Raw genomic sequence first — 72089 nt, 5'->3', positions numbered from 1 at the left:
AGAGCGTTTTCATGCTCATAATTCTATAATATAAGCATTAGTGTTCCCTCCATAGCTAGGGTGTGATGAGTGATATATACATTTAGTTAATTTAGCATAAAACTGACCTTAGCCCTTGCTGCTAGGGAGAGACAGAACCAAAACTAAAGCAGCCTTAAAATTCTCCAAACCAACCTCTCTCTGACTCCTAGAACATGGTGCCCTTTCTTGCTTCTCTTCCCCATAGCCAAAAAGGGACCAGAGCTCCCCACAGTGGGGCTTGTAGGAGCCTGAACAGAGCAGAGGCATGCAGACTTGCAACTGAAGACTTAGAGCAGAGTCTGCAGAGCACGAACAGGACAGAGGACCAGAAATCCATTACCACTGGAAGTGGTGGGGTTGGGTTCCACCAAGTAGGGGTCTGGAGAGGGGTCTCTGAAGCTTGAGGGTGTTAAATAGGCATTTAAAGAAGATTGGCCAGGCGCTGTGGTTCACACCTGTAATCCCAGCACTTTGGGAGGCCGAGGCAGGTGGATTGCTTTGAGTTCAGGAGTTCAAGACCAGCCTGGGCAACATGGCAAAACCCTGTCTCTACTAAAAATACAAAACTTAGCCAGGTGTGGTGGCATGTGCCTATAGTCCCAGCTACTCGGGAGGCTGAGGCTGGAGAATCTCTTAAACCCAGGAGGCAGAGGCTGCAGTGAGCCGAGATCATGCCACTGCACTCCAGCCTGGATGACAGAACGAGTCTCCATCTGGTTAAAAAAATAAATAAATAAACTATCAGAGGAACTCTATCCACAGAAGACCTGAGTGGGAAGGCTGTGTGAGAGGAAGAGCAGGTGAGGTTAAGTCACCTTCCCAGAACTCTGATGCTTCCTGCTTTGGGATAAATAATAAGACCCCACATATATTATATCACAGACTCAAGGAGACTTTGCACATTGCTTCATTTAACCCTCACAATGAATTTAAGAAACAGGTACTATTATTATTCCCATTCTACAGATGAGGAGACTGAGGTTTAGAGACATCAAAGAACTTATCCATTGTCAGGTGGGATAATTCTTACCTATGTTTGGAGGACAGTATTAGGACATAATGATTGGAGTCACATGATATGATTAATGTCTGCTTCATAATCAGGTCTCACACACCCTGACTGCTCCTATCTGATTCTTCCTGACAATCTCTTAAAGAAAAAAACGTAGGCCGGGCGCCGTGGCTCACGCCTGTAATCCCAGCACTTTGGGAGGCTGAGGCGGGCGGATCATGAGGTCAGGAGATCGAGACCATCCTGGCTAACATGGTGAAACCCTGTCTCTACGAAAAATACAAAAAATTAGCCGAGCGTGGTGGCAGGCGCCTATAGTCCCAGCTACTGGGGAGGCTGAGGCAGGAGAATGGCGAGAACCCGGGAGGCGGAGCTTGCAGTGAGTCGAGATCATGCCACTGAACTCCAGCCTGGGCGACAGAATGAGACACTTTTTCTCAAAAAAAAAAAAAAAAAAAAAAAAAAAAAAAAGATAAATAAAAGAACAAAATGTATTTCCAAGGACACACAGCTAAGCTATGGTGGAGCTGGGATTTGAAAGCAGTCAGGCCTTTAGCCATGACACTGTTCTACGTCCACTTAGCAGAAGCTTTCAAAACACAAAGAACTGCTGCTAACGTGCTCCTAAGACCACCCAAGAAGCTGTTAAGTGAGTCTTGCCCTACCCGCACCGCCCTCTGTCTCTTCCCATGCCAGAAGGTGGAAGACCACAGTGACTGATCAGATGGCAGCGGCACCCACCTGTGACCCAGCAATCAGAATCAAGTCCCACCACTGTTGCAGGCTGAGCCTGAGCAAAGCAGTCCCTGCCGCAAGAACTGCTTCCTGCCTACTTTCTCCTGCTTTATCTTAAATCTCCCTAAACTCTGCACCTGTAAAAGCATCTCAAGACACATCACCCTTCTGATTGGGACTCTGATGTGGTTACCATACACCCTCTGACTGCTTCTTTCTGGTTTTTTTTTGATCCAGGTCTGTCTGTGCGGACCCTCTGTCCTGGCTGAACAGCATTTGTGGGGTCCCTGTGTTTGCTCAACATCCCAAAGCCCCCTTAATTTTAGATCCGCTGAGCTCTGCTCTTTCTCTATCCTGCCTGGCCAGCCCCACCTCATGGCTGCTAGCCTCAGCATTCTCTCCCGAGGTAGACTGATTGGGTTTCCATTGTATCTTATAAATACATTGTTATGGCTCTTTTCTTATTTTCCATTACTTCTCACCATATTTCCCTTGTTGAGATTAGAAACTAAATTTATTCCTTTAACAAATATTTACAGCACACATGATCATGACAGTGGGTGTACTAGTCCGTTCTCTCATTGCTACAAAGAACCACCTGAGACAGGATAATTTATAAAGAAAGGAGGTTTAATTGGCTCACAGTTCTGTAGGCTGTACAGGCAGCATGGCTGGAGAGGCCTCAGGAAACTTACAATCACAGCAGAAGGCAAAGAGGAAGCAGGCATATCTTACGTGGCAGGAGCACAAGGAAGAGAGAGACAAGGGGGAGGTGCTACACACTTTCAAACAACCAGATCTCGTGAGAACTCTATCACGAGAACAGCAAGGGGGATGGTGCTAAACCATCAGAAACCATCCCCCATGATCAATCACCTCCCACCAGGCCCCACCTCCCACACTGGGAATTACAATTCAATAGGAGATTTAGGTGGGGACACAGAGCCATACCATATCAGTTGGGGTCACTTTGCCCTTCCTCATAGAGTTTATGGCAGCAGTCCCCAACCTTTTTGGCACCAGGGACTGGTTTCATGGAAGACAATTTCTCCATGGACCTGACAGGAAAGGGGTTAATGGTTTGGGGATGAAACTGTTCCACCTCGGATCATCAGGCATTAGACTCTCATAAGCAGTGCACAACCCAGATTTTTTGCATGTGCAGTTCACAATAGGGTTCATGCTTCTATGAGAATCTAATGCCGTGGCTGATCTGACAGGAGGTGGAGCTCAGGAGGTAATGCTCGCTCACCCGCCGCTCACCTGCCGCTCACCTCCTGCTGTATGGCCTGGTTCCTAACAGGCCATGGACCCATATGGGGCTGCAGGCTGGGGGTTGGGGATCCCTGCTCTACCGAATGCAGGGCCTAGGGTCTGGGGAGACAAAAACTTACAAATTAGTAAATAATATATAACATCTGATGAGACAAAGTACTGGGAAGAAAAATAAAAGAGGAACAGAGACTATAGAATATGGAGTAGCTTAGCATGGGTAATTTTATATAGTGTATCAAATATATTATGATAGCTGAATAGTGGCCCCCCAAGATGTCTCTGTCCTAATCCTCTGAACCTGTGAATATATGAAGTCACATGGTAAAAGGGATTTTGCAGATGTGATTAAATCAACCATTTTGAGATGAGATCATCCTAGAACTGCTTAGCTGGGCCCCATATAATTACAAGGATCCTCGTAAGGAGGCAGGAAGAGCAGTGATGATGGAAGCAGGAACTGGAGTGATTCAAAGAAGGGACCACAAGCCCAGGAATGCAGGTGGCCTCTAGAAGCTGAAAAGGCAAGGAAGTGGCATCTCCCCTGAAGCCTCCCGAGGAAACCAGCCCTGCCGACATCTTAATTTTAGATCATGGCATCCAGAACTGTAAGATAATCATTTGGTGTACTTTTAATTCACTGTTTGTGGGACGTTGTTATAGGAGCAAGAGGATGCTAATAGAGGGTGGTCAGGGAAGATCAGGGGACTGATCAGGGAAATCACTCATCAGGGGACCTTGGCATAGAGACCTGAAGGAAATGAGGGAATGAGCTATGCATACATCTGAGGGAAGAGCATTCCAAGCAGAGAAGAGCCATGAGGTGGGAGCATGCTTAGCAAGGTCAAGGAATGCCAGGAAGCTGGCGTGGCTAGCATGAACAAGGATAGGAGCCATGTCTGGGAAATAGCATGGCCTTGATGGCCATTGTAAAGACTTTGGATTTGACTCTGAAGGAGACAGAAAGGCAAGAAAAGGATTTGAGCAAAGGAGAAACAAGATCAAATGAATATTTTTAGGGTTTATTCTGGCCAATGAACTGAGAATAAGTTGCAGAGGACAAGGGCAGAAACCGGAGGAACAGTCTGGAAGACTCTGCAACACCCTAGACAAGAGATGATGGCGGCGTCTAGTAGGTAGTAAGATGTGGTCAGATTCTGAATATATTTTGAAGGTAGAACCAAGAGGATTTGCTGATAGACTGGATGGAGAATGGCTGAGAAAAAATCCAAGTGAAAGACCACTCTAAGGTCTATGGCTCAAACAACTAGAAGATGGAACTGCCATTTTGTAAAATGGGAAAGACTGAAAGGGGACTGTGGTGCAGTGGTGTTGGGCAAGGGTGGGAGGGAGATCAGAAGTTCAACTTCAGACATATAAATGTGAGACGTCATTAGATATTCAAGCGAACAACTGAGTAGGTAGCTGGATATACCAGGCTGGCACTCAAGGACGGAGGTCTAGGCTAGAGAAATAAATCTGAGAGTAAGCATATAATGTTATTTTAAAACCATATTTCTGGATGAGATTGCAGGGAGTAAGTGTAGACAGAGAGAGAGGAAAAAAAAAACCATCTGAGGACTAAGCTTAGGGGCACTCCAACAAGTGAGACGATGAGGAAGCAGTGAAAGAACAGCCAGTGAGGTTGCAGAATGAAGAAAGTGGTCTCTGGAAGCAAACTGAAGATACTGTTTCTTAATACCTTTATATTTAAGGTTAGAAAGAGGTGGAGCTGGAAGTTAAGAGTAAGCCGTCTGACCCCAGAGGCCATGTTATTTATCATGAGATATATGTGGGGAGTGAAAGAGCAAGTGAACCAATGAACAAATAAGTGAATGAATGAATGGCTATGGCCAGATGTTGGTTCCTTCATGTAATTTTACCTCTCCAATCTCTCAACTCTTGCACATGCCATCTCTTTTCCTTTCATATTTGTTTATTTAACAATAAATATTGTTATTTATTTTAAAGTGTTTGTAGACATGGTGTCTCACTATGTTGTCCAGGCTGGTCTCAAGTGATCCTCCCACCTCAACCTCCCAAAGTGCTAAGGTTACAGGTGTGAACCACCACATCCAGCGTCTTTTCCTTCTTAACTGCTTACAATTCATCTTGTTCACGAAGAGTTTCAACCTAATTCCATCCATGTCCTCAACCCCTCAGCAAACATGGCCTAGATGAAGGATCTCTGGCTTGGTCTGGTCATTCCTTGAGACTCAGCTCAGCCAGTATTTGTTACTGAGACCTTGAATCATTTCCTTCCAGTGCTACAAATTTTGAGGCTGACAAACCCAACTCTTCATGACCTCTGAAGACTTACTCATGAATCCAGTGGCTCCTGTGTAAAGAAATATGATTTACAAGAAAATTAAATGATTTTTTTACAAACACAACGTTTTTACCAAGGTCAAAATCCAATGAAGATGCTCTTATTTCCCATTATACATCATTTTTATTGATTCCTTATTTAAACAAACCTTAACAAAAATGAAATATGTTCAAACATATTTTCAACCCACTCACCCCCAGCTGCTACTAGCCACACATATACCATCCTTGCTTTTAAAGTCATAAATGGAGTGAGGTAGACCATTGCGGTGGTTCATAGGCAGGCTGAGCCTTGAGTAAGTGAATCTGAGCATAGGGTGTTTCAAGAAAAATATGCATATTCTTTCTTTGTGATACTTTAATTTTAGTTCCAATGAAACTATACATCCTCCAAGGTGATGATAACTTTGAGAATCTTCTGGTACTGTGATTGAAACCCAGTGAATACTCTAGCTACAAGACACTGGCCTGAGACAATGCATTTTCTGTGATGACAGCAGGGGGAGCCCCTTCTCTCCAGTGTTTCAAAGCGATTTGCTATTATTCTGTTTAATATAATAACTGAAAGTCTCTATTTTGGGTGGTAGGCACTCACTGTGCCCAATCACCTAATGATGCCCTGTATGACAGCACCTTCTCATGTCTGGTTGATAAATGAAAAACCAGAAACCTGTCATAGAGATTACCTAATTTGATATTTTAGCCCCCTCTGAGGCAAGTACATCATATATATATATATATATATATATATATATATATATATATATTTTTTTTTTTTTTTTTTTTTTTTTTTTTTTTAAGACAGAGTCTCACTTTGTCGCCCAGGATGGAGTGCAGTGTGGCGATCTCGGCTCATTGCAACCTTCGCTTCCCAGGTTCAAGTGATTCTCCTGCCTCAGCCTCCCAAGTAGCTGGGATTACAGGCATGCACCACGGCACCCAGCTAATTTTTGTATATTTAGTAGAGACAGGGTTTCACCATGTTGGCCAGGCTGATCTCAAACTCCTGACCTCAGGTGATCCACCCGCCTCGGCCTCCCAAAGTCCTGGGATTAACAGGCGTGAGCCACTGTGCCTGGCCTATATTTTTTTTTTAATAATTGCAAAACAGATACAAAAGCTAATTGAATTACCTGAGATGACTGCGCAAGTCCCAAGAACATCTGGAGATTTCCTGACCTTTATTCTAGTGGTTTTATCTGGGGGCAGAACTGGACAATTCTGAGGTGTTTTCAGAAAACCTTGAATTTGCATCTCTCAGCATAGTTCCCTCTCAAAGGTCTTTGTGAAGGAGCAGAGCCACTGAAATTGCATTGCTGCTGTGTCAAAAACAGCCACAGGAAAAGAGCAAGAATAATTTCCTAGGAATTGCATTTCAACCCGAAAAAGCTTCCAGATTCCTCAGTAACATATATAAAGAGCAGAGTGCATTGCATGATTTCCATCTCAAGCTTCTAAATGGTTTTTGTGCCTATTATCTAGAAAGAAAAATATGTTGGTGAAGGAAGTCTTTGGGTAGGGTTGTGTCTAGGAATTCACAAGCCTGAAGCAAGGCTTTTTTTTTTTTCTAGCCTCCTATCCATTCACTCGTTCATTCACTTTTAAACAATCACCAAAACTATTATACAATACTTATTCCACAATCTAGTTGCCACTTCTGGTAGCCAGCACCCTGCCCCCCCAACTCCAAGGCTGGTGATGAAGAAATAGTTTAATGTCAGTTTTTAAAGTGACAGGGGTCATGCTGTTCATTTTTTGAGAAAATACTGCAGAGTATTAAAGGGAATAATTAATAAAAATTAGCAGTTAACTAATTGGGTAGAACCTCAGGTGCACAACAATGCTATGATCAAAGAAAAACTTTTTTCTTCAAATTTAAATAAAAGTTTCTTGATAGAAAGTAAACTCATTTTCAGGCAGTCAGTTGTTAACAGTACTCTGGGCAGTTCCCATAGGGGCATGTCCTGAGGTTTGCTTAATAAATACATTTTTATTAGCATGCACCATCCATTAGTGCTAACACAGATGCTTCTTAAACATGCGTGTTTACTTCACCAGCACGGAACATTTGGCTTATTATAGCTGCAGCCAAAAAAAAAAAAAAAAGCAGCATCATGATTTCCAAAAAGGGAGTGACATTTGATTTGGGGCAGCTCTTGTCATGCGCCATCTCCAACTTAGAAAATCCACCCTGTACAGCCCGGCCCGCGTCAGGGACCCTTGCAGGCGGCAGCCACGGCTGCTGCTGACGCGCGTTTGATCTTTTCTGGGCCACCGAGGGCTCGCCACACCCCTGCTCTGGCGCGCACGTTCCTCGCTCGGCCTCGCCCAGCAGGAGCCAGACCTTTTACTTTATTTGGTTCACCACGCGGTCTCCGCTCCAGAGAGCGCGCCGGCGGCGGCGCACTCGGGCCCTCGCGCGCACTCGCACATTCTTCCCCGGGAACGCGGGCGGGGGGCGCGAGGAGGTGGCCGGGCCCGGGCCGCGGTCCCTCTAATTATAGCCCGGCAGCTGGCGCGCGGGCTTGGCCTGGCGCTCGGGACCAGGACTGGGCGGTGGAGCGGAGGGGCGGGGCGCACGGGGCCGTTTCCCGTTTCCGGGCCCGCGCCCCGCCCCGTCCCGTCCCGTCCCGTCCCGTTCCGTTCCGTTCTTCCCCGCCCCGCCCCGCCCCGCCCGGGGTCGCGCGGCTCCACGTGCGCAGAGCCGGGCGCGCGGAGACTGCGCTGCTCCAGCCCGGGAAAAGTTCTAGAATAGAGGCGCGGCGCAAGTCAGGGGGCCGCCTTGGAAACCGCAGCAAGGGCTCCTTGTGGGCTCCAGGCTGTTGGAGAGTGAGGGAGCCTCCTCCCCTTTCCTTCCCGTGGAGTAAACAGAGCTTGGCAGGGCTGGAGGCTTTCTTCCTTTTAAAAAGTGCCATTCTGAACAACGATACAAAGTGAAAAAATAAATGTTTTTAAAAAGAAAGGGAAAAACTACAATTTGACCATTCTGACCAGCCTCCTTGTTCCAACTGGCCTCTTGATTTGTATAAAGATAATGGGGTCCGGCGGCCCCCTTGATGCATGAATTGCACGCTGGGCATAATGAACTTATTGTGCGAAAGCACTTTGGACTTCGGACTGTGTTCTTATGTCAGAATTTTACTGTGGTTTGTAAGATAAACTGGAAGGAAACAAACTCGTGGTTAACTCTTGTCAATACGTGTCTTGAACCAAGCAAAGTGACATTTCCTACCTGTGGCTTTGACTTTAAGCTGCACAAAAGATAGGAGCTAGCCTCTCAGCTGTTCAAAGCCTAGAATGAGATGCCTGCTTAGTAGGTGTTAAATTATAACAGCAACAACCCATATGGTGCTTATTAGGAGAATAGTATTCCAAAACTTCTCTAATGACTGTGACCCTCCTGTGAAATTCTGATTTCAATTGTATATGGGGTACAATAAATCTTTATCTTTTATCACCAGAAAAGCTAATTGAACTGCTGTTTGCAGGCAGAAATAACAAAATGGGGGTAATGGGCTCTTAGCCTGGGCTAAGGCTCTCAACAGCTTTTTTCTGTTTTGCAGCTCACACATACAGTCGGCTCAGGCAGACGGCCCAAGCCAAGCCTGTGCCAAAGAAATGCTGATTTAGTCTGACCCAGACAATCTCTACTCCCACATGTCACTTCTCTGCAGAACTCTTACTAGTATGGCAAATACTTTAAAAATCATACAATAAAAGAAGGCAAAACCTCAGTAATTTGAGGTTCACTTTTAATAAACTCTTTCCATGCATTAAAATAAATTGAGGCCCTGAGCTCTGGCGAAATGTTGTTTCCGGGTTTTTAATTCCCACCGCCCCTCCACCCCGGAGGCATAAATAGCCACATACGCAATTCAAAGTACTCTATTTGAACTAGTATAGGAAAGATGTTTTCTATAGATATTGCAGATAAATTTGCAATGACTTAAATATTTATCTGCTAAAGTTGCTGAGTGCCTCCACAACAAAACCGAACTCATTTTTTGTGCACGATGGGCATCTGAATGCTACCTGATGGTGATGATATAGAAATACTAATTGCTAAGTAAAAGTGGTAAGTGATGTGATCTACAGATTATGTAATGTAGTTCATTTCCCCCAAAATGTAAACTATATTTAGAAATATTCAAATGTGACATTATTACCCTATACAGGATGTCTTATCTCAGCATCAAGGGCGTCTGCAGAGCTGCTGGAGGAGGCTCTTTAGATTACGCAATCTAACTTCTGACAGCCCATTCAAAGGATGAGAACCGGTGCCTTGAAGCTCTCAATTTAAACTAGGAATCCTGTAGTCTAGTCCCTAGACTTATCTGACCTAGGCAGAAATCATCTCCTAGAGGCTTTTCATGGCTGATTTTGTGATGTTTTACTTGCACTGAAGATTTATTATTCCATGTTTTGAGTTAGTGTTATACAGTGCCATTCTATATATTTTCCAAATAAATGTTTGTCTTACAGAAGAAACTGTTTATACCATTCTAATAGGGTTGTTTAATAAGGAAATCTTAGTTGGGTTTTGGATTAAAAATAAAAGAACAGCTTTTAAGATACAATGTCGAAATGATTCTCAGTAATGATCTGTCTATGGTATAGTTACTTTTTGTCCTAAAATACCTTTTCTGTGGGTTGTATGGATTGTTTTATGTTGTGCCAGGCAGATGTGCATAATTTTCTGATTAAAACCAGTGCAAATACAGACTTCATATTCTATAATCTTTTAAAGAGACAAGTTACACTTCAAACAATCAGAGAGCTGTTTCAAATCAAGCATTTTAAGTTAAGTTGTATTGACATGGGGAGGGAGCAGATGACACACCTAATGAGTTAAAACAATGTTCACCGTTAAATTAGGTATAAATTAATGTAATAACTAGGGGTAGTGTGGGTATCCCTGACAAATTATGGATTTATCTGAGGATTAATGGAGGAATCCACAGATAATCCATAAATCTACCCATTTTCTATCTTCTAACCGCTTAACGAGTAATTTATAAATTGTCTATTTGTGTGCTTTTTAAGTTACAGTGAGGGGTTCAGACATATTAAGGAAAATGCAGGCTGTCAAGAGAAACAGCAACAAGGGATCTATAGAGTTTGTAATCTGGAAAGTCACACCCGTAATTTTTATTTGATTGTAGTACCATTGCTGTCAGAGGCCTAACCAGTGGCACTGAAGGAGTTAAAACAGTCCCCACCCCCACTCCCGATTTCTAGAACCCCACATGATAAATTGGGTAAATATGTATTCCATTCATTGGTGCATCTGACCTTGGTCTGTGACAGAGGAAAGGCGTGTCTTCTCATACTGTTCCCTATGAACAAAAGGCAAGCAAATGAGGGTGACTCAGGACTTCTCATGGCCTACACACAACTGAACATTTTTCTGAATGATTCCACGTATACACTTAGGAATCAGGAAGAGAAACATTTTACTCTTCACTAACCAAATAAAACCATCTATAAATCATATGCAAAACAACTTTGAGTAAAGAGGGACTTAAAAGTCTAGGAATTAAAAAAGGATTTCCATAGTTTCCTTTTAACTCTCCCCCAACTCCCCTTTGGGGAATAAACAAAGACATCTGCCACGTCAAGAGTCTGGTTTGTTTTCTTAACTGAAAACGAAATGCAGTCATTAAAGTATATCTTTGGGAAGAGGTTTCGAAATGTTGAAAATTACTTCTACAAGCTGCACTATTTTCAATTTCAGTAAAAATAAAATTTAGCATTTTTGTTACAAAAAAACAATAGTTCATCCTATTTCTTTTAACCTAGTTATTACATGAAAAATTGTTTATCATCTGTAACTTGCTAAGAATATGGTTTCTTGAAAACCTTAAATGGACTACTAATAATGAAAAACTATTAAAATGTATATAGTGATGGGCCCCTCCTAGTTACCAGACCACCCTAGTGTAAATATATTCAAGTACACATTCACTGTTGCTGTTTAATTTAAAACATATAGTAACTCTATGTATATCCTAGCCTCCAACTCTTTATGAGTTTCACAACTTCCTTTCATAGAGAAGTCTGCCAAGCCATTAATCAATGAAAAGAGTAAAAGCTGCAACATCTAGGAAATTTCTTATTATATGAGAGTAGCCAGTAAAATGTGTCTCAGTGCTTTCTACCTTTTATCTCTATTTATAAATTTAAGTTTCAGGATATCAATAAAGCTCATACATGGCTTTGGCTTTTTTCATTCCTAAGCTTTCCAAAGTATAAGGCTTTTTTTTTTTTTTTTAAATCCCTTTTGTCTTTAGTGCATTTCCTATGGCCCAACGTAGCTGTTTTATTCCAAAGCTTTTCAAAGAGCAGCTCCAGGTCTTGAGAGTCTTTCCAGTGTCGTCACTATCTTCTCTTTCCAATCTACCATTGCAGAATGGCTGGTTCTGCTGCTAGTTGAAAAATAAACAAATGCTTTCTAGCTGTACTTTGTTCAGCTCTTTCATCTGTGTCCCCTATCCAGTTGCCCTTTCCGCAGTCCCTGGCACTTCTTTTTTATACCATCAGTTGCCTTTTTGTTCCATGTCTTTTATCTCCTGAAGTTCAGGCAAACCCCAACCCCAAACCCACACATCCATTAGTCACATTGCCATTAGTGATTAAAACAATAGCCATTCTAAGCTTGCTTTAGAAAATTAAAAAAGGCCTCAGAAAATGTTCAGTGCTCCCAATTTTATTTTTATTTAATGCTAAAAGTTAAAGAAAAAAAGGTACTGTAAATCTGACAAACGACAGAATTCAGGTGATATTTCCATAGCGTGATTTTAAAATATAATAATGTTGATATCTGAGATTACACTCACTTCAGTTGACATGAGTTTCATCATATATAGAAAAAGTATCACCTTCAACTTAAAAAAAGTAAAGGTTAAAAGGTGGCACACTTTTAAAATACTTGGTGGCCAAGGAAAGGTATATAGTAAAAGTTGTAAACCATGTGTATGTTCTCATAACTTTAAATGTGAGGCCACATGAAAGACAGTACATCTGTTAAATTCTATAAATTGTTAAAAGCAAAAAAGGGAAAGCTTCAACACCCCATCCCCTAATATTTTGAGTATTAAAAGCACAGCTGAAATATTAGGATTTGAAATCTGATACTGCCCATGTACAGTAAGTAGCTTTGTGACTTTTTTATCCAGCTGTGGAGAATCTCTGCACTGTCATCAGGTACAACAAAAGATCAAACCCATGTCCCGATGTTAACTTTTTAACTTAAAAGAATGCCAGAAAACCCAGATCAACACTTTCCAGCTACGAGCCGTCCACAAAGGCCACCCAAAGGCCAGTCAGACTCGTGCAGATCTTATTTTTTAATAGTAGTAACCACAATACACAGCTCTTTAAAGCTGTTCATATTCTTCCCCCATTAAACACCAGTACAGAGAAACCACAGGTTGCCCTTTCCACAGCTGGATAGACTTATCCAAAACGGCAGGATGGTTCTGTATTAATCTTTTTGGAAAGCATATCTGTATTAAGATTGCAAAACATACAGATAGCTACCACAAATTAGGTCAAATGACTGATCAAGTTGTAACATCTGTGAGGTCAAATTCCAGTTATAATAAAGTGCCTAGATACACATTTATACAACAGACCATAAAAGCTGAATTCTTTACAAATGTCTTTATGGGCATGTAAAATTGACTCTGCATTTCTGCATGTGTGCATTCACATAAGAGAGACCAGTCTGCACTGAGTCATATATACTCCAACTTGAAAAAGTAAGTGTAACAACTGGTTAATCATGCAAGTCTGTTTGTAATATAACAATGACTGGTAACATGAATTCTCGCACAGTAGTAATAATAGGTGCACTCATTAAAAACACTACGGAAAAACACTGTATTTGGTGCAGTATCTGATTTTCAAGTGTTAGTAACTTGGCCATTAAAAAATAGTTTTGAACAATTTAAAAAGGAAAGACAAACATATAACTAAAAAAGAATCCAAAGTTGGTAAAAATCTGTATTTTCAAATGAAAATAGAAGCTAGGCTGTGAACCATACACATAAATTGTAGACCTTGAAGCCATAATTCAGCCTAATTATAAGGCCAAGTTACAAACACCTGAACGTAAGGATTTAAAATAGTGTTCCTGTCAATGTTGAATCAGAACAGCACAAAAGAAAAACCAGTATCACTGTGAGACAACTATTTCTAATAATTGATGATTTATTGGTTTTAAAAAACTCATTTTACTGATGCAAAATAGTGATCAAAAGAAATTAGTTTACAAAAAGACTTCTAAAAATATTTTGAGAGGTGGGGCCTATTATATAAAACCCTTAATTTCTTTAATTTCCACTAGTTTATCATTTTTTTCCAGAACAGTATTATTCACTTGGTATTTCAAACACATGTTAAGAAGGAAATTACAGGTTTCCTCCACCCACATTTGGGCTGTCACTGATATGCCCAAGGGCAGTCCTGGCAGCACCACGCGGCTGTTACTGTCATTGTACCATACTGTATTCAGCACTCACTAGAAACAGGGTATAGGTGATAGTATCAACAGCAATAGCACTACAGGTAAATGATAAACAAAACAAAACAGAAACAAAACCAATCCCACAATCTCCAAGTTCACCTGGACTGTAACTTCTCTTGCAACTCTTTCAAAATAAAGGACAACAGCAACAACAAACAGACCTCTAGGGTGTTTAAAAAGATGAAGTGGCGCTGCAGAGCTGAGCTCTGCTCAAAGATGGCAGTGCCATCTTGTACACACCACCATCCATTATAACCGCCTTCCATCACTGGAATTGTGTCTTATGTAACCAACTAGCATGCAGCATTGTAATCTTACAACTGATCACGTGGACAGTGAACAGCGGTCAACTTTGTCTTAAAAAAAAAAACAAAAAACCCCAAAAGACCACACAATCCTGAAAATTTCCCAGCAGCACTCTCAGTCATCAGTATCTCAGGAACTGAACTTTTAAGCAAAATAGAGATTCAAAATCCACTTTCCTACTCCTCTGAGGACAATGTTTCAGGGTAAACTGGTATTTCCCAGTGGCATGCCCACTTGACAACATGCCCGTTCAATCATTTCCTTTCCTTCTCCACCACTTGGCCTCCGGCCTGAGAAAGGGGCCAGCAATAAGGAATGACAGACAGTAAGGCAATCTTACAATGTCAGAAAATGTATTTGGCTTTTTTTTTCTTTTTAAAATAAGTGCATACAAATACAGCTAGAAGCATTTCTGATTTGCCAAGTGCTCTAAAAAAGCAGCGCAAGTCACAGCCTACATAGAACGGTAACTGTCACCAGGATAATAAAGCACAAAGATATGCTAATAACGTTAACAAAAGAAAAAAATGCCTTTATAAGTACATACCTTTTGTCGTCAAAAAAAAAATAGAAACACAATGTATTCAAAAAAAATCAAAATTATACAGCCATGTTTATGAAGTCTACATTTCCCTTGTCTTGGATATATATATATATGGAGATATATATACAATTCAAGCAGTTTTAATTAAGGGTAATCATTGGGTTTTTCTGAAACCGGAAAGTCACGAGTCTCTCTCTTTTTTCACTTTCACATCTCCAGCAAGGATGGTTGCAATTTCCCCTTGCATAAAGGCCCAGGGGACATTGGAGCCCACAAGAGGGCATTTTTCCCCACTGGGACAATAGACCTCTCCACTAGCTCCCTGCTGTTTGATGCTTTGTCTGGAGCAAGGGAAGCAGAACTTGTGCGAAGGGACAGACGGGCACTGCACAAAATGGGTGTCCTCCAGCCGCTCGTGGCAGAGGGTGCAGCACAGCGGGGCACTGGCTGCCAGAGAGGAGTCCGGGAGGCTGGCAGGGTGCACTGGCTCCAGTCCTCCTGTGTTGCCTGCTCCCTGGCCCCCCACCTCTCTGGGGCCCAGCCTTCTTTGGTTCATAGAGGACGGAGAGGGCGGACTGTTGCTATTCCTCCTGGTAGTGGAGTGAACCTGGTTGGCATCTTTTGAGGCATGACTGCCCCCTGCATTGTCTGCTACTAAGATCAGGGCTGCCATGGGGGACTGGCCATTCTGGGCCGCTTCAGGCGGTGTGGTCCGGTTGGAATGAGGTGAGGCAGTGGGTGGTGGCGGAGACACAAAAGAGGATGTAGGAGTCATGGGGATCTTGAGCCCTTCTGTGGATGTGGACAGCCACGGCTGGGCCTCTCCATTGATCTTAGGGGGCCCGACTTCACCTTCTGGTTCTGGAGAGGGCTTCCTTTTCCTTGCTGTTCTTGCAACTGGAAACACAAAGAAATAAAAGGAAAAAGGTAACATAAGTGGCGGTGCACTGGAAGAGATCCTTCTCTTCCTAACCCGAAACAAAAGTCGTTACAGAATTCCTCCTCTCTAAAAGCACAGACAGAAAATACTCATATACGAGTTTCAGGTGCACATGCAACTTAAAACCTTCAGGCGTACGGGATTCTGAGGCAGCAGACTGATTTAAAATGGAGCCACTGAAAATGACACGCTTGTAACTGCCTGTTTGTACACATGCACAAAAGTACCCTCGTTTGCACTCAACATGTGACTGCTAATGTCCCCCAATAGGTTAAAAGGTGACTGGTGCCCTCATGCTCCCATCCAAGAATGTGCTGGGAAAGGAAAACCCCGTGTCAGAGCGTATCAGCCCAGTCTGACTCATCTCTGTTATGCTGCTTCAGCACATGAACACGTTGCCACCAAGCACTGGTTCCGCCTCAGGCAGATCAGGAAGTGGGGTGTTTGTTGTTTCTGGGCTGGGGTAAAATGGTGACTCGAAAGAACCACCCCTCCTCTGCTCTCCGTCCCCTTTTCTCCCCTAGACCCCTCACTTCACAGCCGCCCCTACCTGCTTTAGACCCGTTGGCCCCGTTGGCCTCGAAACCCAACAACCTGCCTGCAGTCAGGGCCGGCTCCTTCTTAAACTTGCTCTCGAAGGGCCCCGAGTGGCCGTGCTGGTGCAGCGCCAGCAGCGTGTCGCGCACGGTCTTGGGCCTGTTGACCCAGTCCTGCTCTCCAGACCCGCGGCTCTTGCCCGCACCTTCCGCGCTCAGCTCGGCGGCCCCGGCCGCGGTGGACAGGCTGTCGGCCGGGCCCCGGTGCGCAGGCGGCGGCGGTTGTTTCTCCTTGGCTGCCGCCTCACGCTGCTCGTGCTCCACGGCAGCGCTGCTCGACACGGATGCCGGCCGCTTGTGGGCGCCCAGATCGGTGGGCTGCGCGGAGCCCAGGCTGGCGGCCGCGGTTCCCGACACCGCGGCTAAGGAGGCGGCAGCGCGGCCGCCGAGGCCGAGCGCGGTGGGCAGCGGCGTGGCCGAGCCGTTCATGAGCGGCACCAGGGTGGGCGGCACGGCGTGGCCGCGCCGCGGGTTCGGGCTCTGGCGATTCAGCTCGGGCGGCTCCTCTAGCTTGGAGAAGCCGTTGGGCACCAGGATGCCGTTCACGGGCGGCGGCTGCGGCGTCGGCGGCTGGGCCAGGCTCGCGGCCGGGCGGCTGCTGCCGAAGTCAGAGCCGAGGCGCGGGGGCCTCTCGGCCGCGGCCGCCAGCGGGTAGCGCTCCAAGGCCTGCGGCGCGCGCGGGGCCGCCTCGGGGCCGCCGTGGCCAAGCTGCTGCTGCTGCTGCAAAAGGATGTCCTTGGCGGAGAGCGGCGGCGGCTTGGCGGCGGCCGGGGCCGCGGCGCCGGGTGGGGAGCGACCCTCCGGGAAGCAGCCGTGCGCCCGCTTGAGCTGCCGCGCCGTCTCGATGACGAACTCGACGCGGTCGGCGCCCTCGTAGTTGACGCAGCCGCGGCAGACGGGTTCGGTGAAGTCCCAGATCATGGCCCAGGGCATGCGGGGCAGGTCACACAGGTAGCACGATTGCCGCCGGGACGCGGCCGCCACCGCCACCGCCGCGGCCATGTCCGAGGAGCCCGCGACGCCGGAGGAGGAGGCGGAGGAGGAGGAGGGGGCGCCGCCGCCCCCCACCGGCACCACGCGCGCCCTCCTCCCCCCCCAACCCCGCGTCTCCCCCACCAGCGGCGGCGGCGGCCGCAAAGGCGGCGGCGGCGGCAAAGCCCGCGAAGGCTCGGCGCCCGCGCAGCGCCCCCGGTGCACGAGGGGCGGCGGGCGCGAGGTGAGGGGCTGCAGCCGCGGCAGCAGTTCCCCCCGGCCGGCCCGGGCACGGGCGGGCGGCGCGGTGCGGCGGGGCGGCGGGCGCGGCGGCGGGGGCTCGGCCGGAGCCGCGGCGGGCCTCCAGACCGGGGCGAAGACGGGCCGCGCGGGCGCGGGGGAGCGCAGCAGGTCGCGGCGGCGGCCGGCACGGAGTGCGGGGCGGGGGGCGGGGAGGCCGGGGGGGCAGGGGGCGGGGGGCGGCCGCCGGGGCAGGCTCAGCCCGAGCGGCGGGGCATGCCGCGCCGGGGTGGCGGCGGCCGGGCGGCGTGGAGCTCGGGCGCGGCGCGGGCCCCGGGTCGCTCCGCCGCTCTCTCACAGCTCCTGGCGTCGCCGCTCTCCAGCGCCAGCGTCAGCGGCCAGCCCGCCTCAGCTCCGCCGCCGCCACCGTCGCTGCTGCTGCTGCCGCCGCGACCGCTCCACTTCTACAGACTTGATTCTTCGACAGTCTCGCACGGCGCCTGCGCGGGCCCCCTCCCCTCGTGCGCGTGCCCGCCCTCCCGCGCGCGCGCTCCCCCTCCCCCCGCGCGCCGAAGGAGCGCTGCCGGGAGAGCCGGCTCTGCGGCGCCCGCCCGCCCGCGGGGCAGCGCAGCAGCGCAGCGCCGGTGTTCCCTTCGGAACACCGCGCAAAGTGATCGTGTGCTTTTCCTCCACTTTCCCTCACTTCGCGCCCCACCCGGCTGTCCCGACCACCCTCAGGATGTTTTTCTCTAGTGTGCCTCTGGGCCAAATCGTGCTAAAAATCATTTCTTTTTCTTTTATGCAAGGACACTTTGTCACTTGGTTTCCGTCAGTCTCCTGAGAATGGGGAATTTAGGTCTAGCGTGGTTCACAGTTCTGGTTTTTTAGGAGTTATACTTGAAAGCTCAATGTCGGACACGTAAGCATGAAATCCGTCACTGGTGCTTTGCATTTGTCTTGGAAAGGACATACGCGCCGCCTGTCCCTTTTACTAACTAGGGAGACTGTGAATATTCCCAAGCCCAGCACCACGTGCACGCGCCGCCAGCTGGCTCGCGCGTTTTCCACGGAGCCCTCTGGAGGGGAGGGAGCGCGGTTCGGACTAGCCTCTCCCGAACACCAAGTGCTGCTCTTAGCCCCGTCCAGCCCTCCCCCGCGCCAGTCGCCCCGGCCGCCTTATGTAGGTATGCGCGGCGGGCGCGTGACGTGGGCGCGGGGCCGTGGGCGGCCGCCGCCGCGAGTGCGCACGCTCCGCGCAGACGTGCCTCGGCGCCGCTGGCACTAGGGCCTCGTGGAACGAATGCACATTCCAGGGATCCGGGGTCTACGGCCAGCGCGGCCGCGTCACAGCGCAGGCTCCACCCCCTTCGGCGAGTCTAGGCGTCGAGGCGCCGCCCCCGGGCCCGAACTTGGACTCGAGGTGGCGGGAGGCGAGGGCGCGAGTCGGGGGGGGGGTCCTGCTCGCCTCCGCGAGGTCCCCGAGGGCCGTGGGGGCGACCGGCTGGCTGGTTCGCCCGCCGTCGCGCAGGGCGGGCCGCCGACGGAGGCGGACTTGCGCCCTATATGCCACCCAGGCCGGGATGAGCCCAGCCCAGCCGCCCGGCCTGCAGCTCTGCCACCGTTGGCAGCCTCAGACTCAGCCCAGACTGAATTGAATGCTTGAGTTTCACACTTTTATCGGGAGGAGGAGCTGGTGTGTGTTATGGTAAATCACTTTGGGCTGGTCGTTAGTCTCCCTAATACACGTAGGCTTAGTCGCTCTTCAATTGGGATTTTTACACTTAAGCTCTTTAAGGGCGGCCTCTGGAGCTGCTTTTGTTGGGAACACAGGCCCACAACTGTCCCTTGAGACTGGAATGAGCTGGTTAAGTGTGGGAAGAACAGGGTACTAATTATATTATCTTTCCTACAACTGGATTGGTAGGTGGAGAGAAAAAAAAATCATGCTGACGTTTCTCTCTAGTCGTTGCTATTGAAAATACCAGGTTGCTTCAAAGGATTAACCACAAGGAAGAGGAAAAACACCCTTAGAGAAACAGTGGAGGGAGCTGCTTAAAACACATGAAAAAACCTGTTCGAAAATGGCACAGAAAACGTAATGTCAGACCTAAATGTTTTTACAGGCTAACCTTGAATGTCTTTTGGGGATTTCCATAGAAGGTGCGCCTGTTTTAAAGGTCTCTGCATCTGTTCCTGGATCTTGCCCTGCAATTGCAATCCTGCCTCACCCTCTCCAAGCTGGGAGAACGGGGCCTGTCCAGATCCTTCCCGGGAGTAGCTGGTGCCAGCGGGTTTGGTCACTCCCAGGCCCTGCTGTTGCACACCGCTTTCAAGACCTGTCCCTTTGGTCACCCTCCTCAGAGACCCTGTGACACTCATTCCAGTACATGGCTTCACCCACTGCGTCACTGCCCAAAGGGGATGAAGTCCAGTCCTTGTGCTGCAGAGAAATGAACCAACTTATCGCCCCCAAGAGACGGCCCCACTAAGCATTGACTGAAACATACTAAAAGAAAACACAACTCACCATTAGAGTTGTGGCCTAATTATACTCATTTCTCTGCAAGCTGGTACTGTAATGGCCTCAAGGGGAGAGCCTGCCACTCCATCCTAAAATAGAATTAGAGATAGAAATTCTGCCACGATGCTAAGATCTTTGCAAAACAGAGCTTTTCTTCTTCAAAGGAAGAGCATTTCCTTCTTATTTTACGCTGCCAGTTTCATGTCGAAACTGAGTTGTTGTAACTTCCCTAATGAAATGCCCGATGGAAAATGGAAGGGCTATTTTAGTTCTGGGCTCGATCCGGAATCAAGGGGGTTAAGGCTGGATTCAGGGCAGCAATTCCTTATATTGTATCAGAAGTCTTTCATGCAGCCTGGCCTTTCATGTAGCTCTGAAGCAGCTTTATCGATGTATGCTAAGTAAACATAGCTTTGTTTTTGTCTTCCACCCACCGCTCCCTCCCGGCACAGACTGGAGTTGGATCCCGTCCAAAGCGGCTGCTGCAGCAGTTACAGCCGCCTCCTCCACACACAGGAGCAGGGTTTCTAGGGTGAGGCAATGCGTCTGCAATTCGCAGAGACAAGGCAGGAATTGTAATTGTAGTTCATCATGTGATGACTTATGAAAGAGGAAGTTGGTATGTTTTAGTCACGTAGACTCTGCCCTCTTGCTTAAGGCACCAGGTCCTCTCAAAAGAGAATTATGATCATCTTTGCCACCCAGAGTCAAGGTTACCGGGTTGGCTGCAGTGTGCTCCTGCACATTCATATACGGACAGGCAGGCAGATGCTGGGCCAAGTGTCGGCGACGCAGCGGGATGAGGCTGGCTTTTCACCAGAACACTAAAATGTTGCAATTTGTCTTAAGGACTAAAGGAAATATTCTATGGAGAACGCTCCTGCTGAGACTAGACAAACCAACAGTCCTTTCCAGCTCTAATTTTTGAGAGTTGTTTTTTTTTTTTAATAAAAATCACAGTTTAGGAGTAAAAGGAAAGCCATTCAGTATGACACTATCAGAAAAGCAGGAATAAGGAAGTGGCTTGGAAGGCAAACCTAAGAGAGCGGTTGTAAGCGATAGCTCAATGGGTAGAACTAATGGGACCTTCCGACACTGAGATTGAAACGGGCTTCTACTGCGTGAACGTTAAACATCTAAAATCTGAATCTGGTTTCCAGAGCTTACTCCAGTCAAGCAGCTATTAACACACGGAAGCCCTGAACTGACAGTCTATAGAGCAGTGTAAAGAAACGGTTCCTACAAGAGTACCTTATTGGAACTTTGCCCCCAGGATATGCAGCTGCAAGAGGGGTGCAACCCCATTCCCCCAGCAGCTTGTGGGTGCTGTCCAGGAGATAGATGGTATTCCTAGGAACTGCTGAGTTCGTGGCTTTCACCCTCTATCCAGAGGTGGAATCACAGCCTTCATTCTTTAGAGTGCAGTTTCCTTAAATAGCATGATGTTGCAACCATGCTAAAGCTTCTTAAACTCTGACCTTGGCGTATTTGAAGAAGAGAAAAAATGCAGCCACATTTCATCTGGATTTCTGTGGACATCATTGCGGGTTTCTTCAGCTTTGGCAAAAGTGTCGTAAGGTTTGAAGAGCACACGTGATATTCAGGGCTTTTCCAATTTTTTAAATAAGTTATATATATTTGAACACATTTGTTTATATGAATATATCTACACATACTATGGAGCACCATGACATAAATGAACCTTCTGTAATTGATATGAGCGTCTTCCTTCTAAGTAACAGCATTTTATGAGACAATCTTACTGTTTTTCAAATTGCAAATATTCTTTTTTAGAAATACTTTCCCTCTGTTTGACCTCTCTCTATAGCCTACCTCCCCTGTGCACAGAGCATACAGATATTAAAGAGACTTTTGCATGTGGAGGAGATAAACTCTCTGTGGAGGGTCTAAGAATCAAGCCAAATAAAATCACAGGAGCTCTTAATCATCCACATATTGTACACAGAAGCTGTTAGTCGGCAGCCTATATGTCAACGTATGTATAGGTCCCTATTTAGAGCAAAATTTGGGGTCTTGATGAAGGTTAAATACTCACTGTGTCAGAATTTAAAGAGCTAAGTGAGAAACAGACAAAATAGACAAAGGAGAGATTGAGGTCACACACTTGCTCAGTCTGCAAGGAAATTTGTAGAACTGGAAGGGATTCAACAGCCATTTGATGCCAGTAAACCTCCTATTGACTTTTTGGAAAAAGCAGGATGAAATGCACTTTTCTGGAATATCTGGATGTGGGTTTAACTTAGAATATTTAAAACACTCACTGAAGCCCTTTGAAAGATATCAGTAGGAAGATGTTGACAAAATAATGAATTAACTTCACAGATAATGTTTGAAAATATAAAAATGGTAAATTTTCCCTTCTTAGCTTTTCTATTAAAAAATGTACATTTCCTACATACACATTCCATAGCATAAGAACTGAAAAAGTCAAATAATGTAATAATTCTAAAACGTTAAAGAACAGTACGATGGCATGGTATTTGCTGTATCTTTCACATGAACATTTTTAAAAGATATTTCAAGGATAAATTCTATTATCTTGTCATCCTTTTCAGAAACTAAAAACCTGACTTACGTAAAGTAACATGAACAGTGAGTGTCAGAGGCCAGACGCGGTGGCTCACGCCTGTAATCCCAGCACTTTGGGAGGCCACGGTGGGTGGATCAGGAGGTCAGGAGTTCGAGACCAGCCTGGCCAGCATGGTGAAACCCCATCTCTACTAAAAATACAAAAATTAGCTGGACGTGGTGGCATGTGCCTGTAATCCCAGCTACTTAGGAGGCTGAGGCAGGAGAATTGCTTGAACCCGGGAGGCGGAGGTTGCAGTGAGCCAAGATTGTGTCACTGCACTCCAGCCTCGGCAACAGAGCAAGACTCCATCTCAAAAAAAAAAAAAAAAAGTGTCAGAACTGATATCTAGGTGTGAGTCCTGTTGCCTAAGGATGTAGTCGAGAACATTCTATTTGCATTTTGCATTGTTAAAAATCATGTAAGCACAGCGTAGAGCCCAGCAAAAGAGTGTTAACATCTGAGTGTTAACAGGAAAGGTGTTAAGATTTGCTATCTATACCTATATTTATAGGAAAAAGGAAAATTTTAGTATAGTTCATAGAACAATCAATCCAAAGAGAAGTAAACATTCACCACAGACAAAAGGAGCTGACAGAGGTAAGGCACAGTTGCTATAACACCATGTCGAGTGTGGGACTCTTTAAATGGCACACCATTTTTATGCTAGTCTTTATGAACCTTGGATAAAAACTGATGTTGGTGTTAGGATAAAAGATTCAATTGTGGGAGTCAGTTGGGTGATGAAATGGTTTTGGCACTTACCAGATTGGAATACTGCACCTCCAACTCTTTGTGATCTATTTTCTTAAAAAGAGGAAAAACTCATGAAATAATTTAATTCCAATTGTAGGAGTCCAATCCTGACTACTTTGCACTCAGACAAATAAATACAATGGGCTACAGGGTACTGAAAAGAAAAAAGTGTGAAACAACATTGTATAGAATAGCATGGTTGTAAGGGTACAAGTTGTTCATAAAGTATGCCAATGAACTTTCATTGTTATTATTATTATTATTTGAAACAGAGTCTTTCTCTGTCGCCCAGGCTGGAGTGCAGTGGTGCAATCTCAGCTCACTGCAATCTCCACCTCCCGGGTTCAAGCGACTCTCCTGCCTCAGCCTCCTGAGTAGCTGGGACAACAGGCACATGCCACCACACCCGGCTAATTTTTATATTTTTTAGTAGAGACTCGGTTTTGCCATGTTGACCAGGCTGGTCTCAAACTCCTGACCTCAGATGATCCTCCCACCTCGGCTTCCCAAAGTGCTGGGATTACAGGCGTGAGCCACTGCACCCGGCCATGTTTTTGTATTTCTTATGAAATAGAAATTAGCCAATATGAATTAGGCTTTCTCTTGACAAGATGAAAATATATTTTGCAAAACAATGCCATTCAGCAGGATAATTTGGCCTTACCAATGGAGTTTCACTAATCTATTCTGGTGACTTACTTACTTTAGTCTAATGGGCTCAGCAAAAAATAAAGTAAGCTTGTTATTTGAAACAATTATTGTATGTATATAGTGCAGATTCCAATGATATCTCTCAGAGGTCTACACATTTAACAATAAAATTCTTTCTCCAACACCTGTTTTTTGGCATGGGAGGAGTAGTGGTCATTTTTGTAGGTAAAGGAGACACAGAGAGCTCCCTACACAAGGAAGGAAAGTTAAACAGACTGACTGAGGACTGTACTTTATTAGTTGGAGTGAATTCCGGTATGCATTGGCACATCCATTTCTGTGCCCACATGGTAATGCCTCTTTGTGAGGCAGAGTGCAAAACCACTGGGAAAATTAAGAATCACACCCAGAACTGAAGTTCATACAGGGGAGAAGGAAACAGACATGCAGTAGGCAGCCTAGATGTGAGCCCTAGCAAGAGACTACTGATGGATTCCCCAAAGTGACTGCCTAAATGTAGTGTGTTTACTACAAAGCTTGTCACAGACAGCTAAAATGCAAATACAAATGAACTTTGATGGACTTCCTGGCAAGACTCCCAGCCCTTCAAGCAAATTCCTGAGTGAGGAAGCTGGTTCTGAAACATGCCTGGGAACTGCACACATGTGAACTTCCTGAGGCCTCTTCTCTTTAGCATTTAACAGGTAGCTGGATTTTAAACATTTGTCAGGCTGCTTTTATTCTGTCTACCTACCTCTCAATTATCTACCTATCTACCTATCCATCTATCTATCTTTGCATTATCAGACCAATTCATTATTCTTAACAATAGTTAAGAACATCAGTGTCTGTTCACTTTATGAACTGAGACACCAAGACAATAAGGAATCTGTCTTAAAACAAAGAAAATGTGTGGTTAAACGACAGTTAGAATTCAGGTTTCCCAAACTGCAGTTCTTTCTTTAGCCCACTGGTGGGCTACCTCCTATTTATATTTTCTTCATAGGTTCTTTTTTGCATACATGTAAATATCTATGCAGGAGATCACTGAGGGACCATAGCTTCTCTTCATTCATCTGGCATGTGACCTGAGGCAGGTCAGCTGGACACCCTAGGCCAGTTTTTCTTGAGTGGAGGAGACGGTGCTGGCCTTGATGTCATTTCTGTTCTGACCTCTTGTGGTGGGTGGGGGTGATGGGAATACACAGGAATTTGACAAACCCAAGCCCAACATTCTTCTGACCCACATGGGATTACAAAACAATGCGGAAAAACTGCCAGTAAATGCCTGCCCATTGTTTGGGGCATTGTGCCATCCAAATAAAGTCAGGAGGTTAAATGGCTACCAGAGCATCACATCATCGAGAACATCGTGTCTGCTTGGTTTGGGCTCAATCCCAGGTTAGGAGAATCTAAACCACGGTCTATACTTAGTTTAAATTAGCCAGGGCAAAACATCTGTATCAGCATTAATATAAGCCCAACTTCAATGTCTCAGGGCTTATGGAAAATATTTGCATTTTTCTTTCCTCAAGAGACTGCCTTATTTCATATATGTATGTGTGTGTATGTGTTTATATATAATTTTATATGTATATGTGTGTATGTATATATACACGTATACACGTATATATACGTATATATACACGTATACACGTATATGTACACGTATACGTGTATACGTGTATATATACATATATACATATATGCATACATATATATATACGGGCAAAGACTTAATATACTATCCACAGGCTATTCAGATTGTTCAAGAGGCTCTCAGTTGAAGAAGCAAACAGACAAACAAAACGGTTTCATACACAGGCAGACATTTGGCTGAATAGGTCGGCAGGATATGGAAACTTGCTTTGAGGTGTTTTTGGCTTCTCACCTAGAATTCTACTACTTAATGGCTGTGTGGCTTCTTTGCAGGCTATATACTGAATTCATAAAGGATGTTATGAGAGTAAATTCAAAGAATTCTGATGTTTTGAAATTTGTTGTGACTTGGTTAACTATGGTGAAATGTTAACATTCGTGTTACATTATGGCTTTTGTTTATACGGGTCTGATTATGGGATAACAATGAAGTTTTAAAAAACTCTATGTTTTTCAAAAATTCTGTGTTTTTCTTATGTGAAGAATTTGTTTCAACTATTCTTCAAACACCAGAAAAGGAGCCACCGTATACTTTACTTTTCATATAAAGATTACTCAATATATTTTAAAATGGGTGTTCCAGAATTAGACTTCCAGATTCCTTGAATTGAGAGTGTGGAAAAGGATAGGCAGCTCCTGTAATAGGAGACATTCTTTTAAAAGCCTGGAATGCTGAAACGCTCTTAGACTGAAAACATGTCAGGACATGCCTTTTTGGGATACTGTCAAACGGTTTAGGCTCAGAATTCCACATTCCGTACTTTTGAAGTTGTTTTCTGTTGGCAAATGACCTCTTGATTATTTTCATGTGGTGAGTATTCAGGCCAACCTTTTTGGTTCCAAGTGATTTAAAAACACACACACACACACACATAAAAACAAACCACTCTGAAGTGTCCATATTTTAGCATGAAGTTAGGAATTATGCGAGTGCTGGGTGTATCACGGTCAATTCTGTGAGCCTCGTCACAGTTTATAGCCGAAGTCAGAGGCTTCAAAATCAGACACACATTGACCTGGAATGCTTTATTCTGCAGTGCTCATTCTTGATTCTCAGAATTATCGCTCCTGTGAAAAACTTGTCACCATTAGGGAGCTGTCATTTCCCTGGTAAAATTAAACAGCAATTTCATTCACCTTTGCTCCTTTTTGGATGAAGGCTGGCAATGGTTTAAGGAACAAATAAATGAATGAATAAATGAGTGGAGTTCCCTCCTCCTGACTCAGAAAGGTGCTATTTCCCCTCACGCAGGAGATACAACTTCCATGCAAGCCAGTTCTCCCACTACATAGAGCCCTTCTGTTTTTAGGAAGTTCTGATTCATGGATTGGAGAATTGAACTAAATTAGTATACTGTACAGCATGGGCCTGGTTAAATTAAACATAAATGCTCTGCCCCCTGCCACCCACCTCACTCTGACCACGGAGAGTTCATTTAACAGGCGCCACTGTCTGTGAGACCCAAACAAAGGTAGCTGACTTCAAACCCTGTCTACATTTGCCTTATTATAGACCATGTGTTAGTAGATGTTGTAATACTTTTTATGAACCAGTAGGATTCTCAGAATGCTTCAAAACAGGCATGATATTGGGTGATGATTTTTTTTTAAGTCTCATCTCGATTTAATTTTGTGAGAATTTTTTAAAATTGTCTGTTTTATTGAGAAATTGCTCAGAGATCATATACAATGAGAAACTCGGCTAGAAGAAGATAAACAAAACAAGTATAACAGAGACAACGTTCTTTTAAAACATTTCATTTTGCAGACCAATAATAAAACTTGTAAATCTTTTAAAAATACTTTTCTTATGGTGTATAAATTCTGATATTTTACCTGAAGCTAATAAAGCCACCATAGAGAAGAAAGTTAATTTTTTCTTCTTTAAGCTTTCCATAGGTAGTATAATTTAAATAATTCTGTGGTACAGTTTCAACACCTCAGATTGAGCACTTTTGTTTACGAAGTAAGAACAGTAATCCTCATGTAAAAAGGTGGTATTGCTACCCTAGACAGCAGATGGTGTTATTAAATACACAGGCAAAGTCTAAGGTCATAAGGAACTAACAATTAACCAGAAATACGATCTGTCACAGTCGTTTAATGGGTAAACTAACAGATATATACCACTTGTATTCTTCTGAGTGGTGGGAGGTAAATAGTCAAGCTTCAGAGCAGTTGCACAATCGTTTAGAAATATTGTAATTATATTCTTATTTAAGCATTTAGGGAAACCAACAAGCCAGACAGAAAGTGAAAATCAGTGTGATTTCCTCATAATACTGTGTCCTGTTAATCTGCTTTGAAAAATACTTTACAAATTCAGACAGCACAATTTCATAGCTATCCCTGAATCTAACTCGTCTCCCCAAACTAGGAATGTCAAAATTTTGAATTTTTTACTGCCAGTCTGAGTTGTTCTAAGATCTCTTTACATTATCATAGGTATAATTTTTGCCCCTGAAGTTTTCGTCGTGTGAAGGTAAAAAATTGGAGCATACACAACAGCAAATGGAAGCAGGGTGGCAGGAGACAGCTGGGAAACTGTAGTGGGGAGGAGAGGCAGTCAGCTGGTGGGGTGGACCGTAGGAAGAGAATGGTCTCACCGGTAAGGAATGGGTGGCACTATTAAAATCTGGATATGGGCTCAATTTCTATTGTAAATCAAATATAAATCTATCACTAAAATAGGAGCTGGATACACAGTGCCCAAGTCCTCGTGAGAGTTTCCCAAGAAGGGTTTACCATGGAGAACGTGTCATCAGTTCCTTTTCAGTTAGGGCTTTTGAGGATGAGGAACTGAATTCTAAATTCACCCAAAGGAAAAATGGCCAACAGGGCAGCAACTAAGCCTGGATCACAAAGAACAAACTGCTTGGTTAGAATTTGGAAGAGTGGCTGGGTGCAGTAGTAATATAATCCCAGCACTCTGGGAGGCTGAGGCGGGAGGATCACTGGAGGCCAGGAGTTTGAGACCGGCCTGGGCAACATAGCAAGACCCCCATCTCTACAAAAAAAATACAAAAATCAAGGCCAGGTAGAGTGGCTTACACCTGCAATCCCAGGACTTTGGGAGGCTGGGGTGTCTACCAAAAAATTAAAAATTAGCCAGGTGTGGTGGTAGTGCATACCTGTAGTCCCAGCTACTAAGCAGGCTGAGGCAGGTGGATTGCTTGAGCCCAGGAGGTTGATGCTACAGTGATCCATGAACCATGATCACGCCACTGCACTCCAGCCTGGGGAACAAAGCGAGACCCAGTCTCAAAAAAAAAAAAAAAAAAAAAAAAAAAAAAAGTTTGGAAGAGTGAACCTTGTCCCATAGGCAAATAACTACGAAGCATACCCAAGAGTCATGACTCTAGCCATTGTGTCAACCAATTGTAAAAACAGCATCTGGAAAAGCAAAAACATCCTCAGTGCCCCAGGTGAATAGAAGATGAACAATGAAAAGCAAGGTTCAGAGGTCACTGGCTGATCAGGGTAAAAAAGTGGGTAGATTCCAATCTTCAGACAAAAACTATTCTTAAAAGACAAAAAGTTATTCAGTTTCCTTGCTGTTGGATTTGGTGAGGATGTCTGAGTCCCAGAAAATGCATACTAATAAGGACTTTTTTCTTATACAGTTTCATGCATTTATATATGTTTATTTAAATTTCTCTAAATTTAATTTGAATAAGGCAGGCAACAGCATCTCAGGGCACAGACTCATAACTGGAGACCTTCATCCACAAGCTTAGCTAGCTAGATTTTCCGTGTGGCCAGGACGCCTGCTGAAACTTCCAGCAGTCCTCAGAAAAACTGATGAGATACCCTTGGGCTGAATGAGTAAGAACTTTCTGGAGAGTGGAAAACTGGTGAAAGTCCAGCTGGAAAAACATATGGCAGCAGAGGCGGAAAGAGTGCTTTATGACCGGGAGCTTTATAAAAAAAATGTCTGAAGGCTCAAGGCAGCCGTTACAACCTAAGATCCTACTAAGCATGATGGATGTTTTTACTTCTAGGATTGTCTCCAATTTACCTGGACCACAGCCAGCACCGTATCCTCAGGCACCCCATGGGACAGTACATACAGAAGAACAGCATCGCACCACATCCCATCACCAAGGCCAGGATTCTGTGCCTCCGCCCCCCTCCCCACCTCCTTGAAACGGGGGAAGTAGGGGGAAGAGTCAATTCTTCTTGGAGCACATGAGATGGTAGCTTGCTGTGTTGTCCTGAAAGAAAACAAAGTTTGTAAATCACTGTAGATAGTTTTTTTTTTTTTTTTGTAATAGATATGTCGGGAGGGAAAATGACTATGGTAAATTCCATTCTCAACCACACATTAACTCAGAGAATTCTTGAGCTACACAGTGACAGACTGAGCTCAAGGAGAAAGACAGGCATTCTGAGTTTCAGACTACGGAGCCATTTGGAGGTGACATGTACAGAACAATGCACAGCTTTGAGATTTTATATTGGTCCTTCCCTGCCCAATGTCATTTCCAAAGTAATAGAAAGGAATATTTTATTTTTTCATGTTAACTCTTCATTATAATCATCTCTTATTGCAATGACCATTTGTATCTGTTACTGAGAACAGGTATAACTAGCTTTAAGAACATCCTACATGGAATCATATATTCCTTAGAAAGAAATCAATTAAGAGGTGATTATTCACAATTACAAAAGGACCCTTTATAAAGTCTGTAATTTACCACAGGTTTAAAGAAAAGTACAGTTGACCTTTGAACAACACAGGTTTGAATGGCACAGGTACATGCATTGATTTTCTCTTGCTTCTGCCACCCCTAAGACAAAGAGACCAACCCCTGCTCTTCCTCCTCCTCCTCAGCCTACTTCACTTAAAGACAAAGAGAATGAAGACCTTTATGATGATCCACTTCCACTTAATCAATAGCAAATATATTTTCTTTTCTGTTTTTGAGACAGAGTCTCACTCTGTTGCCCAGGATGGCACAATCTCAGCTCACTGCAACCTCCACCTCCTGGGTTCAAGCAATTCTCCTGCCTCAGCCTCCCGAGTAGCTGGGATTATAGGCACCCGCCACCACGCCCGGCTAATTTTTGTATTTTTAGTAGAGACTGGGTTTCACCATGTTGGCCAGGCTGGTCTCGAACTCCTGACCTCAAGTGATCTGCCCGCCTGAGCCTCCCAAAATGCTGGGACTACAGGTCTGAGCCACTGTGCCCAGCCCCTCTTCTTTACAATTTTCTTAATAACATTTTCTTTTCTCTAGCTTCCTTTTTCTGTAAGAATACATTATATAATAAGACACATACAAAATCTGCATTCATGGACTCTTTATGTTATTTGTAAGACTTCTAGTCAACAGGTAGGCTATTAGTAGTTAAGTTTTTGGAGAGTCAAAGTTAAACTCAGATTTTTGAATTCACGGGGGTTGGCACCCTGACTTCCATGTTGTTCAAGGTCAAATGTACTTAAATAGTATTAGATTTTTTAAATGTAATCAACGTAGACTTGTTAAAGCTCCGCACAAGTTGCTTTGGAGAGGCAAGCATGTGGACCTCTTTTCATGGATGCCTCAGCGGTGGCATCTGTAATGTAGCCATTGCAGACACCACTGTTTTTCTTCAACAGAAAATACTGTCTCCCTTTCGGCTTCTCTGATGGATGTTTCACCACTATTTTACTTAAGCTGTGTTGACAGTAGAAGCAGCAATTACTGTAGTCACAAAAATCAGGGCCTACCTTTATTACCCGATCATTATGACAATTATCGCCCCCCCCCCACCCCGCCCCGTTTTCTCTTTGTCCGTGCACACACATTTCCAAGGCATGTATTTTCATTACCAGACAGAGAAGGGCCTACAGGTCAATTGCACACACTCCGTACTGATAAAGTAATGTCATTAACTTTTGATTTTTAAAAAAAAGCAAATGACAGTCCTCTATTCCTGGATTGTGTTTTTCGTCTTAGGTACTCAAGTAAAAACCAAGATGGTGTCTCTCTCTCTCTCTCTCTCTCCCTCTCTCTCTCTCTCTCTCTCTCTCTATATATATATATATGCACACACACACACACACACACACATTTAATTTTAATAAGGTCAGGCAGTATGTGTTTTGTTTGGAATGCACTTTGCACCCATGAGCGAAAGCCAGCGATGTGAATCTAAAACTACCTGGGCCTAATGAGGAAAGGCTTTGAAACCCGGGCATTTTCTAAATGTTCAGGGACAGAAAACAAAGTCACCTCTTCTTAACAAAAACTATTCTCTTTAGGGGGCTCCAGGGCTGTTGAGATCGATTTGGGCCAGGGACTGGCCAGATGTTTGTTCTTTTGAATGGTGTCCCCACTTCCCCTTTCTGGGGACCTCAGTGGACTTCTTTTGCATTTCCTGGCTCTGTTTCACACAATGCTTAGAGCTTCAAATCCCACTTCTCTGCAGTTACTCCAAGGTTTAAGCTGTGGGAAAGTCACTCAGGCTATGTGGCGGGTGCCAGCTTTGCTTCTGCTGCTGTACTGCTGTGTCAACACACCACTTCTCTGTGCCTCTGTAAATTGATATAACAACGGCAACCACAAAACCGACTGCCAAGTCAGTATGTGATTTACAAATATGTCCAGAGACCATTCAGTATCAGTATCAGCCAGCAGATAAAGCACGGGGCTTAGAGTCAGAGAGCCTGGGGTCTTATTCCAGCTCTACCACTTTTATCAGTTGTGTGATCCTAGGCAAGTGACTTAAACCTTCTGTGTCTCAATTTCCCTATCTGTGAAAAATGGGTCTAAAGTTAGTACTTACTGCAGAGGTTGATGGGGGGATTAAATGATGTGCAAAATGCCTGGAACAGTGCATGGTCCATGGCAAGCCCTGGATTCACATTGGCTTTTATGTTACGTTAGTTCCAGACTTTGCTAAATCAGGCACTTCTAAAACCAGCCAGTTCTGCTGCTGCTGCTCATGGCCAGGCTTCAGGATCCTTGGGAACAACCTCTGCTATTTAGCAGTCCTCCACGTCCACCACTCCATGGAAGTAGCTGTCATCAGAGCTGCCAATGACTTCCCTGTGACCATCTCCAAGAGGTTCTTAGCGCTCTAATCCTTTCTGAGTCATCTGCCACTTTGGATATCACTCCTTGGCATCTTTTTCTCACTTTGACTCTTAAAGAAATATCCTGTACTTACTGAACTTCTTTCCCTATGTTTTTATTTTATGTGTTTGCTCTCTGCCTCCCCACATCCCCAACTCCCTACTCCACACTGGAAGTGTCAGTACTTGGCACATCGTAGATGCTCAATAAATGTTTGTGAACTGATTTGAACTGTGTTGTTGAAGTAGTTCCTCAACTCTGTCCCTTTGTATCATTTTCTTGATATTTGAGCCCTTGCTGCTCTGCCTGGAATCTCTGCTATCATGAAGCAAACCCTTCAACATCTTCTCACTTATAGTTCATCTTTTTCTCTTTTTGAGCCTTGAAATTCATTTTATTTTATTTTGTATATTTTTTGAGACAGGATCCCACTCTGTTGCCCAGGCTGGAGTGCAGTGGTGCAATCATGGCTCCCTGCAGCTTCGACCTCCCAGGCTCAGGTGATCCTCCTGCCTCAGCCTCCCCGAGTAGCTGGGACTACAGGTGTGCACCAACACACCTAGCTGATTTTATGTATGTTTTGTAGAGACAGGAGTTTGTCATGTTGCCCAGGCTGGTCTTGAACTCCTGGGCTCAAGCGATCCACCCACCTCAGCCTTCCAAAGTTTTGGGATTATAGGCATGAGCCAACACATCCAGCCTGAAATTCTTTGTAATTAAATTAACCTGTCCCAAGTTTCCAATTTTGGGAGGGAGGTATATTTTTAAGGTCTAAATTTCATTTTATTCAGGAAACAGGAATTAAGCCCCACCACACATCAAAACTACATACTATTATCCTAAAAATAACTCCTCTTGAGGCATGTAAGATGCATGTTAACAAGGGAATCATATTCTCTGAGTGGCAGAACCCAACATTTTAATATGCATTTTATGGGTGTGATGGCACATGCGTGTAGTCCCAGCTACTCAGGAGGCCGAGGTAGGAGGATCACTTGAGCCCAAGAGTTCCAGGCTGCCGTGAACTATGATGGCACCTCTGCACTCTAGCCTGGGCAACAGAGCAAGATGCTGTCTCTTAAAAAATAAAAAATAAAATTGATTTCTTTTCTTTTTTTTCTTTTTTGAGATGGAGTCTCGCTCTTTCGCCCAGGCTGGAGTGCAATGGTACAATCTTGGCTCACTGCAACCTCCGCCTCCCAAGTTCAAGCAATTCTCCTGCCTCAGCCTCCTGAGTAGCTGGGATTACAGGCATGTGTCACCATGCCTGGCTAATTTTTATATTTTTAGTAGAGACGAGGTTTCACCCTGTTGGTCAGGCTGGTCTTGAACTCCTGATGTTGTGATCCACCTGCCTCAGCCTCCCAAAGTGCTGGGATTACAGGCATGAGCCATCGCGCCCCACCCAAAATTGATTTCTTAAAGACAGTGAAGTATGATAACTGTTGGTTTGATCTTGCCCTGAAGCCGAATAAAGGTTTGACCTATGAGAATCAAGGACAATTAAAATATTAGCTTATAGCATAAAAAGAGAAGCAGACTTCCCCTTACATGCACACACATACACACACTCTCTTTCTGAAGTCAACTATACATAATTTTTAAGACATTACACATTGGATTGTTCCCACTATCACGCGATCTTGTAATGATCAGGACTGTCTTCTTTGTTACATGTAGTAGGGACCAAGATACTTTTAGGGCCTCATGAAAATGTTTGATTTTAATTTATTTTAAAATCAGGGCCAGGTGCAGTGGCACACACCTGTAATCCCAGCACTTTGGGAGGCCAAGGTGGGAGGATTGCTTGAGTCCAGGAGTTCAAGACCAGTTTGTGCAACGTGGCAAAACTGCATCTCTACAAAAAAAAAAAAAAAAAAAAAAAAAAAAAAAATTGCGTAGTGGTGCATGCCTGTAGTCCCAACTACTTGGGAGGCTGAGGTGGGAGGATCACTTGAGCCTGGGAAGCGGAGGTCGCAGTTAGTCAAGATAGCTCCACTGCCCTCCAGCCTGGGTGACAGAGTGAGACCCTGTCTCAAAAAAACAAATAAATAAAATCAGAACGAAAAAATATAATAATCACAAGTACATAAGAACAAATTCATATACTTTTTAATTTTATTTTTAATGAAGAAAGGAGCCCACAAAGACAAAAATACCCTCAGCATTTCCAGGCACCACAAGAGTCACAATGAGGCCCTAGTAAGGACACCAATTCAGTTGAAGTTCATGTATTCATACTGAGTACTCCTGGAAATTTTCATATTTTAAATTTATATATTGCGCAAGACTTAGTCTTTGATTTTCTAGTTTTTTCTATTTATACTAACACCTCAGAGACCTAATACATTTCATGGCCTTTGTTTACTGTCTCTATCGTAATGACTTCCAAGTCCCTCTCTTCTCTATTCTTGTGTTGGAGTTCTAATTTTGTACTTCTAAGTGCCTGTTGGGTATTTCCACCTATGTATCTCATCGCTGGCTCAGCCGACAAACACATCACTGAGCTCACCATCTTCCCCTGTTCTTCGGTTTTCTCTCTTCAATTTTCCTGTCTATTAGAGTTCCTGCTAACTCTGTAGTCATTAATGAACCAACCACAAGCTTGTCTCCTTCTTCATCCCCTTATCTGAGGACCTGATTGAGCCTCTGGTCCCATGCCCACTGCCATCCCTATTGAAGTCTCACTGCCAGTCCCTCAGCCAAGCATCCTTACTTCTCATCGAGTTCCACATGCAGACTCCTGACTGACTTCTCTGCATTCCAGCTTCCTTGTGCGATACATTCCTGACCCTCCCCCAATTGATCTTTGTACTGCTTTCATCATTTTCCTCCTCTGCTCCATAATTCCTCCACACTTCAACCCAAACTCCTCACCCAGTTTAGAAAGCTCTGCTCACGTGGTTCCTCCCACTGTGGCCAATGCATCTCCCAACACATTAACACCCACCAGAGGTGATGATTAAGGAGTCCCTTCACTCACGAACTAGACTTGCTGTCTTAGTCTTTTGTTTCTGCTCTTTCATTCATTCATTTACTCCATTTTTGGGGTAACTACTCTGTCCCAGGCACAGACACCTTAAATGTTCCTCTATTACCTATTCCAACCCTGTACAGCTTTCAAAGCTCAGGTCAACTTCCAATCCATGAAGCCCAGGTCTCCCTTCTATCACAAGTCTTTTTCCTCTGAACTCCTGGGAAGCTTAGAGACATTGTCAAACATTTAGGACTTAAACATGTGACGTGAGATTTCCTGACTGTGTCACGCATGCTCTCCAGTCTGACTTGTTTGAGTTTCTGCAAAGATCTTTACAGAAGATCTATCTTCTTACCACTCAGCTGCAGCTGGCATCAAGCCCTGGCTGGACTAGTCATGCTAACCCCTTGGTTATTAATCATCGCCATGATTTTTCATGTGTTTACTATAGTATGATCCAGGCATTGACTATACTAGGCACTTTATGAGGTTGTTATTATCCTCCGTTTTTTACAGATGAGGAAAGTGAGGCTCAGAGGGGTTAAGTGACTTCTCCAGTTTTACATAGTTTGGAAGTGGCTGACTGAGAATTTGAATATAGGTCCTACATAATTCAAATATTGTGCTCTTGACCACTTAACTAAATTAACTCTACTCTCTGATTGATTCATATATGTTGAAATCTACTCATTCTCCTCCTAGTGTCATTATGTTTGTTTTTTCTCTCCTTTATATTTTTGAGGCCTGCTGCTCTATCCTTTCCAGGATCTACACTTATGCTGGACCCACTAAGCTGTCCTAGAACATCATAGTAAATGTTCACCAGATATTAATTATTTGAGTGAGAATGGTTGTGAGCATTGGGTACTCCCCCAGCCAGTACCCTTCTCTCTTGCAGTAGTATATTTTGTAGATTAAATAAAACTCAAGATAAAAAAAAAAATTAATAAATGACCAATGGAAACAGAAATTTGGAACATAAAAGTATTATTTCAAAATGAACACATTATATGTAAAAGCTCACAACCAGGAATTTCTTCAGTTGGGTTTGCAGCAATGTTATGTCACTAATACTATCTCTCTATATGGCCAAACCTGTAAAGCCTTAATATCTGATTATGGAGCACATCTAGACTGTTAAAAAGCTTTCTATAATATTAATAAAATCAAATAATAAATAAAAATTAAATTGACTAATCATAGCAATTTCATTTTGAGAATGTTTTGTAGGCTGAAGGCAAATCCTTGAGATATTTTTGCAGAAGCGTCATTGCAAAACAGAATCTGCAGTAGAACTATGTCATCTTCTGGTTCTAAGCGTGCCCTCTCATTGCTGGCAGATGGCAAATATTTATTTGCTTGCTAGCTCTTTAGTGGAACTGGTCTTCTGTTTCCAATGTTGCCTCCTGTGACACAAACTGCCACCTATCTCCCAAGGTTCTTTCTTTGTAACAGAACCCTAGTTTTTGGCTGGACTCATTTCCCCAGTGGTAGAGGCTGCTGGCTGGTCATGTCATGAGCCCAGGTCTTCTTCTTGGGCACAACCAGATGCCATTTCTCAGCCTCCCTTGCAGTTATATGCAGCTGTGTGTTTGAGTTCTGGCCATTAGTGAGTGGAAGTGATGTGTCCCTTCTACTCACACTTCTGTAGTCCTGGCCTACAGAAACTCACGATGGTTCTCTATACTCTTTATCTTTCCACAGCTTAATGCAGATAAGTAACAAGATCTTGGAAGACAAGTGTTGAAGGTGAAAGAGGCACAAGATAGAAGAAACCTGGGTCCTTAGATCCTTGCTTGGAGGAAAACCACCTGCCAATCCAGAACATCATTTTGGACTTCATGTGAGTGAGAAGTAATCCTGTATCATGTTTGAGCCATTAAGCATATTTTGGTTGCTTGTTCTGATAGCTGTAAGTATCTTACTGACGTAGACATCATAAGTGAGAGACCATGTTTCCTCACCTCCCCTGCTAAGTGTAACCATGTAACTAAATTCTGGCCAATGAGATGTAAGCAGAAGTGTTTTGTGTGACTTTGAAACAGGATGCTTCAAGGAAGCTGATTTGGATGGGATGGGAAAACTTCTGTTGTCTTTTTTTCCCTTTCTTTTATAGTTCAGAACTCAGACAAAATGTCAGGAATTGCTCTGGCCATCTTGCACTTCTGTGAATGGAAACCATTTTCTAAGACAATAGGGTAGGGTGATAGAGAAGACTAGGTTTCTGATGGATGTGGAGCTGTTGGGCCCATCTGGGACCCTTAACCCCATCCACAGTGCTTTTATATTGGAGGAATCTCTTGTTTAAGCCTCTATTTTATTTCTCATAGAGACACACATTCTTTCTATAGGAGCAAAAGTGACCATTTTAAGATTTGAATCAAGTTATGCCACTTCTTGGCTATGAATCCCTTCATGACTTCCAGTTTACCTTAGAATTGAATTTATATTTCTACCATGGTTTATGAAGCCCTGCTTGATTTGTCTCCTGCCTACCCCAATGACCCCACCCCAATTACACTGGCCTGCCTTCTGTTCTGCTGTAGTGGCTGATCATTCACCTCCATGAGGCCCTACTGAAGATGTTACCTTTTCGGGGAGGTTCTCTGACCTCCCACCTACAATGGGCTCTCCCAGCTTTCGTCTGTCTCACCACCGTGTTTACTTCCTACATGGCTCTGATCACAGTCTTTAATCATCTGGTTGATGTATTTATTCATTTGTTTGTCACTATCTCCCCAACTAAAATGTAAGCTCCGTGAGGCAAAGATGGTCTCCAGTACCACACAGTGCCTGCTGCATAGGAAGCACTCATTACATTGTGAAAAATACAGCAAACATGTATGTACATTTGAATATATATAAACACTAGATGTATGTGCATGTGTACACATATATAGTTGACCTGTGACTAGTGCAGGAGTTGGGGGCGCTGACCCTCCATGCAGTCGAAAATCTGACTTTTAATATAACTTGGTTTTTGGATTTATAGTGTGTGGATTTCTTTTTAAAAACCTGGCCCTGATTATAAAGACAGAAAAAGTGGAATTAAATTTAGCCATTATTAAGAATCCAACAAATCAAATATAAGTCACAGTGAATACTAAAATTTTGAGGTGAAAAAGAAAATTAGAACTGGAGATAGACATTATAGTGCCGTCCCAGAAAATGGCAGTATCTAGCCCATGAGAGAGTTTCTTTCATATTTTTTTCATTACATGTACTAAACATAGTGATTGCTTTTTATCTTTTTAAAAAAATCTAGGCCAGGCGCGGTGGCTCACGCCTGTAATCCCAGCACTTTGGGAGGCCAAGGTAGGCAGATCACAAGGTCATGAGATCGAGACCATCCTGGCTAACATGGTGAAACCCCATCTCTACTAAAAATACAAAAAATTAGCCGGGCATGACGGCAGGCACCTGTAGTTCCAGCTACTCAGGAGGTTGAGGCAGCACAATGGCGTGAACCCGGGAGGTGGAACTTGCAGTGAGCCAAGATCACGCCACTGCACTCCAGCCTAGACAATAGAACAAGACTCTGTCTCAAAAAAAGAGAGAGAAAAAATATCTAAATGATTATTTGCTCTCTGTTCAAAAATCACTCAGCCAAATAGAATTTCCTGCTGAAGGAAATTATGACATAAAAATTTTAAAATTACTCCACCACTTTTTTTTGTATCTGTGTCAGTTTGTTACCTTTATTCCTGAAAGAAGGACTCAAGACTCATGTAATACTCTAAAATAGATATTAACAGGAAATGTTCCTAGACAATGTGGGTTTGCAAGAGAAACAAAGAATTTATTGTTGACTTGATTACTAGCTCAAAGTAATCACAAATTCCATGAAAGACACTGCAAGTTGGCCTCTTTTAAAACTACTTTCAAAAGCGGAGGTTGATTTGTATTTCTTAATCAGCATCTCAGAACAATGTACATTCTTTTTGTATAGTGTCATGGGCATCCGGGACTTTGGCTTGATCAACATCCACTTCCTCCTGTGATACCAAGACCCTAGTTTTCTTTCAAAGAACCACCCCTCCCTGACTCTCAGTCTTTGTTTTCTGGTGGGGTTGACTCTTACCCCTAACCCCAGGGGTGGGGCATGTGGTCCAAGTCTGGCCAATGAGAATTTTAACCATGCTGGTGATTCAAGAATGAGTATATGTTACATGCTGAGCTTATCAGAACCAACATTGTCAGCCACAGGGGTTATGCTAGAAGTATTGGAAAGGATAAATTCTCTTCTGGGGTGGTTAAACCTATAGAAAACTAGCCTGGAGCTTCTGGTGGACATCTTGTCAAAAAAATAGTGATTGCCTGCTTGAGAATGAAATCAAGAGAGAAGAAGGCAAAGCTAAAGCCTGGAGAATATTCCTGAAGACATTTTTCAAGGATCTGGAACCACCCTTGAACTTTTTTTTTTCTTTTTTTTAGAGACAGGGTCTTGTTCTGTTGCCTAAGCTAGAGTGCATTGGTGCAATCATGGCCCACTGCAGCCTCAACTCCTAGGCTCAAATGATTCTCCTGCCTCAGCCTCCCAAGTAGCTGGGACTACAGGCATGTGCCACTGTGCCCAGTGATTTTTTTTTTTTTTTTTTTTTTTTTTTTTTTGTAGAGATGAGGTCATGTTATGTTGCCCAGGCTGGTCTTGAACTCCTGGCTTCAAGTGATCTTCCCACCTTGGTCTCCCAAAGTAACTGAATTACATGCATGAGCCACTGTGTTTAGCCTGAGCATTTTCAGGTACATAAACAAATATATTGCCCTTATTTAAGTTTCATTTCTCTCACTTGAAACTAAGAATCTTGACTATACACTTAATTGGTTACTAAATGAATTAGGATATAAAGATTTTTTTAAATTAGTTCACTACAAAATTTTCTATAATTGGAAGAAAGATGGCCATTCCTCCCCAAAGGAGCTCTTACAACTTGAATTCTTTCATCAGAAAATGCAGTTTCCTTTTGCCTATACACAATCTAAAGATTTTTTAGTATACTTCTTTAGTTGCCTAAATGTTCTTTATATGTTTGTCTTGTCCTTGCAGTTCATATTAGATATTATGCTACCAATGAGCAGGGACTATGATGAATGTGTCTTTAGAACACCCAATGAAGTGCCACTTGCCACAAGAAGCTAAGTCACAATCTGATGGCCAGAAAAGGCAATCATTCTTCCTACAGTTTTGTGCATAAACCTTCCTGCCTGTCTGCTGGGGACCACCTATGGGGAAAGGAAAACTTCTCTCTCATGGCTCTCCTTTCCCAGGAAAACTTTAGCTCCTGTTGAGACCAACACCTTCCCTGGACAATGCAGAGTGAAGGGATTAGGCCTATCACAATTTTCCATTCATGATGTTGGGTCAAGCAAGGCATCACACAGAATGAATAGAAACAGAAACAGCCCCACATGTGAAGTAGGAGCCATGCTGGAATGAACAAGGGCCGCGGTATGGGTGAGTTACACGGTACAGAGCACAGGGGCTGACTGCTTTGTGCTCTTCCAGGTGGGATCATTACTTGCCAGCCTTCCAGCTGATGCCAGTGGCAACAGCACGACAGGCTGAACTGGATTCTTTATGACTATGTATTCATTAGGGGGAAAAAGCACTTCCAATGCAAATGATTGAAATGGAAACAAGATGTGCACTCTGCTGCCTAAATGAAAGCTCTACCAGGTAGGCCATTCAAACTCAATTAAGAGTAGCAAAACAGGATCTATCAGGACAGTGGCTGTAACCCCTGTCACAGAGAATGGACAGTGAGCGGTCCAAATGGATTGGGGGGCATGAATGGCACCTGACTTACAGCAGGAGCTCAGCACATTTACTCTCTTTGCCACTTCACTGGAACAAGGAGAAAAAGACATTAGGATGAAGGATAATGTGTGATACACACATAAAGATGAAAGCGAGAGGGACACATGCAATGTCACTTACTGGAAGGACCACTTTAGGCTGCTCTGTCCTCTCTCCCCTGAAAACATGTTCCACATTGTTTTAACCATCTGTGGCCCACTCTGGAGCTCAAGGAACCCTGGCCTTTCTGCTTTATTGTGAGCACAGCCATATGAAACTGTAATCTGGCAGCTGAAGGGGAAAGTACTTTTACTGTCTCTGCTGAGAAAGGGTTTGGATGAATCGAATCCCCTGTTATGCATGGAATTGTACCCTCTAGAAAGCTCTGTTGATGACCCAACCCACGGTACCTGTGAATGTGACCTTATTTGAAAATATGGTCTTATAAATGTAATCAAGCAAAGATGAGGTGATGACTGAATTAGTGTGGGCCTCCGCCAACATGACTGGTGTCCTTATGAGAAGCAAGGAAGAGACATAAGGAGAACATGGTGTGACAATTGAGACAGAGATTGGAGTGATGCATCTACAAGCCAAGAAATGTCAAGGGCCGTGAGCCACACCAGAAGCTAAGAGAAAGGCATGGGACTGACCCTCCCCTAGAGCCATCAGAAAGAGCCTGACCCTGGCGGCACCTTGCTTTTGGACTTCTAGACTCCAGAATTATGAGAATAAATTTGTGTTGCTTTAAGCCACTCAGTTTGTGGTAATTTGTTATGACAGTTCTAAGAAACTAATCCACCCTGCTAAAGAGTAAATGTCTGATGCAAAACTCACTACATGGATGAAAAGGCTGAGATATTCCGAAGAGTCATAATGAACTGTGCCGTCATCTACAAAGGAAGTGCAGCACTGCAACAACTCAAGATAGATCCTGGAGACATGGTGGGACAGATGTGCCTACCAGACTAGGAGCACTTTCAGGACAGCGTCATGCCTTGTTCTCCTCCACATCCCTCCCTCTGTGCCTGAAAACCAGAAATGCTCAATTAAATGTTGAAAATGTCAATAAATTCATAGGAAAACGATCTCAGATAAGTCAATAACGTTATTTTATTTTATTTTTTTTTTGAAACAGAGTCTTGCTTTGTCACCCAGGCTGGAGTGTAGTGGCACGATCTCAGCTCACTGCAACCTCTGCCTCCCAGGTTCAAGCGATTCTCCTGCCTCGGCCCCCTGAGTAGCTAGGATTATAGGCATGCACCACCACGTCCAGCTAATTTTTGTATTTTTAGTGGAGACGGAGTTTCACCATGTTGGTCAGGCTGGTCTCGAACTCCTGACCTCGTGATCCACCCACCTCGGCTTCCCAAATTGCTGGGATTACAGGTGTGAGCCACCGCACCCAGCCATGATTAACCTTATTTTATGATGTCATGTAAGTCCTTACCATCACCTTCCATGAAGACGTAACTGACAAAGACATCTGATTTGATGCTTTCATTGGAGAAACCCACCCTTGGCCATTGAAGAGCACAACTTTGGGTTTCTTTGAGATTTAATCTGGTCCTTGGATTCCCAAATGGCAGACGTGACCAGTAACAGCTTTTTACAAATCTTCAAATCCCACTGACACTGGGATTCTGCCCCTCAGATGCGGCTGTGGTTTTTTCACTGGCAGGGCAGGATATGTTACTCTCCATTTAACATCGGCCCACCCAAAGTGTTAGTTAGCCTGCTGGTTCATACATGAATCCATCTGAAATGCCTCCGAGTCTCCAGGTGAAGGGTGCTGCCATCAGCAGCAGCCAATAAATGAAATAATACCAAATATAAAATCAGCCACATTGGTCTCCTGGAGGTAAATAGAGCACAGGGGCGTTTCATTTACTGAAAGGCCAGAATTGCGATACCTGTAAATGTTGAATGTGAATGTGTTTTATAAAGTGTAAAGGGCTGTAAAGAAGTCAGTTATTATGTTTATTATTGCTCCTGCTCTGTACACTTGATCAAATGACAAACCCAAAGGCTCACCTCTCTGGGCTCCGGTTTCCTTACTCAAATGAGGGAATTATGTTTAATATCCCAAGCTCCCAACTAAATCTTTTTTTTTTCCCTTTGACTCTGTGAATCTATCAGCAGGAACTTCCATCCAAATTCCTGAAATGTGGGAATATATTTGATGACGCTGTTTACATATAATATTAAATTATTTTGCATAAATTTTTCAGAATATGTTTTGTATAACATAGAAGATGAAGGGGGAAAAAGTAAAATAAGATGGGAAAGTAGGCCATAAGGAAGGATAAGGAGAAACGCTTAAGAAAATCCACCTATTATAATAATTAAAATTCAGCTTACCTGGAAAGGGGAGGAGAGCATTTATGATTAACATGAATATAGTCTGTGCTCATTGCAAAGTAAATTTTCAGAAAAAAAGGGCAAAATCTGATTATTTTAATCATCAGATTAAATGCAATTAGAAATCCCAACTACCTTTTAAAGTAAACAGCAAACTTAGTATTTTACTACATAAAAGAAACAATTGAAATAATCCTAACTTCAGATTATCGTTGCTTATAACAGAACACTATATTTGAAAATGATCCTCATTGAGTTTTTTGGATTCAGCAACTTTTTCTGTGGCTAAAAATGTCCCTTGAGTTTCTGAAATCTGCTAGAATGCTGGGAAGAGCTGTGCAGAAATACCTCCAAAGGGTCAGAAAGTAATTTAGGATTTTTAATTCAATGGAATCAATCTTTCTTGTGTATGTTTACTTACTTTTTTAGACAATAGGCCAATGATTGTAGGGTTTGTTCTAGCCTTGAAACCAACTCTCTGCAGAGCAATTCCTGTTTCCACAAAGGGTGCATCAGGATGCATGGGACCCCCGGATCACAGGCCCCACGTGTGAACGAAGCAACACAGACCATGGATAACAGAGACCTCTCTAGGGTGAGTTCTCTTGAGATGCAGGGCACGATCAACAGGACGAACAAGCCTAAAGATGACAAATGGGTATACTGGCCTGGGCTGGACGAAAGGAGGCAATAGGGCTAAAAACACAGAACCAAACCTGTCATTTCTCTCCACAACTTCCTTTTGATCTCAAATATCATGTGTTCTCACTTATAAGTGGGAGCTAAACAATGGGTACACTTGGGCATGAAGATGGAAATCATAGACACTGTGGATTCCAAAGTAGGGGAGAATGGGAGAGGGGCAAGGGTTCAAAAATTACCTGTTAGGTACTATGTTCACTATCTTTTTTTTTTTTTTTCTTTTTTGAGATGGAGTCTCGCTTTGTCGCCCAGCCTGGAGTGCAATGGCGCGATCCCGGCTCACTGCAACCTCTGCCCACCAGATTCAAGTGATTCTCCTGCCTCAGCCTCCTCAGTAGCTGGGACTACAGGCATGCGCCACCACGCCTGGCTAATTTTTGTATTTTTAGTAGAGACAGGGTTTCGCCATGTTGGGCAGGCTGATCTCAAACTCCTGACCTCAAGTGATCCGCCCACCTCGGCCTCCCAAAGTGCTGGGATTACACATGAGAGCCACCGCACCTGGCCTATGTTCACTATCTGGGTAACAAGTATACTAGAAGCCCAATCCCACTGTTATGCAATATACCCATGCCTATGTACGTGTACCCCCTGAAAACATGCATATGTACCCCCAAATCTAAAATAAAATAAAATAGAGATGCAGAAAAGAATAATTTAAAAAATATTTTGAGAAATGTATAACAAGAGCTGTAAAAGTGTTTATATTCCCTTGTCCTAGTAATTCTGCTTGTGGATATTTATCTTAACAAAATCATCAGAAATGTGTAGAATGATTTATGGATAAGCATGTTCACTGAAGCATTCCTTAGACTATAGGAAAATTTGGGGAAAAAACCCAATATACAAAAATGAGGAAACACTTAAATTAATCATAGTCCATTCAGATGATGGAATGCTGTGTAGATATGTAAAAATCATATTTTCAGAGATGGCTGTTGATCAATGAAAATGCCCAATCTATAACATTCCATGAAAAAGACAGATATACAGCCATATATTCCATACAATTATAATTTTAAATATGTATGAATGTGTGTGTATATATAATATATGTGAAAAAATTGGAAAGAAATACACTAAAATGTTAACTCATTATCTCTAAGTGGCAGGATTATGAGATTACAGGTGATTGTTTCTGGTTCTTTGTATTTTTTAGTATTTTTTTTTATTTTTTTGAGATGGATTCTCACTCTGTTGCCCAGGCTGGAGTGCAGTGGCATGATCTCAGCTCACTGCAACCTCTGCCTCCCAGGTTCAAGCGATTCTCCTGCCTCTACCTCCCGAGTAGCTGGGACTACAGGTGCGCACCACCGTGCCCAGATAATTTTTGTATTTTTAGTGGAGATGGGGTTTCATCATGTTGGCCAGGATGGTCTCGATCTCTTGACCTCATGATCCACCCTGCTTGGCCTCCCAAACTGTTGGGATTACAGGCGTGAGCCACTGCGCCTGGCCTATATTTTAGTGTTCTAAGATTTTTCTACAATGACTCTGTATTGCTTTTAATGTCAAAAATCTCAATAATTTTGAAGGTTATGGTATTTATATACTTTTTAAAAAAATGACGAATGTTCTCCCTAAATCAGAAATGTGGACACCGTGTTTTGGCTTTAATGTAGTGAGGTGGAGTATTATGATTAAATACTGTGTTTTCAAGCATTAATGACTCAAAGAGCAGGTACTTACAGAGCACCTATTATTGCCATCAACCAGTGTTATTGAGCACTTACTCAATAAGTGTTGGCCTCTGACTTTACGCCTAAGAGTCAGGAGACCACAAAAAAGCAACAATGTCAGGTCTGCAAGGTGAAGGCAAGAAGCTCATGTTCTAGGTACTTGTGACTGTCCTGTAATGCTAAAGAATGAACCATTACCAAAGATTTGGCAAACTCGCCCAAGCTTACTCCTAAGGAGTCTAACCTTTGCCCAAGTATCTAGGACTCAGGCCCACCTGCTTAGCCTGGTCTCACTGAAGTGTGGAGGCAAAGCATTTGCAGCTTCATCATCTTCCATTTTGTCTCATAAGGAAATTGTGTTAGTCCAAGAGGCTTGGTGTGTTACATGGTTGTACAGCTTAGTGCTTTCTTAGCATTCTGTTTAAGTGCTGACAACTTGATATTTTCATCAATGGTTGCTATATTTCTCCAATGTTAGGTTGACAGGCTAATAATTTCAGAAGTCAATTTCTCCCTCTCTCTCTCTTCTCCCAGTTTACATATTTCTATTTTCCAATTCCTTTATCTGCATTTTGTAAATACCTCAAAATAGTGGAAGGCAAGGCCTCTAGGATCACTTGGCCCAATCCCCATATAATTGGATCCTTAGGGCTTGCTATATCTTTAAAGAAATTGAGGTCACCTTTTGTCACCAAGAATTAAGCACCTGTTGTGTGACTGATGGAGATCTGTACACAGAGCACATTGCCCAGGGCAGGGGTGATTTGGTTACAGGCAGCCTCTCAATGTATGATAAAAGTTGGGATCAGGTTGTAAACATTTTGCTCACTGTAGCAGAAAGCTCTCTGTGAACGGAGAACTGTCTAAACAGGGTGGTTGGCCACAGAAGCTGCCCAGGGATGCACCTCCTTTCCACATTAGCCCATGGCCTTTCCAGCCCTGAAATCTGAGTTGCATGTGAGTCACTTAGACAGGCCATCTGTCAATTATTAAGCGACATCAGTGGGCCCAGCAATTCCATTCTGCGTAGTGCAAAGGTCCTCCACACATTCCAGGTCTATACCATCAAAGTGGCTATTTTTCTCAACCTATCCCTGCCCTTTAAGAAAATGGGGGTCATTTATTTCCAGGGATCACTATTTACACCCCATTGGCAGGTAGTGGAGCCCAGTGGTTAATAAACAACCTTGTTTTAAATCCCATCTCTGTTGTTTGCAAGCTGTGTGTCTTTCAGAAACTTTACTTAAATTTCTTGAGCATCAGTTTCCTCACAAGGGTGTGGTCAAGTGATAATCAAGTATTTGTACTTTAACCCTGTACCTGGCTGATAGCAAGCCCTCAGAGAAGAATTAACTTAGAGTTTTTATACATTCCCTCCAGTACAATGTTCCTAACATACAAGGGGCATATGTGTGTATTATGAGTGGGAAGAAGGAAGGAAGGCTGCAATTGATAAGGCTTGCATTCAACATTGCTGTAGTCAAACTCTCTTTCCTTAAGAAGATCTGGATGTGCCAACATTTCTTATATATCATATGTGGAGGTGACTTAGGTTTTTCTTTCAATACTTCATCATTTGAAAGAGCATTTGGTGATAATGAGCAGGTTCTGAAGTCTGTGAACTAAACTAAAAGTAAAAATAAATGGGACGGTGAAATTTTGTTTGTGCCTTAAGGGAACTCCCTTTTACCCTTCCACTATGTTGATGATGTCATGTTTGTTCTAACATATCATCTAACAATTCCCTCCATTCATTTTTTTCTCCTTATTTCTTTTCCTTTCAAGTAACAGTATCTTCAACAATCGTTCGGCTGTTCAGAAACTTAAAAATCATGAGACGATTCTTAAAGGATAGGAACTAACATTGATCACACAGCGTGTAATCCCACATCTATATACTGGCAAATGGTGGCACAAACACCATAAAATCTCAGCTTGCTTTGTAGCCATTCTGGATTGCTGAGTTCTAGGCAAGTAAGAGCTGGTCCTTCAAAGCACCAAAAGAAAGAGAGGAAGGAAGGAAAGAAGGGAGGTGGGCAGAGAGGGAGGGAAGAAGGAAGGAGAGGGAGGGAGGGAGAGAGAGAGAAAGAAAAAGAAAGAAAGAAAGAAGAAAGGAAGAAAAAGAGAGAAAGAAAGAGAAAAAAAGAAAGGGGGAGAGAGAAGGAGGGAGGGAGGGAGAAAGGAAGGAAGGAAGGGAAGGAAAGAAAGAGAAAGAAAGAGAGGGAGAGTGAGGGAGGGAGGAAGGGAGGGAGGGAGGAAAAGAAAGAAAGAAAGAAAAGAGAAATAAATAAAGAAAGAAAGAAAGAAAGAAAAGGAATGGAGGGAGGAAGGGAGGAAAGAAGGAACAAAAGAAAAGATTTTGGCAGAACACTTTCTAAAATGTAACTCAACCGCCCCTGCTTTCTTAAAGAGTGGAGGAACTTTATTTAACTTCTTATTTTTTTCTTTTTTTGGTTGTAACATTATCACAAAAAGAACTGATTTCACTGCTATCGGATAAAAAGTAATAGGTTTAGGCCATGGTTGGGGGGAGAGAGAGAGAGAAGTGAGAGACAAAGACACACACACACACACACACACACACACACACAGAGAGAGAGAGAGAGAGAGGAGGGAGAGAAATATTTGCCTGCACACCTGAGAGGTCCCAAATTACTGTGCCTTTTGGAATTCTTGTGCCTGTCTTTCACATTTTTTTTCTGTTGCTCTCTTCTTTGGGCCATCAGCAGTTACTTCTTGTTAGTGTGCAAGACTATGCAAAGCCTTCTCCCTAATGCTGATTTTCTATTTCTAAATTGCTGTGGGCATAGAGAAACTCACACTGGTTAAGGATATGTGTGCAATAAACATAAATGCTTTTCAAGTCAGGAACTGAGGGCTGGTTCTTCTCTGAGAAAAGCGTAAGAAAAGTGTCTCTCAAGTGTTGTTTTATTTTTTTAAAAATGCATTGTTTCTAAGCTATTTTCTAGATATGTGAGGCTAGCAATGGCTCAGTTCTATGTAAATAAAAATATATATTAAGTATTGTCAACCTACCCGCCCCACCCCTGGCAGAGATTGCTTACTCAAATGCTTACATTCGGATGATATATATCTTTCTTGCCCTGAAGTTTTGAAAATTTTAATAGCTCCATGGATTGAACTGACATGAGAGAAAAATATTTCAAGTCTCTTTTAGAATTTTTATGCTCATAAAAATGTTCCCAGTGTATCAAAGGCAAGTTTGATCTCAGAGAAGTCATGTTCTCCAAAATCTATCTCAGGTGCTATCTCCCTATTGATGACACTTTCCTCTTTTCCCAATTGGTTTATAAAACTCATTTTCCAAGTGGGCAAAGGACATGAATAGACACATCTCAAAAGAGTACATGCAAGTGGCCAACAAACATATGAGAAAATACTCGATATCACTAACCATCAGAGAAATGCAAATTACAACCACAATGAGATACCATCTCACACCAGTGAGAATGGCTATTAAAAAGTCAATAGGCTGGGGGTGGTGCCTCAAGCCTGTAATCCCAGCACTTCGGGAGGCCGAGGTGGGCGGATCACGAGATCAGGAGTTCAAGACCAGCCTGACCAATATGGTGAAACCGCGTCTCTACTAAAAATACAAAAATTAGCCAGGCCTGGTGGCGTGTGCCTGTAGTCCCAACCACTCGGGAGGCCGAGGCAGAAGAATCACTTGAACCTGGGAGGTGGAGGTTGCAGTGAGCTGAGATCACACCACTGCACTGCAGCCTGGGAGACAGAGCGAGACTACGTCTCAAAAAAAAAAAAAAAAAAATCAATAAATTACAGCTCCTGGCAAGGATGTGGAGAAAAAGGAATGCTTATACACTGTTATTGGGAATGTAAATTAGTTCAACCCCTATGGAAAACAGTATGGAGATTTCTCAAATAACTAAAAATAGAACTACCATTTGACCCAGCAACCCCACTACTGGGTAACTACCCAAAGGAACAGAAATCGCTATGTCAAAAAGACACCTGCACTTAGATGTTTATAGTTGCACTAGTCACAATAGCAAAGAGGATGGAATCAACCTAAGTGCCCATTCCTGGTGGGCTGGATAAAGAAAATGTGGTACCATGGAATATTATGCAGCCCTAAAAAAAGAATAAAATCATGTCCTTTGCAACAATATGGATGCAGCTAGATGCCATTATCCTAAGTGAATTAACATAGAAACAGAAAACCAAATGTCATGTTCTCACTTATAAATGAGAGCTAAACAATAGGCATACGTGGACATAAAGACAGAAACAGTAGACACTGGGGATTCCAGAAGGGGAGACAAAGGGAGTGGGGTAAGGGCTGAAAAACTACCTATTGGGTACTATGTTCACTATTGGGGTGATGGATTCAATAGCAGCCCAAACCCCAGCATTATGCAACATACCCTTCTAACACCTGCACAAGTATACCCTGAGTCTAAAATTTTTTTTAAGTTAATTTTTAAAAAACTCATTTTCCATGACTGGTCATTTCTGTTTAAGATTCTGTTGGTCAAAACTGCTATCTAGGCAGTTGCCAGTCCTTCAGGATTTCCAAGCAGAAACCATAATGAGTATTAAAAATCAGTGGGCTGGGAGCTCTAAGTCCCCAAACACATTCACAGTCAACCATGTGATGTTCCTCATTGACAACCCACAAGCAGAGGCAAGCTGCGGGGTGCCGCCTGACCAGAGCAGATTGCAGCCAGGCTGGCCTTCCTGAAAGATACACACACTGGTCCCTGGACCCTGGGACGCCCCCGCTCCCCCGACTGTTTATGTTTGCTGTCACACACTGAACAATCACGCGGTACACTTCACAGTCAGCAAGTTTATCTTGAGTTAAAGTTTGACCAGTAGAAACCAAGTTGTGTTTACCCCCGTTCTACAGCAAGTCATGTGCAAATAGCACCTGTGAACATTTTTCAGCACACATTCTGTACTCCCTCCATGGTTTTCATGGCAATGAATGTTGCGGGGAAAGCCAGTAAGCGTCAAAGCTTTGGCAAATGTTAAAATCCTCTCCGGAAATGGTTCACAATCACTGACATCAGGGTGCATGGGTCATGACCATCTTTGTCGTTAGAGCACATTCCCTCTTCCCCAAAATGCAAATTCAACCCAATAACCCTTCTACTAAACAGACTAGAAACTCTGAATGCTGTGACAAATATTTTCTCACTGTAATAAGAATACTCTACACTTACATGTTTTTTTTAATTGTTAGAATTTAAAAGGATTTTATAGACTGGATTTCACAATACTTTCCAACTGTTGTATTTCATATTTATGCATTGGTCACAATGTGTTAAGCACTATTCTAAGTGCTTTCAAATATTATTAATTCATTTATTCCTCCTAACAACTTTGTGAGATAAGTACTATTATTACCTCATTTTACAGATCTGCAAACTGAGGCACAAAGAGATTCAGTAATTTGTCCAAGGTTACATGCATTGCTAGTAAGTGGTAGAGCCAGTGAGTTGAACCCAGGCCCAGACAAAAGCAAGTATATACCCATTTTCCATGCTGCCTTACTACATAAATGTAAGTATTGGTAATACTCTCTTTTTTTCCAAATAAATTGAAGAGAAGCTGATTTTTAAAATATTTACTATATTAGTTTGCTAGGGCTACTATAACAGAGTACCCTAGACTCAGTGGCTTAAACAATAGAAACTTATTTTCTCACAATTCTGGTGGCTAGATGTCTGAGATCAAGGTGCCATCAGGGTTGGTTTCTCTTGAGGCCTTTCTCTTTGCCTTATAGATGGCCACCTTCACCAGTTCATCTTACACAGATTTCACCCTGAGTGCATCTGTATCCTAATTTCCTCTCCTTAAAAAACACCAGTCATATAGGATTAGGGCTCACAGCAATGACCTCATTTGAACTTAATTACCTCTTTAAGACCCCGTCTCCAAATAGAGTCCCATTCTGAGGTTAGTGGGGTTAGGGGTTCAACATATGAATTTTGGGGGACACAATTCACTATAACGTCTACTACATGGTCATAATGTGCTAGCTACTATATGAAATGTCAAAATGTTGAGCTCCAAGTTCTTTAAGAAGGCACAGTATTCATCGTGGACATTTATTTGAATGACAAAGTTGACACGGCTCTTGTTTCTTTCTAGAAGGTTGACTTGACCATGCTCTCCAATGTGAAGTGGGTACTATGACCAAGGCATAGTGCTTGCCACTGTTTTACCTTGACTTCCTCACTTCGTACACCAAGGATGAGAAACTATTCATCTCTCTCTATCGTCTGTGTTTCATCTCTCTCTCTCTCTTTATCATCTGTCTTTCATCCATGTAGCTATTTATGTATCTACTGATCTGTCTAACTATCTATATGTCAATCAGTCATCTCAATGGACCACAAATTAAGGAATGAAGTAGTCATCTTGTTAGTATGTGTGTCTTGGGCATGTCTTTAAAAAGACTCCATTTTAGCTTTCTCATTATAAAATGCGTCTCTTAAGCCAACTGTAGAAAGTAAGACTTAGTATAAAGGGAAGGAGCTTTATGGCAGGAAATCTAAGGTAAGCCATCTTTTATGACTAGAAGTAAATCCCTGGGTACAGGGAAAAATCAGAGATGTGGAAATAATAGGCGTGTGTATATGTAAGTATGAGATATTCATCTCACAGCGCCTGTCATGTAGGAGGTGATTTAAAATTATTAAAGGAAGGAAAACAGTATCCTGTCCCAGTTTTTTCCAACAAATGTCATAAACAGATACCTGCAATGATTTAGGTCCCTACAATGATTAAGCACATGTAACACTATAATTTTACTTCTCATATAAAAGCAAATATTATCCTGCCTCTCCTACTTCTAATTCCCCAAGGAGAGCATGTCCTTCTTAACTGTGTTCATCACTTCTGCAATTACTGTGAATGTGGAAGTGCTATTTAAATAAATTTTAGAGCATTATACGAGTGTTACCATGAATGTTAGCCACTCCTTTCCCTTCTTTTGGTTTTGAATCCCAGGAAACTAAAAACAAAATTGGACACTAGTGAAATGAAGTTGCCAGGATAATGCTGAGTAAACTATGGCAATCCTTTGTTAACCCTAGTGTTGTAATAATGAGGTTCAGCATTTGTTTTTTAAAATTTCAAAATCTGTGATCTTTTAGCAGATGTTGGGCTCAGTTCAATATCCTTCACAGTGATGACTTTCCTTTCCTGTAGGTTATGCATGCCATGATTGAGGAACTGCCTGTGTTCTACCCTTCAATGAATGGATAGAAATGTAGATCCAGAAAAAAAAATGTGCCCTTAAGTTCCTCAATATTTTGGGAAGTTGCCAAGTGGTTACTGTAGTAGATTACGGCATTGTTTGCAATTATTTGTCCTTTCTCCTTTAAAAGGGTTATATATCCCTGCCTTAGACCCCTTATAAGTAAGTGTACTTCCCTGTCCCTATCAGGCTTGCTCATGTGATTTTCAATGGCCAATGACATATGAGTAGACAAGGTATATGCCACTTAGGAGCAGAAGCTTTAAATGTGATCATGTGGTTCCACTTGGTCTCTTGCTCTTCTGCCCTGTTCCAAGAGAAAAGCATATTCCAGATAGGAGCTGCTCCTTCAGCTGCATCCTGGGATGAGAAAACACATGGGACAGAGCCATAGCAGACTCATAGCCTACGTGTATCATGAGCAAGAAATACATTGATGATGTAACAACTGAGATTTTGGGGGATTGTTTGTTATGCAGTGAAGCTGACTAATACAGTTACACAAGATTTTGCTGAGATTTGCACAGATAAAACAAGGGAGGATGTGAGTGCAAGAAGATGTTATACTTCACAGTAAGGGCTAGTTTCCAAACATGAAAGAACACATAGCTTATGTAACATGACATTTGTTGGAGAATATGCCCTAGAAAATCATGATATCACAGATATACACTAAATATCTGAAGGAGATTACAGAGAAAACATTTCCAGCAGAGGAGTTCTTTAATATAGACAGAGCTTGTTTCAGAATTGGTATCTTCCTGAATATTTGGTTTGTGTATATATTTTTACATATATATGTGTAATTACTCAAACATAGTATCATTTTAAATTTGTATTCTCTAAACCCCATTTTTAATGAGTTCTTGATCTTGCCAACTAAGGTTCTGTTAATATTTTTCAGAAGTGTACGACAGGTTACAGAGTATAGCTCTGCACGCCAGTAGGTTTAGTAATAAGTGTTTATTGAATGTAAATACTACAAGGAGAAAACTGGAGCACCATGATAAAACTTGAGCTTAGAATAGTACCTGGTATAGAGTAGATGCTAAAAAATACTTATTGATTGACTGAGTAAATTACAATACTGTAGAGTTTAGGTAAGATAAGGGGTAACTTTGTCCTGAGGTTTGTTTGCTGTTTATTTAATTATGAATTCTCTCCCTTCTCATTCCGTAAAGACTCTGGGTCAACTCACTCTGGAGGATGTGCCTCATACAAGTCACTTTCTTTTTCTTTGTTTTCCTACACAGAAAGTGGGAATCGTAAGAGTGAGAAGAAAATGTTTAAAATGTTTGGAGAACTTTTGCGCTTCATAACTGTATTCCCTTGCCCCTTTTCCCCGCTTGTTGAGTATTTGTGGCTTATTGCTGTTGTCTCTGTGATTGATTCAGAGTCCACTCTGATGACTCCTGTTCTGCTCTCTGTCTTATGCTGTGCTGGGCATGCCTATGAGTGGAAGACCCCAATTCATGGTCTCGAAAGCTGTGTTGGAGGACAATGAATGGGGAGAATGCAGTCTTGGAAATTTGGAAATAGGTGGGATCCAAAGAGCACCCCAATATAGCATTTGCTTATTGTTCATAAAATAGTTGTTGAATGCATGAATATATACTTTTTGAGACTGTAGAGATGCTTGTAGGAAGAGCAGCTGAACACCTGGCGAGGATAGCGATTATTTGCATGTGTCCAGCTGTGTGCCTGTGCCAGGGCTAAGTCTCCTAGGAAACCAGAGTAGCACCACATTGTGAACCTGATGTCATGACGGTGGCAAGCAGTTTAGTTTCCTGCCTCCACCAGAGTGAGGGCATACTTGGTGTTAGTAAATTTCATAAATGTAACATTTTAGGTATTAAATAGATTTTAATTAAATAAATTATGTATTTCTGAAATTAAATAATTAACAATAATAAACCTCCTCATTTACCCTCAAATATTGAGGTAGTAAGAGAAGAGTAATCATTTAGGTTTATGCCTTTCTGGGTATCAGTATTTAAGAGCACCCAGGAATAGCTGAAGTTGTCTTTTCTCTGTCTGAACCCCCTCCAGTAACTTGCATGCCCTGTAAAGGCAGAAATTACGCATGCCTGGTTCACTGCTGGGTCCTCAGTTACTACCTGGGTTCCTTCTTGTTACAGGCACTAATACAGACTCGATGACTGCTTGATGAGCTGTACTGAGAGGGCCCAAAGCCATGACAGGCCAAGCCCACATCACTGCTTGGCAGGAGCCGCTCCTAAGTCAGTGTTGCCCTGGGGAATCTGAGAAAACACCTAGGTGGATAAATTAGTACATTTCTGGCCAAAGGGCCTCTCTGAAATCTCACACAAATTAGTTGCAGAAAAAGAGCACTTAAGGTGACTCATGCCTGTAATCCCAACAACTTGGGAGGCTGAGCCAGGTGGATCTCTTGAGGTCAGGAGTTCAAGACCAGCCTGGCCAACATGGCAAAACCCTGTCTCTACTAAAAATACAAAAATTAGCCAGGCGTGGTGGTGTGCGCCTGTAGTCCCAGCTACTCAGGAGGCTGAGACAGGAGAATCATTTGAGCCCAGGAGGTGGAGGTTGTGGTGAGCAGAGATCACACCACTGCACTCTAGCCTGGGTGACAGAGCAAGACTCTGTCTCAAAAAAAAAAAGAGAACATTTGATATTTAATGTTAAACATGGACAGATATCTATAATATTAATAAGACCTTCCATTTGTTGAGCAATACTATGTTTTAAACACTGACATTAATTCATTTAATGCTCACAGCCACTCTATGAGGTCTTGTGGTAGGCTGTCTCTGCGATGGCCCCTGTTGATCCTCACCTCCTAGCATTCACTTCCTTGTATAATCTCTTCTCCTTGAGTGTGGACTGGATTCATATACTTGTCTTGAATGAGTAGAGTATGTCAAAATAATAGGATGTCCCCTTCAAGATCAGATTGTAAAAAGTCTGTGGCTTCTGTCTTTGGTGCTCCAGCTGCCATGCCATGAGCCACCCTGTAGAGAGGTCTATATGACAAAGCACTGAGGGAGACCCCCAGCCAACAGCCAGGGAGAAAGTGGAACCCTCAGTCCAACCGACTCCATTGGATGCAATCCTGTTGGCAACCACGTGCATGGACTTGGAAGAGGATCCTGACACAGTCACACCTTCAGATGGGACTGTAGCCTCAGACAGTAGTTGGACTGCAACCTCATGAGATACTTTGAGCCACAAGCTCCTGGCTGAGTCTTGCTTGGCTTCATAACCCACAGAAGTTGTGGCTAATACATGTTTACTGGTTCAAGCTGCTAAGTTTTGGGATAATTTATCATACAGCAATAGATAACGAATATAGGTAGGTACAGGTATTATTTGCATTTTACAGAAGAGGAAACTGAGGTTTAGAGAGGATGGAAATGATGGAGCCAGGATGTGGACCTTCAAATATGACTCCAAGGACTGCACAATTGATAACAAGAATCAGTTTTGGATAATGTTAAGCATATTACTGTTGTTCAGTCCAGGTTGGTACTGTGCAGAAACTACGTGCTTCCAGACTCTAGAAAAGCTAACATGAGCAGAAAAAAGGATAGTTTCCTCCCAAGCCAGGTAAAGATTTTAAAGGATACACAAGAAAAAAATTATAGATCATACAGGCAACAACAGAGCATTAACATTCCATTTCTAACAAAGATGATCTTAGTATTAGTCAGAGTTCTCCAGAGAGACAAGACCAATAGGAGATAGATGGATGGATAGATGGATGGATGGATAGATGATAGATAGATAGATAGATAGACAGATAGATAAGAGAGGATTATTAGGGGAATTGGCTCATATGATTATGGAGGCAGAGAAGTCCCATGACAAGCCACCCACAAACTGCATGCCTGTAGTATGGCTCAGTCCAAAAGCCTCAGAACCAGAGAAGCCAATGGTGCAACTCTGAGTCTAAGGCCAAAGGCCTGAGAACCCAGGGTGTCCTGGAGTCTAAAGGCTGAAAAGCCTGGAGTTCTGATATCCAAGGGCAACAGAAACAGGGTGTCCCAGGTCCAGGAGAAAGAAAGAAAGATTTCTCCTTTCCTCTGCCTTGTTGTTCTATGTGGGCCCCCAGCTGATTGGATGGTGCCCGCCTACATTGAGGGCAGATCTTTCCCACTCGGTCCACTGACTCACATGCCAGTCTCCTCTGGAAACACCCTCACAGACACACCCAGATTTGAGGCTTTACCAGCTCTCTAGGTATTCCTTAATCCAGTTAAGACCTAAAATTAACTATCACAGCTTCCCTGCCTTCCAGTCCACCACTCAAAAATAACCATTCTCAGCAGTTCCTTCTGTTCTCTATTGCCTCAAAATTATGCAAAACACAGCAAATGTGGATGTACATTTGCATATATAAAAATATTGTGTGTGTGTGTGTGTGTACGCATATAAATGTACAGTTGACTCTAGAGCAACAGGAGCGTTAGGGGCACCGATCCCCCAGCACAGTTGAAAATCTGCATATAACTCTTGACTCCCCTAAAACATAACTACCAAAAGCCTATTGTTGATCAGAAGCCTTGCCAATAACACAGTCAAGCAACACCTATTTTATATGTTACATGTCTTAGATTCTGTATTCTTAGAAAAAAGTAAGCCAGAGAAAAGAAAATGTTATTAAGAAAATCATAAGGAAGAGAAAATCTACTTACCATGTGTCAAGTGGCAGTGCATCATCCTAAAGGTCCTCATCCTCCTTGTGTTCATGTTGAGTAGGCTGAGCAGTGGGGAGGAAGAGGAGGGATTCGTCTTGCTGTCTCAGGGGTAGCAGAGGTAGAAGAAAATCTGTGTATAGTGGACCTGCACAGTTCAAGCCCATGTTGTTCAAGGGCCAATTGTGTACACAACACCACACACACGCACACACACACACACACGAATGTGCACAAAAATTTGGGATCATGGTTATTTCTATTATTTATTGCTACATGACAAATCACCCCCAAACATAGTGGTCTAAAACAGTAGCAAGTGTTTCCCGGCTAATTTTTTGTGTTTTTAGTAGAGACAGGGTTTCACCGTGTTAGCCGGGATGGTCTCGATCTCCTGACCTGGTGATCTGCCCGCCTCCATCTCCCAAAGTGCTGGGATGTGTTTTGGTATAATTTTGTCAAGGTAGTAGTAGTCTAAATTCAAGCAGTGGAATTCCAGGATCAAAGGGAACATACATTGAAAATTACAATTGCTATTGTTAAATTGCTCTCAGATGAGTCTATTAATATTAGCAACATGACCACCAGTTAACAGTCCCCATAACAATATTTGTGAGTTCCTTTCTCCACATATCTTCACAGGCACTAATTATTTTTGCTAATTAGGTGAACACTTTATAATTTTTGCCAATTAGGTGAACAATGGCATCCTGTTATGATTTGGATATGCATTCTTAATTTCAAGTAAATGTGCTTATCACACATTTGTGTGACTTTCCTTATAAGCTGCCCATTCATATTCTTTGCCCAATTTTTAATTTATTGATTCATGCCAGCTTTTCTTTATTGGTTTGTACCAGTTTTTTATAATTTAAGAAAATTAACCCTGTGTTTCTCATATACGTTGCAAGTATTTGCCCTGATTGTCACATTTTTAAAGGTAATTTTGTCATACAAAAGTATGTATACTTTTATGGCATTAAATTTATAATTTTTTAAATCTGTGGCTTCTACACTAGAAAGGACTTTGCTATACAGAGATGATCAATAAACACACCCATGATTTTTTAAATCTTATGGTTTCAAATTTTACCTTTAAATTTTTTATACACATGGAATTTATTAAAGAGTGTGGTAAGAACGAGCTTAATTTATTTTTTTAAGTGGCTAGCCACTGGTTCCAACACCGTTTGTTGAATAGCCCTTCTTTTCACCTCTTACAAGCAGCCTTTACTACTTTCACCTGATCCACCCTCATCAAGTGTCTACTGCCTACCCCTTTGGGTAGATGATGACAATGACCTAGGATTAAGGCAGAAGCTACTGTTCCTATAAAGAGAAGGCCCTTTATATAACTTCTTACCACAAGCATATACATGCCCTACCTTAGAGGCTAAGCTGATCTGTCCACTCACCCCCACCCCCAGCCTCTCTGAGATAATTTTCCTTATGCATATTTGGCAATTCTTGCCCACTTGTTTTGTTTTTTTTTTTTTTTTTTTTTTTTTTGAGACAGACTCTCGCTCTGTTGCCCAGGCTGGAGTGCAATTGCAATAGCACGATCTCGACTCACTGCAACCTCTGGTTCCTGGGTTCAAGCAATTCTCCTGCCTTGGCCTCCCAAGTTGCTGGGATTACAGGTGCCTGCCACTATGCCCGTCTAATTTTTTTTGTAATTTTAGTAGAGACAGAGTTTTGCCATCTTAGCCAGGCTGGTCTCAAACTCCTGACCTTAGGTGATCTGCCTGCCTTGGCCTCTCAAAGTGCTAGAATTACAGGCATGAGCCACAGCACCCGGCCAGCACTTGATCATTTTTGGGTCAGTGCTCTAGGCACAACCACTCTGTAAGTCACTTTCACAAAGTGTTCTTCAAGATTATTCATTTTCTCCTCAATAGATGCAGAAAAAGCATTTGACAATGTTCAACATTCTTTCTTGATTAAAAAGCCTCAACGCTTTAGGTATAGAAGGAAATTTCCTCAACATAATAAAGGCTGTTTATGAAAATCCTAGAGATAGCAACATAAGCAGTGGGAAAAATGGAAAGCTTTTCCTCTAAGATCCAGTACAAGGCAAGGATGCCCATTCTTGCCACTTCTATTCAACATAGTATTGGAAGTACTACCCAGAGCAGTCAGATAAGAAAAAAATATGAAGGGCATCTAAATCAGAAAAGAAGTAAAATTATCCCTTTTTATCAGTGACATGATCCTATATGTAGAAAACCCTAACAACTTCAAACACACAAAAAAACCTGTTTAAACTAATAAACGAATTCAGTAAAGTTGGAGAATACAAAATCAACATACAAAAATCAGTACCTTTCTTCACAACAATAATGACTTATCCAAAAAATAAACAATTTCACTAATAACATTAAAAAGAATAAAATAATTAGGAATAAATTTAACCAAGTAGCTGAAAGACCTGTACACTGAAAATTATAAAACATTGATAAAAGAAATTTAAGATGACACAAATAATGGAAAGAGATCCCATATTCATGGACAGAAAGAATTAATATTGTTAAAATGTTCATAGTACACAAAGTAGTATGAAGATTCAAAGCCATCCTTGTCAATATTCCAATGACATTTTTTACAGAACTAGAGAAATCAGTTCTAAAATCTGTATGGAATCACAGAAGACCCCAATAGCCAAAGTTATTAAGAAAGAAAAACAAAGTTGAAGGCATCATACTTGGTGATTTTTAAATTTTACTACAAATCTATAGTAATCAAAACAGTATGGTATTGACATGAAAACAGACACATAAACCAACAGAACAGAATAGACAGTCCAGAAATAAACCCAAACATATACAATCAACTAATTTTTGACAAGAGCACCAAGAAGGTACAATGAAGAAATCAGTCTCTTTAGTAAATCGTGATGGGAATGCAAGATATCCACATGAAAATGAATGAAATTAGACCTTATCTTACAACAGACACAAAAATCAACTTAAAGTAGATTAAGATGTAAGTTAAGACCTGAAACCATGAAACTCCTAGAAGAAAACAGGGGGAAAGCTCCTTGGCATTGGCCTTGGCAATGATTTTTTTTAATATTACATCAAAACCTCAGGCAACAAAAGCAAAAATAAATAAGTGGGACTATATCAAATTAAAAATTTTCCACACAGCAAGGAAAACAATCAACAAAATGAAAAGAATAGAGCCTATGGATTGTGAGAGAATATTTGTGTACCATATATTAGTAATTGCTGTTTTTGCCATTACTTTTAATGGCATTAATGGCAGTTTCTGCCATTATTTTAATGGCAAAAGCCACAATTCCTTTTGCACCAACATGATATTTGATACAGGGTTAATATACAAAATATATAAGGAACTCACACAACTCAAAAGCAACAACAAGAACAAATAACCCAGTTAAAACATGGGCAAAGCACCTGAACAGACATTTCTCCAAAGAAAACATAAAAATGGCCAGCAGGTGTATGAAAAGGTGCTCAGCATCACTAATTATCGGAGTAATGCAAATCAAAACCACAATGTGATATCACCTGACATCCATCAAGATGACTATTACCAAAAAGAAGAGATGACAAGTGTTGGACAGGGTGCGGAGAAAAGGGAACCCTTATACATTATTGGTAGGAATATAAATCGGGACAGTCATTATGGAAAAAATTGCCGGGGTTTCTCAAAAAAAAAACTAAAAATAGAGCTACCTACCATATGACTCAGCACTCTCTGTGCTGGATATATGCCCAAAGGAAATTAAATCAGTACCTTACAGAGATACCTGCTCTCCCATGTTCATTGCAGTATTATTCACAATAGCCAAGATATTGAAGCAACCTAAGTGTCCATCAACTGACGGATGGATAAAGAAATTGTTCATCACAGGGATTTGGTAAAAGCAGCTTCCCTGTGTTAGCACAACTTATTGAGGGATTGTAAAGGTCAGCCAAAGGAAAGGATACAATCATGATCTAACTCAGACCACAGACCAGTATGGCTTGAACATTTTCCTTAATCAGTATGCTTTTATGCACATACACACACACACACACACACGCATATGCACATATATATACATATAGTGGAATATTACACAGCCTTTAAAAAGTAGATATTGCCATTTTTGACAACATGGATGAACCTGGAGGACATTATGTTAAGTGAAATAAGCCAGCCACAGAAAGAAAAATACTGTGATTCATCTTATATGTGGAATCTAAAAAAGAAGTTAAATAAGTAGAAAAGAGACAGTAGAATGGCTGTTACTGGGGATGGGAGAGGGAGAAGTGGGGAGAGGTCAAAGGGTGCAAATGTAGGATAAATAAATCTAAAGGTATGGTGTACAGCATAGTTAATAATATTATATTGTATACTGGAAATTCGTGAAGAGAGTAGATTTTAGGTGTTCTTATCATACACACACAAAAAATAACTATGCGAGATGATGAATATGTTAATTTGCTTGACTGTAGTAACGATTTCACTCTGTATATATATGTCAAAACATCATGTTGTATGCCTTAAATATAGACAATTTTGTTAAAAAGGGAAAAACTACCAATGAATAAAATGGAATTTTAAAAACACCATTTGTCTCTGTAGAGTTAAATCGCTGTAGGAGTTGATATTGACGTGACCCTTCTCTTTGTGAAGGCACATGGCACTTCGCACTGTGTCATGAATCCTTTTGGTTTGGTGGGGTGGGTACCCCCAACCTCTATTTATGTGATAAATTTAGGATTATACTGAAGGTCCCTTTACCTCATGATTGTTTTTGTTTTTTTCAATTGCCTAATCTAGGCTGCTTGGAAAAAGTTATGTTGGTGCCGGGATTCAGCCCTTGCCTGGACAGAGGTGGCCGCTAGAGTCATTAGCATGGACACTGGCACCAGTGACTACATAGGTCCCAGGATCGTAGCCAGCGACCTGAGGTGCCGCCGGAGACCACTTGAGAGGTGCAGAGACTGTAGGCCAGCCCCTCATTCTTGTCTGAGACAGTGATGCCCTCCCCACTCAGTAATTATGCACAGCTAGCAGAGGTGGGAGCTGGGTTCTCCCACACCCTGCAGCAAATCGGAAATCCCAGGGTGAGGACAGGAGGATAGAGTTGTTGTGCCAGCTCAGCACCCACTCCTCTTGTGTGCCCAGGCAGGCTGCTGAGATCCCCCAGCATTCTGGGCTGGGCAAGAACTCAGATTTCCACCTGAGGTTGGAGAAGCTTCAGAGTTCAGCCCCTGACCAGCAGAGTCCTGGGAGAGAGGGCAGTGCTTGCAGATAAAATCTCAGCCAGTGGGGCTGTGCAGGTGGCCCCAAGGCCTCTGGCTCCACAGATAAGAATCAGAAGCACAGCCACCTCAATTAGAAAGCAATTTGAGTTATCACGCTAATTAAAGGGGTCTGCAGGCACAAGACCTGACTAGATCTAGATCCCTAACGTTAACAAAAATCAGATGGTTGAGAATAAGAATTTCACATAAATAGAAATATGAAAGTACGATGTGCAACTGAGAAGTTGCCATGATTTTTTCTTTTCAGGCTGTGGATAATTTCCATCATCAGATACATTATTTCTGATGGGGGAGGGGTGGGGGTGTGTGAATAGGGCCACTGACTTTTTTGTTCATTTAAAATCACTATAATTTGCTGAAGAAGGTTGAATGACTCCTACATTTTTTAAGGCAGCTCTGAAATGAATGGCTTCATTTAATCACAAAAGAAGGAATACCAGCAAGACCACCCAGGCCCCAGCTCCGGTTTTTCCTGAAGAATTTGGCCGCATCTCCCTTTTTGAAGGCAGAGTTTCATCTTGTAAGTATAAGATTCCTTTGTTTCTTTGATGATCCTAAAGCACTGGTGTCATCTGAGGGAAATGACCTTTTAGGTAACAACACCAGCTATCACTGGGGGCTTTCCATGTAAGAGGACCACACTGAAGTCACAGGCTATGAAGCTGTCCTATAAGAGGCAGGTGAGGCTCCCTGGGCAGGTAACAGGTGGGGAAGAGGCATCCAGGCACATGTCGTGCTGTGGTTCACAAAAGGTGCGACCACCACTATCTACAAGAGGCTGACAAAAACTATTTTGCAAAAAGAGAACCATGACTGTTTGGATCTTGGAAAGTTTAAGGGTCCTCCTCCCCTCCCCAGGCGGCCATGAGCATCTGAGGCCGGCGCCTGTGGCAAGACGTAGCAATGAGCCACCAGGTCCCTAAGGTACTACGTTGCATTTCTCAATCTGACTTTGTTTAGTTTGGGGAAAACATTTTTTCGGTCCTGAAAAAAAAATCACTGTGGTTTCTCTCTTACTCCCGCCCTCTGTAATCGCCACTTGCAAGAGTTTCACCATTTTCCCAGAAAACCAAAAAAATGAGGATGCTGGGCAGACATTCTTTGTTTCTTTTCTTCCATCTCCCTCTGCCCCAGGCCGTCTCGTCTGCCCACTGTCCCTACACCTCCTTCCTTCACGCTGGGCTCGCCTCTTTCTCCTTACCAGATTTCCTTTTCGGAATCCAGCTCAACCCTCACCTTGGTAAATAACGCCTCAGTAGACTTAGAGGTAGCCCTGGTCCTTCCGCCCATACGGTGCCAGCACACCCTTGGCCCCATCACAGGCTCAGGCTCAGCCAGCTGCGGGCAGTTCACTGCTTCCTCTCTGCAGCACCCCCTGGTCATCCTGCTTGATGTTTCCCTTCTCCCTGTGGGCACTTGTAGCTTATCAACTCACTCATCAACCAACAGCTCCTGAGCTCCCACTAAGGATCAATTGCACTGTGCAATATTATTTTGCACCCGCCCTTTTGGAAGCCTTCTAACGTCATTTCACATGCATAGGCACGCAGGCTTCTCTCCTCCACCACATGTTGTCAACTGACCTATTCCTGTCCTTTCTACTCCCTTTACCAGGGTGGTGTCAGGAGTGAGTAGCACATTAGTCAAAGCCCCTGGATTCTCTTAAACGGTTCTGCTACTGACTCACTATGTGAGTGTAGACAAGTCACTTCCCTTTCTCAGCCCTAACTTCTCCAGCCATAACATGCTCTCTGTAGTCTGGAAAGAGCACAGCTACAATGAATGGGATGTCCTCTATACACAGGGCAACTCCATAATTCATTGTCCAGCTTTCACTTTCGAGAACAACAGGGGGTGTTTTCATGTGTATAACAGGACAGGCTTAAACAGGTTTGTACCTGGCAAACCCAGGGCGTACGGGGCATGCCAGTTTCTGGGATCTCAGGTAAAAATGGGGATAGGAGCAGGCATTCCTCAGCTTATCACCTCCTAGTTCACAGAGATAGAACATCAGCAGCTTGCTGTAGTCTGAGCTATTAGGTTTGCTCTAGGGAAGGAGGCAAGAAATTCAGTCTATCTTTCATACGTTTCCAACCTGTGTGCAAAAACAATCAGACATAACTCTCCAACACCCACAGGGTGATCTGAGACATGGTGGGTAAAGATGAGCAAAACTGTTAGAGCAACAAAGAAGGCTCTTATCTGTGCATTATAAGTCCCAGCCTCAAACATGCCATGCCATGCCATGCCATGCCCCTCTGAAATTTAAACCACCCTGATACCAAGCACTTGCCTATTTCGGGTGTCTAAAATAACACCTGGCCAAGTCAATTAAGTTGGGCCCAGAGGAAGAGCTAACAGGACCCCAGCATGGCTCTAAGGGGTCTTAGTAACTTGTGAGAATTCAGAAGTGGAAGTGTTTGCATATAAGAGCTACATCTGGGCCTGCAGCTCTCAGGGCCCTTGACTTAATTCCTTCTGGGGAGGAATATCCAGGCAGGAATAGAGAATCAGGATGTAGCATGCAACCACGATGAGGAATCAGCAGAAACAGAGCCACCCATGCTTGGCTCAGAAACCAGATACCAGGCGCTAGGCAGGAATTCGCCCCTGGGAAGCTGTTGCTTAATCCTCTAGTTCCTCAGGCTCCTGGCCTCCTTGACAAAGGCCAAGCCAAACAGGGATCCCAGGTGAGGCCAGGCTGCCCAGCCAGTGCCAGCTCATTCAGGATTAGACTAGGGCTGGGAGGAGCCCAGGCAAACCTTCAGGATGTCAGGCACTGAACAGAATCCCAGAGGTAGGCAAGTTTCTGCAGCTCCAATAATTCAGTGGAAAAGTGCTAATTTCCCAAAAGCCTTTCATCACAAGGCCCAAGTAGTCTTTGGCCTGAGTCTAGCTAGAACCACTGGGATCTGGGATGAAACTGAGCAATTGCAGGTCTTGCTGGCCAGTGAAGAGAGGTTTGGCTACAACTGGGTCCCAGTTGACCGGGTCACAAGGATCAGCCAGTTTCTAGGTGCAGAGCTGGGATCCATGGCCTTTGCCCCTAAGCAGCCCCACTGATACCTCCAAGGAACTGTTTTAGTATAAAAGGGAGGGGGAAGGGAAAAGTTTATTCCATTATCGAAGGTGGAGGGTAGGGAGAAGAAGAACAGGAGATGGTTGTCTGAGTGTATTTATTTTCTTCTAAAATGTAAACTGAACTGGAAATGCCTACAGAAACACACAGGCACTTTGATCATCAGCCCACTGGGTGGGCAACATGTCTAATCTCTGCTCTGCCCTGCACATTGCAGGCATCTCCACCGTGGTGGTGGCCACATTTATTGGCTTTGTGACATTCACCAGGGCTTCCTTCTTATTAAAAATGCATGGGCTGCAGCTATTTGGAAGGACACCAGATATATTCACTCTAGGTAGAAAATATTTCTCCTTTCTCCAGGAACCCAAATGAAGCACCCCAGATGTTGGGGAATACAGAGAAGTGAGTGGGCAGAGAGTCTGTGGTGGCAGAGGTGGGACACAGAGCCGAGCTGTCCCCAGGTTAGGTGTCTCAGATGAAGGAAGTCCCCCAGACTGCATTTCCTCCTGGAGTGATTCTGCCGTTATTGACTGTGATGGTAAATAACTGACTGTGTATTTTCCATTTATTTACTCCCATATATTCTCCACTTTAATGCAGGGAGGTAAGATTAGGGAGTTGGCCCATTTCGTCCCTTTGATTTCTTGTCACTCAGCCCCAAATGCAGAAGCTCAGTGGACAAGCTGCTCCCAGGGAATGACAAACAGCTTGAACATTCCAAGGGAGTAAAAGTTGATGGTGGCAGGTGAGAGGCCAGTGGGGGAGGAAAGAACCGGTCCTGAGGAGGCTCCTCCTCAATTCTGTTCAGTTTTTAAAACTGGAGTTTTTTCCTTTTAGTTCCTTCCCTTGGCCTTGAGGCTGTCCCAGTAGACACAGGGAGGTTGGGGCAGGGCTGGAGCCCTGCGGATGCTCTGATGAGTGAGAATGAGTCACCCGCTCAGGCCTCTTTCTGCTTAAGCAGAGGTAAAGGCCCAGCTTTGTAGTAGCCGGAGTGTGAGGATCCCTCGCACTGATCTGCGTACAATGGGCCGCCGGCAGGCCCAGAGACCCTCAAGTCTCATCCCCAGTGGTCTACCGAGCTGTGCACGGCCAGCTTCCCTGAATTCACTCCAAAGTCCCAGCCAAGCCCCCTCTGTGTATTACAGGTAGTTAGGCATGAAAGGGGCAGGAGAGAGGTCTCTCCATCACCCACTAGAAATCTCGGGTGATGATTCGGCAATGATCGCATCGCTTCTCTAAAGATGACAATTCCACCGCACCAGAAGAGACCATTTCCTGATGGTCCGCACCTGTTAACATCAAAATGTTAATTGAATGCAGGCCCCAGGGAGAAGCAACTTCCTGGGCATGCGTGTTAAGAGACAAAAAATGATGACGTTTGATGACCACTCCACCAGAAAAGGGAAAAAAGCCTGAGGGGCCTGCGTGGACCTCCCTAAACACACTGCGCATGCTCCATTCCAAAGGGTATGGCGAGCACTGCGCATGCGGGAAACCCGCCCTGTAAGGGAAGAATCCTGGGAAAGAGGCAAGCCTATGAAGTCCCAGGATCAAGGTTAAAGACCCTCTTTTTTACTGTCTTCTTGTGCTCTCTTTTCTCTCTTGGACCTTCAGGCGCCTGCTTGGGTCTCTTTCAAGCGAATTTTGCTTTCTTTCCTGTTCTAAAGCCTTTTAACTAAACTTCCACTCCTGCTCTGAAACTTGCTCTCTTTTTCTGCCTTAACGCCCCTCAGTCGAATTCTTTCTTCTGAGGAGGCAAGGACTGAAGTTGCTGTGGACCCATAGGGATTCGCTGTTGGTAACTCGGGGTAACTCGGGTCTCTTCCACTGCTGACCTATGTAGCAAGTCCTGTCTTCGGGTTGGCAGGCACCACGGCTGACACCACATGCGCAGAGAGAGGGGAAAGACCAAGAAGTGACTCATGACATCACCCTCGTCTCTGGAAGACAAGATGTTGGTCTCCTCAGGTGCCCTGCAGTCTTCAGTGTTGGCTGCAGCCACAGCCCCTGCAATGCAGACCAGGATGAGGGAAGGCCGCTGGAAGAGGCCTACAGCATTTTTTATTAGTAAATCCAGAGGGCGTGTTATATAAAGTGTAAGACAACCACCACTGCATGCATTTATTCATTCACTCATTCAGTAAGGAATTTTCCATTTCTTTATAAATGAGTAAAAGGTACAGGCTGGGTGGCCTTGGCCAGTATCCGATTAATGAAAGACAGATTTGAATAAAAATGTGTAAGGTCTCAAATACCAGGTTACTTACTGCTTTAGATGGTATTCAGAGGGGAGCCATTGAAAGTTTATAATGAGAAGGAAAACAAACATGATTTTCTGGTTCCTAATACTTTCCCATGGACAGTAACAATTTGCCTACAGATTGAGCAAACCATGGTGTTCTGTAAGATGCCTGGATTGTTCTGAGCACCAGGACGCTGGCTGCAAGGTGTGGGGCCCTTCCTCCACCGGGGTCTGTCCCGGTGCCTGGGCGAGCTGTGGCAGGGTCTTTCTGGCGGTCCACCCAGTGCCCTGTGGCAGGCGATCAGGAAGCAGAGGCAGAGCAGCTGGGGGAGGACTGGGATGACTGAACCTCTCCTGCTTAGGTTCAGGGGCCCTCCCTTCAAGGTGCGGCCTGTGTGAGACACGCATCCACAGCCTGGTAACCAAAACTGGCACACCCAGCACAGTCACCTCCATGGCAGCACATGACCTAGATCAGCCAGTCAGCAGCTCTTACTGGGGAGCTCCTAGGTCCAAGTGCATGTGCAGCATGACAGGGAGGGGGGCTTACCTACATTGAATTAGCAAAGTGAGATATACACACATGAGAAGTTCCAGAAGTAGCAAAGGATCACGGATGGTTGCAGAAGCTGAGTGGGGTGGAAGGAAGGACTTGGAGAGGAGATGGCACTGGAGCTGGGAGTTGAGGGAGAACTAGAGTGAAATTAGGAAACACGAAGATGAGAGGGTGTTTTGGGCACGGTGATAAAAAAGGAGTGGGAGAACACGTGTGAGGTATGCTCCAGAGAAGTGAACACTCACTATGGCAGAGCCCATTTTGGGAGCGGGTGCCGTTCATTTGCCATTAAGGTGGCAAAGCTAGCTTTAAACCAGCCTTTCGATGTTTCTGAAAGTCAGGCTGAAGGTTTGGACGGTCTTCAGAGAAGAACCATGGAAAGCTTTTGGCAAAGAAACCAGATTCAGCGAGACGGTGTTGATGGAGAATTCAGTCTGTGCCAGGGATTGTGTTAGGGACTGGGGGTTCGACCGTGTTAAGACACGGTCTCTGTCTTTAGAGAGTATCTAACTGGGGGAATATGACACATAAGAAACAGATATTTTTGGTTTAACGTGATAAGGGCTGTGGTAAAAATATTCAGAGCAAGTTGTTGCAGCTTAGGAGAAGGGCAGGACACCTGGTTTTGTGGAACACAGGGAGGGAAGAGGAGGGAGTCAAGTGTGAAAGTCAGTGTACACAATGGGAGGGTTTGTACCTTCTGAGGGCGAGAGGCGGGGAAGAGATGTGGACCAGACTTGGACTCCAGCCTGGGGAGTGGCAAGGAGGATGCCGGAGCGATTCAGGAGGTGGATGAACCAGGTGAGGGTGGGAGAGAGTGGGAAGTGGTCGTTAATTGAGGTGGATGAGTCCAGCAGCCCTCTGACGAGTGGACAGGAAGGTACTAGAAGGTAAAGACACCCATCAGGAATGAAGGAACCTGGTACAAAGTGAGAAAAGCTGGAATGGAGAAGGAACAAGACAAATAGGCTCTTGGAATGGTTCAGCTGCCTTGCTGAGAGTGGTCTGTGAAAGCGGGGATCTTACTGCAGTGAGGTTTCTCTTTTAAATAAGTCTGCTCCTTTTTTCTGTTACATCAAAAGAAGAAGAAAATTCCTCAAAACCTCCCAAAGACCACCACTGCTAACACTTTGGAAATATTTCCTTCAGATCATTTTTCCTACATCAATTTGTGTTTGGTTTTAACATGGTTCTAATCACACTGTGGATCCTGCTGCCTTTAACATCCTAGTGTGTATATTTCTCTGCATGTTAAATTTATCCTGGCTATGACAGATGTTCATGTTTTCATGTAGATTTACGTGAAGATGCTCACTTTGCCACTTTGTTTCTTGCTTCACAGTAAACTTTGAAAATGTTGCTCCGTTCCCTTCCTTCCCTCCCATACCCCCCTCACTCACTCACCTCGCTCACTCACCTGGCTCACCTCGCTCACCTCACACACTCACCTCACTCATCTCATTCACTCACCTCACTCACTCACCTCACTCATCTCATTCACTCACCTCACTCATCTCATTCACTCACCTCACTCACCTCACTCACCTCATTCACTCATCTACCTCATTCACTCACCTCACTCACCTCGCTCACTCACCTCATTCACTCACCTCGCTCACTCACCTCATTCACTCACCTCACTCACCTCACTCATCTCATTCACTCATCTACCTCATTCACTCACCTCACTCACCTCGCTCACTCACCTCATTCACTCACCTCACTCACCTCATTCACCCACCTCACTCACTCACCTCACTCATCTCATTCACTCATCTACCTCATTCACTCACCTCACTCACTCACCTCACTCACCTCACTCACTCACCTCACTCACTCACCTTGCTCACTCGCTCACTCACCTCACTCACCTCGCTCACTCACCTCACCTCGCTCACTCACCTCACCTCGCTCACTCACCTCACCTCGCTCACTCACCTCACTCGCTTGCTCACTCACCTCACTCACCTCACTCACTCACCTCACTCACCTCACTCACCTCGCTCACTCACCTCACTCGCTTGCTCACTCACCTCGCTCACTCACCTCACTCGCTTGCTCACTCACCTCGCTCACTCACCTCACTCACCTCACTCACCTCGCTCACTCACCTCACTCGCTTGCTCACTCACCTCACTCACTCACCTCACTCACCTCACTCACTCACTTCACTCACCTCGCTCACTCACTCACCTCACTCGCTAGCTCGCTCACTCACTCGCCCCTGACCTTCTTTCTTTCCTTCCTTCTTTTTTTTTTTTTGGAGATAGAGTTTCGCTCTTGTCACCCAGGCTGAAGAGCAGTGGCGCAATCTCGGCTCACTGCAACCTCCACCTCCCAGGTTCAAGCGATTCTCCTGCCTCAGCCTCCCGTGTAGCTGGGATTAGAGGCGCCCACCACCACGCCTGGCTAATTTTTGTATTTCTAGTAGAGACGGGGTTTCACCATGTTGGCAGGCTGGTCTCGAACTCCTGACCTCAGGTGATCTGCCCGCCTCAGCCTCCCAAAGTGCTACAGGCATGAGCCACCGCGCCCGGCCTCTTTCCTTCTTTCTTATAGTTCCTAGTTCTCTTCTTACTGCCTCCCTTCATTTCCAGGGTCATGAATAGACATTTTCTTTCAAATCAGCAAGTTTCTTTTTAAGACATACACCAGAGAATATCTCTAAGGCCTAAACTCTCAGAGGTTTCAAGTCACCTGCTGGGCAGAGGAAGGATTTCTGGTGATGGAGGCCTCACTCCAAGGGGCGAGGGACTGGCGG

At 43.5% G+C, this 72089-nt stretch overlaps 1 protein-coding gene, 2 long non-coding RNA genes and 1 other non-coding gene across 5 annotated transcripts; 3 read left to right on the top strand and 1 right to left on the bottom strand.

The window, feature by feature from the left end:
* Nucleotides 1-1028: 1028 nt before the first annotated feature.
* LOC112207271 (U8 small nucleolar RNA) lies at nucleotides 1029-1156 on the top strand. The gene has a single exon (XR_002941709.2). It is a non-coding gene; the product is annotated as a U8 small nucleolar RNA (small nucleolar RNA).
* Nucleotides 1157-12058: 10902 nt separating this feature from the next.
* Nucleotides 12059-17961, bottom strand: IRF2BP2 (interferon regulatory factor 2 binding protein 2). Of its 2 annotated transcripts, none has more exons than XM_525097.8 (2): nucleotides 16236-17961; nucleotides 12059-15642 (listed from the first exon to the last, which is right to left on the bottom strand). In XM_525097.8, the coding sequence occupies exons 1-2, from the start codon at nucleotides 17281-17283 to the stop codon at nucleotides 14927-14929; spliced, it is 1764 nt and encodes a 587-aa protein (XP_525097.3). In that variant the 5' UTR covers nucleotides 17284-17961; the 3' UTR covers nucleotides 12059-14926. The 2 variants fall into 2 exon arrangements, with proteins under 2 accessions (XP_525097.3, XP_016796683.1); XM_016941194.4 differs by having other exon boundaries at nucleotides 16284-17414.
* Nucleotides 17962-25662: 7701 nt separating this feature from the next.
* On the top strand, nucleotides 25663-47959 carry LOC100608530 (uncharacterized). Its single transcript, XR_127015.5, has 3 exons — nucleotides 25663-37551; nucleotides 40756-44461; nucleotides 44797-47959. It is a non-coding gene; the product is annotated as an uncharacterized LOC100608530 (long non-coding RNA).
* Nucleotides 47960-53883: 5924 nt separating this feature from the next.
* On the top strand, nucleotides 53884-68641 carry LOC104004791 (uncharacterized). Its single transcript, XR_677833.2, has 4 exons — nucleotides 53884-54268; nucleotides 62961-63199; nucleotides 63843-63968; nucleotides 67851-68641. It is a non-coding gene; the product is annotated as an uncharacterized LOC104004791 (long non-coding RNA).
* Nucleotides 68642-72089: the final 3448 nt, after the last annotated feature.

This window comes from Pan troglodytes, chromosome 1, assembly GCF_028858775.2.
Source record: "Pan troglodytes isolate AG18354 chromosome 1, NHGRI_mPanTro3-v2.0_pri, whole genome shotgun sequence".
NCBI classification, from domain to species: Eukaryota; Metazoa; Chordata; class Mammalia; order Primates; family Hominidae; genus Pan; species Pan troglodytes.
This window is presented reverse-complemented; position numbering and strand designations above follow the sequence as displayed.

Excerpts from the sequence above, each read along its gene's own strand:
- IRF2BP2 (XM_525097.8), bottom strand. The coding sequence starts at position 17,283 with ATGGCCGCGGCGGTGGCGGTGGCGGCCGCGTCCCGGCGGCAATCGTGC. Across the intron at positions 15,643-16,235 it reads GGCCAACGGGTCTAAAGCAG|TTGCAAGAACAGCAAGGAAA; the intron begins GTAGGGGCGGCT and ends TTGTGTTTCCAG.